This window comes from Magnolia sinica, chromosome 10 (assembly GCF_029962835.1).
Source record: "Magnolia sinica isolate HGM2019 chromosome 10, MsV1, whole genome shotgun sequence".
Taxonomy (NCBI): Eukaryota; Viridiplantae; Streptophyta; class Magnoliopsida; order Magnoliales; family Magnoliaceae; genus Magnolia; species Magnolia sinica.
Genome location: NC_080582.1, coordinates 85835627 through 85907715, shown reverse-complemented (window position 1 = coordinate 85907715; position 72089 = coordinate 85835627). Strand labels below are relative to the sequence as shown.

The following is a 72089-nucleotide window of genomic DNA, read 5'->3' as shown; positions in this document are numbered from 1 at the left end:
CTACGTTCATTCCGAAGAAACGTCGCGCGTTGCGAATATCAAAGGAATCTCTATTATGTGTCACATCAATCAATGTTAAGTACAAGCCATACCTCAAGTACAACAACCCATCCCTACCTTTTCAAAAGTCCACTCTCTCTCTCCCCTCACCATCCCTCTTTTACCCCATTTTCAACTAAGGCCATACCTTCCATCACTCTTCTTACAAAATTTCAAACAACACCTTACTTCCTCATTCCTTTTTCCTTACACCCACCACTCCATCCATCCCTCTTATTATTCTTTTTCTTTCATTTTCTCAAACACTCTCCCAAGCAATAAATTCCATACGTCCAAGCTCTTCTCCAAAGCCAAGTGTGGCCCACTTTTCCTACCATCTCATCTCTCATCCCTACCATCAAAACCCCATCAACCTCCATCAAAGTTGAAGGCAAGGAGCATAGAAGGCTAAGGGAGCAAGGAGGAGGCCTAGAGGTGGGTGATCTTTGAGTTCTTACCGTTGATTTCATGATTTGAGGGCTCACTTGTTGGTGGGACCCATTTCGATGTATGTGATGTATCAATGGAGGGCCCATAGTAGCGGGGTCCCTCCTCTCTCTCTCTCTCTCTCTCTCCCTAGAATGAAGTGGGCCCCACCAAATCATGTTAAATCCACTCCATTCATCAATGGTGTGACCCACCACATTTTAGGCAAAATCCACCGTCCGGTGGGAAGTCCCACCTGCATATATATATATATTATATTTATATTAGAATATACATATATATATATAGTTGGTGGGCCACGTCCATGTGGGACCCACCACAATGCATGTGTTTATCCATGCCGTCCAGCGTCCCTGGACGCTGGACGGGCGTGGCTTCATGGAGTGCGTGTACTGGCAGGGTGTGTACTTACAAGCTAACAAAGAAAAAAAGAAGGGAAAAAGGTGCTTTTGGGGTGGGCCACTCATGTAGGCCCCACCTTGATGTATGTATATAATCCAAGCCGTCCATTCCGTTCCCCAGCTCATTTTAGGCGTTGAGCCGAAAAATGAAGCTGATCCCATTTTCTGGCGGGCTATACCATAGGAAATAGTAGTGTCTACCGTTGAAAACCACCTGGATCCTTTTACTTGCCAAAAACAGGCCGTATATTGGACTCTTTTGGTTGGTCTTGAGTCGTATGATCCAATGGTTGGAGCAGATTCGTTTGATGCAGGCCCCACCTATGAAAAACCACAGGAAAATAAAAAAAAACAAGGTGCTGCTGCTGTCAAAACGCCCGCAGGAGCTGCCTGCGCACTGTCGGACGGACGGGCTGGACCCATGGTCCAGCCTTGGGCCACCATGATGTGTGTTTTCTACATCCACGTCGTCCATTTGTTGGCCCCCCTCCCTAACTATGGGCCACCCAAAAATAAGCCATATCCAATGCTCAGGTGGCCCACAACAGAGAAAACAGTGGGATTGAATGTATACCATTGAGACCCTTTTTGGGGTCAGAAGTTTTGGATTAATATGAAGTTTGTTTTTCCTCTTCAATCTAGGTCCACGTGACCTTATGAACCGTTTAGATGGCAGATAAATATCACGGTGGGCCCCCTGTATGAGTGACATTATCAATAGTTTGAATGGCAACAAACATCACCGTGGGCACTGGTCCAGGTGACCCTATCAACAGGTTGGATGCAAATAAATATTACAGTGGGCCCCCAGGTCCACGTGACCTTATAAACAGGTTGAATGACAAGTAAATATTACGGCCCCCCGTGTGACCTTGTAAACAGTTTGGGTGGCAAATGAACATTCCAGTGGGCCCCAGTTTCCCCTGGTCCCGTAACCTTAAGAATAGATTGGATGATAAATAAATATTACAGTGGGCCCTACCCTGGTCCACGTGACCTTATGAACAGTTGGATTGCAAATAAACATTATGTTGGGCCCTAGGTTGGGTGGAAAATAAACATTATGGTGGGTCCTACTTAGAACCCACTTATGTATGTATTGTGTCCACACCTTTCATCAGTGTGGACACCACCATGGAGTATGTGATTTATCTATGCCTTCCATCCCTATGGGACCTACCATGATGCATGAGTTTCATCCCAACTGTCTAACCATTTTGGAGATTATTTTAAGGCCATTGTTGAGGCCCATCTTAATGTGTTTGTGGCCCACCCACTAAGGCCCACTTTGATATATATGAGACCATGGTTTGAGGCCCATTTGACGTATTGGAGGCCCATAGGTCGAGGCCCAATGGGATATACATAAGACCCATTATAATGTGTTTCCACCGTAGTTCTTGTGATGATCTCGATGGCGGGCCGTGCCTTGGAAGCAATGTTGGTTTGACGTCCACATTGTAGGATGATGTTGGTTAAATGTCCGCATTATCACTCACCCCAAGGCCCATTGATAGGCCCATACTTGTAGTGAGTAGGCCGTCTAGGCCCATATCCGTTATGCACAAGTTCATCACCCTATGACATGTTTAGTATAGTTTTATGATTCATGATCATACGCATCATATGTATGTCTGATATGACGAGTGACCGATTATAGCATATGCCTTCGGGCGAATTGTTTATGGGCTCCCTGGTAGGCGGAGTTGCCTTACATAAGCGCGCGGTGCGCGCAAGATTGTTGCATGTTTGGTAGGGTGATTCAACATTTGTGTTATCATGATTATTGTATGCCCTAGCGACATCAGGGCTAAAGCCTCCACAGACACATCGTGGGTGGCTGGATCGGATACCGAAAATGTTTGGTTCTAGCGTATGGGAGTCATAGATGTCCCAGGGTAAAAATTTCTAAACCCGATGGTAATAGAGGATGACTCCAACGTCGAGACCGAATGGATATATGAGCGCACAAGGGCCGAATACAAGGAGGTCGCGTCTCCCACTATGTCGTGGTCGGTTGAAAATGGGTGTGGCCTTACTCGTCCGAGGGTAGGGGACAATACTAGGCTGAGTTTGACCAGCTCGCGAATGGATCCGCTATCGATATGTCGGATAGGTATTGACAGACTATTGGCCAGGCGGATAGTGAGGTTTCTTACGTTCACTTGGACTGTGCGGCTAGGAGAGCGGCAGTGCCACTTGGAGTGTACTAAACCCCAGTGATTATCCAGAATGAGAACTGTACTAATATATGATGAGGATTGGCATGCTTGAGTTGCATCTCGCATCGCATGGCCGTATTATGGTCGATAGCATTCATATCTTGCACCGCATAGCCTTGGTACGGCTAATTACATTCATGTACTCATCACCATGATTCCACATTACTCTGACCTTGCATTCTGAGGACGCTTATATTGCGCACACACTTACACCACCCTCTAAGCTTTCTACAAGCTTATGCATGATCGATGCGTGCAGGTAACGCTAAGATGCAGTCGCAGTCATAGCCTTGTAGCAGTTGGAGCGTGCAGTCGAGCTTTTGAGTTTCTGTTATTATCATCATCTTGTATTTCCTTTCAGACGCATTGTACTTAAAAGTTTTTTATCATAGTAGATTTTGTGATGGTGTTCTTATGGTTATTGTTCGTGAGTTATGCTTAATTATGTTTATGCTCATTATGAATTAAATTGATATTAGAAATCCTCCTTGTAGGATCTCAGGATTGGAACCTGGTAAATGGGTGTCGGGAGCCGAGAATAGGGTTCTACGGAGGCTGTCGGTGCCGGATTCAGCGATCGGGAATTTTGTGAGCCCGGTTTCCGAGTTCGGGGCGTGACAAGGTGTTTGGCTCAAAAGCATGATAAATCAGTTGGGACTTCAGCAGGAGGCCGTGCTGGTTAACTGTGATAACGAGAGCGCTATCAATTTGGTTAAATATTATGTTTATCACTCACATACTAAACACATTGATGTTCGCCATCACTTTATCTAACAGGTGCTTGAGGAAGGAGGCGTCACATTAGAAAAGATTCACACCAGAGTGAATCCAGTAAACATGCTCACCAAGGTCGTTCCTACAAAGAAGTTCAAGTTCTGTGCAACTTCTCTGGGCTTGGCGATGGCGTAAAAGAAGGACAGAGTATGCACGAGAAGCGTTGATTGAAGCTATGATGCAATGCAGAAATAAGAGAAAAGGTCAAAAAGGTACACAGTTGAAGATTGAAGACATTGTGGAGATTGTTGTCAGATGTCTTAAATCTGACATTTTTTGATATGCTCGACCGGTCGTGGGACTGGCACGACCGATCGAGGGAGCTGCACGACCGGTCGTGGCCCGCTCGACTCAAAGTCCAGCAAGCTCAGTTTTTTGGTGTCTGGGATGCTCGACCGGTCGAGGGGATTGCACGACCGGTCGAGCGGGTTGCTCGACCAGTCGTGGCCATCCTTCGACCAGTCAAGGTTACATAGATTCGAGTCAAAATCTTATGCGGACTGCGGAAATCTGATGCGGTTTTGCAAGGGTGCGAAAGAAAAGTTTCCTAAAATTATAAATAGGGGTATCTAGGGTTATTCTAAGATATTCTAAAGTTTTCTAAAGGGGTTTTAGGATTATTAAAGGGTGTAGCAAGGGTGAGATTCAAGGTTGTTCAAATCGGGTAAGTCCTCTCTCTTGTAATTTCTATTTCATAGTAGATTTCTGTCGCTTTGTGCCGGGGTTTTTTCCCGTAAGGGTTTTCCACGTTAAAACTTTGTGTTCTTCTGTGATTGTTTGTTACTATTGAATTGTTATCCTATATCTAGATCGGTGTAATTCTGCAACACAAATCCCCAGCACTAACAAGCTAACCAAAAAAAAAAAAAACTTTATGGGATCCACTAATATACTTGATCACATTATCCAAATCTTAAGGAGATCCGGACTATTGATCAATAAGGCCTACCTTATAGAATTTTTACATTCTAATAATGTGGTCCCATTGAAGAGCTAATTTACTAATAGTCATTGTAATTTAATTTTTTTAGAGAAATTTATCAAAAAGAGAAAAAAAGAGGTCCTGATTTTAACTCTGCCGTGTGTGTCGTATGGTGTGTTGAGAAATCTGGAACATGAATGCTAGTTAAATAGTGCTGAAATTTTGGCAGAATGTGCTAGCACTATTTATTGTAATTTTTAATTTTCTTAATTTTCTTGTGTTATACTCTTGTTTTTGTTTAGTTGGAATGTTGGATATGGTGATTGATGTCAGGATCTTTAACAGGCTGAGCTCGAGAATTTTGATTTATATTTGGAAATGGCACATCAGTGGCAACATGTCAATGAAAATGCGAGTGTTAGAGTGGTGAGCGTGTTAAGGTACAAGGTGAAGAGGAGATGTAGATTTTTTTTCAAAGAAAATTCGCTACCTAAGTTCAGGAAGTTAATGCAGATAGAAGGCCTTGGGCGGAGGCAAGACTGATTTCTTCTTCTTCTTCTTCTCTCTCCCCTCTTCATGGTTTTAAGACTCGGATGAGTCCTATGCAACTCATCTAAGTCAACTCAGACTCAGTCAGACCCGATCCAATTCGACACCATGAGTTACCTAGGCCATTCATGCCCAACTTGGACAAGTTGGGCCAATTCAATCCTGACAAGGGCCAGTCACGACTTGAATTGAGACTAAACGAATCCGTCTGAGTCACTGAGTCTTTTGGCATTTATGTGGAATATAGAAGGGACTAAATGATTTTTTTCCGCTCACCTTAGATTAGAAGAAGGAAAGATTGACTTAAGCCATGTCGTCCACATGGTCATATGGTTTCAAAACTCAGTGACCCAACTAGAAACTTGGCCGAGTCAACTCAATCAATGAAATTTCAAGCCAAGTCACTAAGAAACTCGGTGGCTATTATCACAGCTTCTAAAGCGACAAGACTTGACTTAAGCCATGTCGTCCACATGGTCTCTTTTTTTATTTCTAAAGTTGAAATAAGTACTGAACTTGTTTAGCTAAGAAAGAAAATTGTTATAACCAACAAATGCGGGCCACACATTTGTTTATCCCAAACTTTTATATATTTTAACATGATAATTTTAAATATTTAGTACTATCCTAAATATTTTAATCTAGGGTGTGTTTGGTTGCACCCAATATCATGAAATGTCATGATATTTTGCCCCAAATTAGACTAATTAATCATGATATATATATATGGTGCAAACCAAATACACTCTAATTATTAAATGTCCATATCAGGCTAGACATGCAGCTCATTTTCACCACACTATTTTGCATCTCAGATGCATCGAACGCATGATAATTCATGTGGGCCACTTCAGTTATTCTAAAAAAAAATGCTTTTTTTTTTTCACTTAATATGACTCCTAGGAACTTTTTTTTTTTTTTTTTTCATTTTTACTTCCATAACTATAAAATATTTATTATTATTATTATTATTATTATTATTATTATTATTATTTTACTTTTTTCGCAGGGCCGATTTGTGAGAAGGCCATAGCTTCTGCAATTGAGTGATGAAGGATGAAAATGTGGGTGCGATACCAGCAATTTATTTTTCACTTCACTGTCCATTTTGTATTTTGGTTATAGGTAAGTTTTAAAAATTCTATCCTATTTTTGTTCTATAAAATTATTTAAGCATTACAATATAAGAGAAGCAAGAAAAAGAACCAAGAAATCCAATGGGAAGAAAAATTCTACCATGAATTTACTAATTTATATTAATGGCAATGAGCAATGTTCCAGTGCTCTCGGGACACTATAAGTTACAATGCTGCTAGTTGCATCGATTCATGATGTAGAGTGGGTCGCGGACATTTCATTGCCAAGATGGTTCAAAAAAGGCCCGATTGACGACAAAAGTGATCTGGACAGTCAAACCTTAAATCAGGCGTATCCCGTAATCCAAAATGAGTTATCAAGTGTAAAATATATGATTTCAGGGTAGAACAAGCTACTTTAGCCACCCAACCCTGCTACGCTGGGTTGCACAAGCTGGATTAGCGAAATACCGCCAGATCGACGGTCATTTCCCTATTTTAATTCTGTTTTTACTATAAATAGTAAGTTTTAGTTTGATTATAACTCTTCATCTGTTGGGCTTTAGGAGTTGCGCCCAACACGAGAAGTGCTTAGAATAATTAGGAGAACGGCTTGGTGGAGCCAAATAGGACACTCACTACCGTCTATAAATAGTAAGTTTACTATTTATAGTAAGTTGCAAATTCTAGGAGTTTTAATTATAGTTTGCTTCTGATTTCTCTCCCATTGCTTGGTATCCCTAATTAAAGGGTTGTGAACTCATTTATTTCAATCATCAATCAATTTCGAATTTTATAGAATTTATTTTCTATTTTGTTTGCTTTCTTTCTCGTGGATTCGAGAAGTCTTTGTGAGGAGTCCAGAGAAGTTTTGTGGATTCGGAACAGTTATCACCCAGAGGAAGACGATGCTCGACCTCAGGTCCTCCCTTGCGTCAATTTGGTGTCAAAGCGAGACTTTCCTCAGATCCATGGCTTCTAACGACAGGTCAGGTAACAATCCTATAGATGGTCCTCCATGAGGTCATCTTTTAGCAGCTTTCAAAGCAGCACAATGAGAGAATCAGCAAGCCATGCAAGGACTGCAGGCTTCTATCACTCTCATGACGGAGTCCATAGGGCAACTTTATTGTCCTAGTGGTAATCCTCCACCACCAATTATTGAAACTCGTAATCGCCCTAATCATAAGATAGTGCCAATAGCGCATCAAATGATCATTTTTGAAGAAGGGGGATCCAGCAAGGAAGAGATCGACAACATAACCCTCTAATATCCCAGACAAATCGGTGATTGAGTAAATCGAACATATCAGGAGTTCAAGATGAGGGTCGACATTCTTGGCTTTAATGGCCAACTGCACATTGAGGATTTCCTCGATTGGCTTTCTAAAGTTAAGCGATTCTTCGACTATATAGACATCCCTAAAGAAAAAAAGGTCAAACTTATGGCCTACAGTTGAACGGCGGAGCTTCAGCTTAGTGGGAACAACTACAACTTACACAGACCAGACAGACGAAAGCATCAATCCACACATGGTAACGGATGAAGCAACTACTACGCACCCGATTCCTCCCTAGTGACTACAATCAGGTATTATTCCAACAATACCATAATTGTCAACGGTGTAGTTGGCCAGTGAGAGAATATACAGAAGAATTCTACCGCCTGGCGGCACATGACGATTTGTTTGAGACTGAATCGCAGCAAGTCGTCTGGTTCAACGGTGGATTACGTATAACGATCCAGGATCGGATCCAGATGCAATCCATTGGGATGATGAATGATGCAATCAAATTGGCTACCCGGGCGGAAGCACAACTTGAACATTCTAACACACAGATCTATTCTACCGTAAGGGTCGTCACGATAGGTCCGCCCCAGGGAGCCCCACAGCCCAAGGAGAAGGAGTTTGTATGAGCACGCACCTAACCTCCTATATCCATGAACTAGGATCAAGGAAGCAGACAAACTAGGCCCTAAAGGAGCGTATCGACTGCTGCTGGCCAAGAAGAATTCCGAACCCCTATGCTCGGCCAAGGCTAGACCATTGCTTTCGTTATGGCTAGTCGGGTCACCTATCAAATACTTGTCCCCAATGACAAGTGACGAATTTGGCCATCAATGATGGTACTGCTGAAAATGCCGACAAACATCCAGGTATTAAGGAACCAGAGCACGCTATAGAAGATGAAACAGGAGTCAGGTTGGGTTCAGCAGGATCGTGGCAAATCGCTCGTTATGAGGTGACTATTGTATGCATCAAGGAAAGAAGTACACCCACAACGACATAACATCTTCCGAACTAGGTGTACCGTGAATCGAAAAGTCTGTGATGTGACCATCGACAGTGAAAGCAGAGAGAACATCATCTCCAGGATAATGGTAAAAAAACTTACAATTGAAAACGGAGCATCATCCCTCCCCATATACGATCGGTTGGATCAAGATGGTCAGCAAAACAAAGGTAACTGAATAGCGCATCATATCCTTTTCCATTAGTAAACATTATAAGGAAGAAGTAATATGCGATATGGTTGACATGGAAGCATGTCACATACTACTCGGTCAACCCTGGCAATCCGACCGTGACGCCACTCATAAAGGGCGAGATAATGTGTATATTTTAGTCAAGGATGAGCAGAAAACCATATTGGCTCATATAGATCCAGAGGGACCACCTGAAACTTCTAAAGTGGAGAGTCATTTCCTTTAACCAAACGGGACTTCGTGGAGGAATCCAAAGAAACAGAATAGGTCTATGCACTAATTGTAAAAGGGAAAGAACTCGATCCCACCAACATCCCTGCTGAACTAAAACCCTTACTGCATGAGTTTAAAGAAATCTAGCCTAATGACCTTCCCAATGGATTACCTCCCATGCGAGATATCCAACATCATATCGATCTTATCCCTAGATTCAGCTTACCCAATCGTCCTCACTATCAGATGAATCCAAAGGAGTGCGAAATTCTGCAAGAACAAGTGGAGGAATTGATCCGTAAGGGTCTCATCAGAGAAAGCATGAGCTCATGCGTCGTACCGGCTCTATTAACTCCTAAGAAAGATGGGAGTTGGCGCATATGTGTCGACAGTCGAACCATAAACAAGATCACTATAAAGTACAGGTTTCTCATATTACGTCTGGACGATATGTTGGACATGCTTGAGGGCGCGAAATTATTTTCTAAATTGTATATAAGCAGCGGCTACCATTAGATTTGCATACGGTCAGGTGATGAGTAGAAAATGGCCTTTAAGTTCAAGGAAGGGTTGTACGAATGGATGGTCATGCCCTTCGGTCTTTTGGACATGCCTAGCACATTCATGAGGTTGAGGAACCAAGTTCTGAAACCTTTCATTAGGCGGTTCGTTGTAGTTTATTTCGATGATACTTTGATATACAATCAAGACGAAACCACCCATATGGAACACTTCAAGAAGGTCCTTCAAGTGCTCACTGGAAATAAACTGTATCTCAATTTTAAAAAGTGAAGCTTCATGACCAATAGTCTGTTGTTTTTAGACTTTGTCGTGACATCCATGGGCATTCGGATGGATGAAGAAAAGGTGAAGGAAATCAAGGAATGATCGATTCCTACAAATATTCACAAAGTACGAAGTTTTCATAGACTGGTAACATTCTATTGTCAATTTGTGAAGAATTTTGGTACCATTACATTACCAATCACGGATTGCATGAAGAAGGGACAATTTCAGTGGACTAATGAAGCCGACAGGAGCTTTGCTGAAATCAAACATAGGTTATCCACAACCCCGATTCTTGTACTTCCCAACTTCAACAAACTGTTTGAAGTCGAATGTGAGGCCTCATATGTCAGAATTATGGGAGTTTTGTCTCAAGAAGGTAGGCCGGTAGCCTTCCACAGTGAGAAACTTAGTGATGCACGCAAGAAGTGGTCTACACATGAGATCGAATTGTACGCAGTGGTCCGGGCACTGCGACACTGGCAACATTATTTAATTTAAAGGGAATTCATACTTTATACATACCATCAAGCTCTCAAATTCATTAATAACTAAGCTAACATTAACTATGTGTATGCTAGGTGGATTTCATTTTTGCAGGAATTCACGTTCATACTAAAACACAAGTCTGGATAACAGAATAAAGTAGCCAATGTACTGAGTCGTCGTGCAACTTTGTTGGTCACCATGAGCAATAAGGTCGTCGGGTACGAGCGCCTCAAGGGCATATATGTCGACGATGACGATTTTAAGGACGCATGGGTTAGATGACAAGAAGGTCACTCCGGTGACCTACATATGAAAGATGGGTTCCCGTTCAAGGGGAATCGACTGTGCATCCCCAAAACGTTAAGGGAACAGATCATCCAAGAGCTACATAAAGGTGGCCTTAATTGACACCTTAGGCAAGACAAGATACGATCTCTTGTGGAGGAGTTATATTACTAGCCGCAATTGGTACATGATGTGGGAAAAACAGTTCAGCGTTATTATGTTTGTCAGACTTTTAAGGGGCAAACTTAGAATACGAGCCTCTACACCCTGTTGCCTATACCTGACAGCCCTTATGAGGATTTATCTATGAACTTCGTGCTTGGTCTCTCACAAATACAGCGTGGCATGGATTCAGTGTTCGTGGTGGTATATTGTTTCTCCACGATGATGCACTTTATCCCATGTAAGAATACTCTTGATGTAACACACGTGACGAATCTATTTTTCAGAGAGGTTGTGCAGCTACACGAGGTTTCCAATACTATTACTTCTGACCGAGACACAAAGTTCATTAGCCACTTTTGGCAAACTTTGCGGACTCGATTCGATACACAACTTCAATTCAACAACGCCTACCACCCACAGACTAATGGGTAGACCGAGGTCATGAATCGCACGTTGGGAAACCTCCTTCAACGTATTTCAGGAGAAAAATCGAAACAGTGGAATTTGACCTTGTCTCAAGCGGAGTTTGCATTCAAAAACATGGTGAACTGCTCGACGGAAAAATCTTCGTTCTAGATTATTTACAGACGAGTGCCTCACCACATACTTAACTTGGTCCCTCTGCCTAAGCTCCTAAGCATGAGCATTGCAGCAGAATATATGACAGACAAAATCATGGGCATTCATGTGGAGGTGCAGACCAAGCTACAAGCCTCGAACGAGAAGTAAAGGAGCAAGCGGACAAGCATCGGCAACAAAAAGTGTTCGACGTGGGGGACCATGTCATGGTCCATCTGTGCAAAGAAAGATTTCTGACCGAGATGTACAACTAGTTGAAGAATAAGAAGATTGGACCAATACCAATCATCCGTTCTTTTGAAGTGGAGGGGACTGATGTAGAGTGGGTCACGGATAATTTCATGGCCAAGATGAATCAGAAAAGGCCCGATTGACAACAAAAGTGATCCAGATCGTCAGACCTTAAATCAAGCGTATCTCGCAATTCGGAATGAGTTATCAAGCGTAAAATATATGATTTCGGGTGAGAACGAGCTACTTTAGCCACCAAACACCTCTACGCCAGGTTATGCAAGTCGAATTTGTGAAATACCACAAAATCGACGGTCATTTCCCTATTTTAATTCCGTTTTTACTATAAATAGTAAGTTTTAGTTTGATTATAACTCTTCATCCATTGGGCTTTAGGAGTTGTGCCCAACGCGAGAAGTGCTTAGAATAATTAGGAGAACAACTTGGTGAAGCCAAATAGGACACTATTTTTAGCCGAAAACCTTGCACACTAGTAGACATCACGACCGTCTATAAATAGTAGTAAGTTGCGAATTCTAGGAGTTTTAGTTATAGTTTGCTTCTGATTTCTCTTTCATTGCTTGGTATCCCTATTTAAAGGGTTGTGAACTCATTTATTTCAATCATCAATCAATTTTGAATTTTATAGAATTTATTTTCTATTTAGTTGTTATCTTTCTCGTGGATTCGAAAAGTATCTGTGAGGTGTCTAGAGAAGTTTCGTGGATTCGGAACAGTTACCCCCCTTAGGAAGATGGTGCTCAACCTCACGTCCTCCCCTACGTCAATTCACTTGGAAAGTCCGATCAATCGATTTGAACTATCCATTGAGTGCATAATACATTTTAATGGACTACAAATGCAAGAATCTTACAGATTGGATAAGAATTTGGATCATCTTCTTGCCACAAGCAGAAAAATCTGATTTGTTGCAATCTAATTGGGCCACATCATCACACACTGCATTTAATGCGGAAGTACTGACAACATCAGTGATGACGTGAACTAATCATAGTGTAGGAAAACATTATTTTTTTGCCTATGGCAAGCAGATGATTTGGATAATATTATCTATCCTTGAATTCACCATATTTTCTATTGTTAATCCTTTTTTCCAAAGTCATGAATGGAATAGTTATGATGGCCTAAAAAAGCAATTCTTTAGACTCATAAGCCAGCCATGATGGTTTCTAATGAATCGATGATGGACCAACTTGTTGGGATGGTTACAATAGCCTAAAAAAACAATTCTTTAGAATCATAAGCAATCCATGATGGTTTCTAATAAATCGATGATGGACTAACTTGTTGATTGAACCCAATTTTTGTGTAAATGGTCTTGACCGTCCATCCATCTAATAGGCTGTTAATCAAATGGCTCATATTTTTTTGGGATCAATGTGTTGTTTGCATGGTAGCTCGTGAAATGAGTGCATTCGGATTCATGGATTAGGCTGCCTAAGTGTTGAAATGCAACTTGAAGCACTATAACTTAATAATGCTTGAGAGCATTGGAGCATTTGTGGGTTGGAAGATGGTAGTTATACAGGTAAATGCTTGATTTTATTTTAATTGAAAAAAACAAAAAAGCTTTCTAGAAGTTTTATGTGATGGATTAGGCTGCCTAAGTATTAAAATGCAACTTGAAGCACTATATCTTATAATGCTAGAGAGCATTGGAGCATGTGGCTTGGAAGATGGTAGCTATACAGGCAACTGCTTGATTGTATTTTATTTTATTTTAATTTTTTTATAATAAAAAAAAACAAAAAAACAAAAAAACAAAAAAAAAAAAAAAACCAAAAACAAAAAGCTTTCTAGAAGCTTTATGTGATGGGTGGGTGGTCAGCCTAACCGTTTCATCCATAACTTAAATGTCCATCAGTGGCTGACTTCCAACCTTTGGTGGGCAGGCGACATCCAACCCTTCCAATAGGTTAACCACCATGAATGTGCAAAAATCAACTCATTAGGTGGGCCACACCATATAAACAATGGTTAGCTGTTGATAAATAACAAAATACAAGCGTGGTCCACCTGATTAGTGGATGTCGTGGATTTCTACACAAGGTAATCTTTGTGGTGGGGCTAACCTAATGAATGGCTTACATGCCGTATGGACAGTAATTTATGATCTAACCAGATGAACTAGGGACCTCTAAAAAAGAATAAGCTAAAATGATGTGCTTAGGTAACATGATGACCAGATGAGTCTTTTTGTAGCCCAAGCATGTGCCGATGACCTAGACCTAGCAACAGCTTAATTGGAAATGACCCATGTATAGAGGCGGCAATGGACTGACTTAGGGCTTAGGGTTTAGGGTTACAAATTCCTATAGCTGTCAATGGATATTATATTCATGACTACACCTATGTTAGGCCTGAAATAGATATCTCTACTCACAATTATTAGGGTTTCTACACTCATAGGGATATTGAGTATTTATTTATGATTTGATTTGATTTTTTTTTTATTTTTAAAGAAAGATTCATTTGAGTAGGGGATTTTGCATAATTGAGATTTAAGTCTGATCCTAAGTTTGGATACCCCGTGCAATCTAAACATTAGATCACACTAATTTAGTGTAGAATCCTACATAGAGTGCATGGCTAAAATTAGGACTTAAATTTCAATGAAGTGAGAATCCCTACCCAAATGGATCATAACCAACCAACTCAAAATGTTAGATTTATAATAGAAACTAATATATATATATATATATATATATATATGTGTGTGTGTGTGTGTGTGTGTGTGTGTGTGTGTGGCCCACACAAGTCACGGATTGACTTGATTTTTGAGACCTAGGCCACGATGGAATAGTGCATCTGACTGATGGGGTAGATTTTCGAAACGCATCACGGAGGGGCCCACACAGCTCGACCTCATGGGACAGACTCGTGAGGTAGAGCGCATAGTACCTTTTCCCGTGTATATATATATATATATATATATATATATATATATATATATATATGTGTGTGTGTGTGTGTGTGTGTGTGTGTGTGTGTGTGTGTGAGACTTCCCAATTCCCATGAGGTCGAGTTGTGTGGGCCCCACCGTGATGTGTGTCAAAAATCAACACCGTGAATTTGATGGGTCCCCTTAAGGTTACGGGATATCCCAAAAATCAGCCGTACCCGGAACTCAGGTGGGCCATAGCATCTAAAACCATGCGAAGACGTGCCTAAAACACACAAAGCACTTGGTGGGGCCCACTTCAAGTACTGGATGAGGGTGAAACTTGGTCTGACACCTTATCCAAGTAGGACACACACATTGGATGGACTGTACTTGTGAACCACATCTCGGTGGGCGTAATAAATGAATGTTTTAATGGGAGGGTAACCCTCTCAACCGTTGAATGTGGCGTGGCCCACCCAAGTTATGGATTGACTTGATTTTCAAGTCCGTGGCCACCATGGAATGGTGCATCAGACAGATGGGGTAGATTTTCGACACACATCGCAGTGGGGCCCACACAACTCGGCCTTGTGGAAAGTTGCATGAGGTCGACCTCATAGTACTCTGTGTGTGTGACACCATAAGATCTACCTCATGGGAAGTGTTGTGGGCCCCAGTGTGATGTGTGTCGAACATCAACACCGTGCATTTTATGGGTCCCCTTTAGTTTATAAGATATCCCAAGAAATCGCTGTATACATAACTCAGGTGGGTCATACCATCTAAAACCTTGTAAAGACATGCCTAAAACATATAAAAGCACTTGGTGGTGCCCACTTGACTTTTGGATGCCGTTGAAACTTGGTCTTACCGCTCATCCCAGTGGGACACACACACACACAATGGATGGGCTGAATTTGTGAAACACATCTCAGTAGGCCCAAAAAATTATTATGAATGTTTTAATGGGAGGATAACCCCCCTCAACGGTTGTGGTGTGACCCACCCAAGTCATGGATTGACTTGATTTTTAAGCCCATGGCCCATCATGGAATGGTGCATGTGACTGATGGGGTAGGTGTTCAACATACATCAAGGTGGAGCCCACGGCTCGACCTCATGGAAAGTTCCCATGAGGTACCACTCTCTCTCTCTCTCTCTCTCTCTCTCTCTCTCTCTCTCTCTATATATATATATATATATATATATATAGCTGAATGCTCAGTTGCGCACCAGTTTGCATGGAACTCGTGCGAACTTTTTTGAGAACTCATCATACGTGATATGATTCAAAAATCTGAACGGTCCTTGTGAAGCAGCACCTCATTAAACCCCGGGGCCCAAATTTTACTTTGATCTAAAACTTTGGTGAGCCATGAAAAACGAAAATAGTTTTCTTCCTTGATTTACATTTCTCTTTGCTATGGCCTACTAAAATTTTAGATCGATTACGAAATTTGTTATATATATATATATATATATATATATATATATATATATATATATATATATATATATATATATATATATATATATATGCACAATCCTCCTTATCCCTATCTGGCCACTAATTAATGCCCAAACCTATTTAGCTACACTCATCCTTAGCCCATGCCACGTTGGGCTCGAGTGCCCATTTAGGCTTACTTGGCCATTGCCAGCCTCACCAGTCCATGCCCAAAATTAAAACTTTTGGGCCCAAAAGACATTGTACGAACACTTGGTCTGCATCTTTGATCAACGTACATACCACTTGGCTTTTATAAAGTGGAGCCATGGTTGATAAACTGAAAGTGGATTGCCTCCAACCCTACTTATGAGAAGTTCATGTGGTGGAAAGTTAGGTAAGGCCCACCATGATGTTTGTGAGAAATCTACTATGTTCATCCTTTTTTCAGCTTATGCTGGGGGCATGAGCCCAAAAATAAGGCAGAGGAAAAGGCGGGAAGGAAAATGCCTACCATGACAAGCTTCACAGGGATGACCACCATGTTTATATGCCATCCAAAAAGTTCAAAAGGTCAATCCCACGGGGTCCCATGAATATTTCAACGGTGGAGCATTTAATCTTTATTGATTTCTATCACGTGGCCCACTTGAGTTATGGATCTTCCTCATTTTTGTGCTCATGAGACAGAAGCAGGTAATTTGGATTTGGGTTCTAGTCCTTGCCTAAGTGGTAGACTCCAAGGAGTTTCAACACGAGGTCTTCGGTTCAAAATCCATAGGTGATGAAATCCTACTATGGCGTGTGTGGGTGTGTAGCGGGCGCGTAAGTAATTCGGATTTGATAAACCAAACTTCTACTCTAGTGGGTCCCACTATACTTTTAGAAAATAAGAAGTTTTTAGATGCACACCTCCTTATTGTGATACTCAGGCAGGCATTTGATAATTAGGCACTGCAAAATTGTACATGTGACATATATTAACTTAAATTAATTAGTTAAATTTGTGGAAGTCCCAAAATCAGATTATTCTAATGATCCTAGCCTCCCAAATCATAGAAGCTTCTTTATTGAAATAGGATCCTTGGATAATTTTCATTTTTTACTGTCCAATAAGTGTCTACCAATGTCCAATATTACATGAAAACGGGCACGCATAACTTGTATAATTAAATTTGACTTAATTATATACCACATATGCAATTGCCTGCATATCATCCATCACCCCTGCCAGAGTATCAAAGTTTTTCTTTGTGAAAGTTGGAAGCAGAATTTCCAGCGCAAGGAAACACCATCTATTAGAACGGTCTGTTTGAGCAATTGACCATTTCACCATAATCTCATGCACAATAATGCTTAGTGCATGTATGTCACCCAACCATTTATGAAAATGGGATATCCCAAAAAAATATCTGATTTGATCATTATTAGGTGGTCCACTGAGTTATTTTGGAGACTTTTGAGTGGTTATCTGTTGTTTTCTATTGTGTGGCCCACCTGACAAGTAGAATAGCCTGATTTTGGGGTAGCTGCAATTTTTTTTTTTTGAAGCCTTTTATGGTGGATGGACCCTGATGGACGGTTTAGGTGCCATTAGGGTGTTTTTGTCATTTGATACAGATTCCCCTATCCTCTCTATCCGAGGAGAGGCTCCCGCACTTATTGAAAAAAGAGGGGCGTGAGCATATGAATGTCATATAACTGGAGGTGGGCATCAGTTGAGTAGGACCGAGTTGGGGCTGATCCGACTGGATCTGGTTTTGAAATAGGCCTGACCTGAACTTGACTCGACTTGACTCGGTAGTGAGTCCAGTATGCCTGACCCGATCCGAGTCCGGGTTTGGCCTGGATTAATCCGAACCAAATCCGACCCGGTCAGAAGCACTGAGTCAGGTCGAGTAGGCACCAAGTCGGGTCGGGTGCAACAGGTATCTGCAGGATGAAATCACAACTCAAAACCTAGGTGCACTTGTGACTGGATCTGAAACTTAAAATTTAAGTGTGTATACACACACATAGAGGTGTACACGAGTCGAACCGAGTCGAGCTTGGCACAGCTTGACTCAGCTCGGCCACTTGCTAACTCCAGCTCGAACTCGGCTCGGCTCAGTCCTCAAGCCTGATTGGCTAGCTCAGCTCGGTTTGGTCAACAACTCGGGCCTGTTCAAGCCGAGTTCGTCTGTGCGGCATTTTCACAAACACATGGTCTGCACCTTCAAAATCTCACTGTATATAAAACAACAACAAAGTTTTACAGGTATTTTATCAAACACTTTATAGGCAACATAAAAAATCAAGAAAAAAATGGTATTTGTTTAATATACGTACCTTCCTTGCCACCAGCCACACTTCATTGAGTCATTTCATCAAACACTTGGTGAGCAACAGCAATATCAAAGTAATCGAGTCACCGATCTAAATCGATCCGAGTTCAATTTAAGTTGGGTTTAATCCGAGTTGAGTCGAGCTTGGGCAAGCTCGAACTTGGTTCGAAATTTTTTCAAGCTCGAAAAATCAACTCGACTTGGCTCGAACTCAATTTGAACCGAGTTGAATCAAGCTTTTTTGAATCGAGTCGAGCAAGCTACCGAGCTAACTCTGCTTGTATACAGCCCTACACACGCATACACACACAAGTCGAGTTTCGGATCGAGTCGAGTCAATACTGAGTTAGATTTCGAGTCGAGTTGAGTTACTAGGTGACTTGAACTCAACTCGGTTTGAGTTCGGATTGGACAAAGGCAACTCGATTCCGATCGACTCACCTACTTAGTTCAAATCGAGTTGGATCTAAACGAGTTAGACGAGTCGAGTTTGCCAAGTCGAGTCGTCCCATGCCCAGCTCTACGTGGAACCAATGGGAGGTTGTTGCAATTAACCCAAAGATAATGAAACAGCGGTCCTGATTCAATTTCCCTAGAATGGTTAACAGAGTCTTCAAGTATGGGAGATTTGGGGCCATGGCCCATCTACCATGGGACCCAAGAGATTGCCGGTCTGGATCACCTATTCATAGCCCTAGTAACCTACACATTCTTTGAAAAGCACACGTTTCACGCATCGTAGAAGGGTTCCTCAATCAATTGTAGGCAAGTCCAGCGGATCCAGTTTTTAGCAAAAGACGAACACCTATGATACTCTGCCTAAGTGTGATGGTTGATACGCCGGTAGTGTAAAATTGTACACGTTTCACACAAGTAAATCTTACACGTGTCATACAAGTAATTCAACCCCAAATGTCATTGTCAATGTATTATGTTGGCATAATTCAATCAAACACTGGGTCATACATGCGAGAGAGGGCCTATGTTCAGTTGATGTGTGTGATTAGGAAAGTGTGGGCTTGTTAGAGTCGTGTTCAACTCAATGTTTGATCGGGTGACCCCACATTGAGATAGACAGGTTAAGACAGAGTTCAAGGATTCAACTGCCCTTAAATATTTAGAATCTTTATAATTGCTATGAAAGCTCCCAACGTATCTAGAAAAATCTCTCATTTTAAAAAGATTGTGAAAAACGGTCTTCTCGATTATAAGTAGATATGTGATAAAAGCATTGCCTCCATGTATCTTTTATAAATGTGATGGTATGCTTCCTTGGTCTCATAACACACAAATTAGGGCCACGTGTTGTTGAATGTTTCATTTTTCAAGGAAAATGGCATCATAAGGTCGACCTCATGGGAACTTAACTACGAGGTGGAGCTGTGTGAGCCCACCGTGATGTGTGTTGAACATCTACTCCATCAGTCAGATACACCACTCCATGGTGGGCCACAAGCTTAAAAATTAGGTCAAATCCATGACTTAGGTGGCCAAACCACATACAACAATTGAGAGGAGTTGCCCACCCATTAAAACCTCCATGATCATTTATTGGGCCCACCTCATAGTTCGAGCCCATCCATTGTGTTTATCCCACTTGGATGAGGAGCCATACCAAGTTTCAGCCGCATCCAAAACTTAGGTGGGCCCCACCAAATGCTTTTTTATGTTTTAGGCATGTCTTCACATGATTTTATATGGTTTGGCCCACCTGAGTTTTATATACGGCTGAATTTTGGGATATCCCATAACCTAAAGGGGATCCATCATGTCCGACACACATCACTATGGGGTCCACACAGCTTGAACTCATGGTAAGTTTCCATGAGAGCAACCTTATAATACCATTTCCAAAAGGCATGCGTATAGTTTTGTGCCATCGCATTGCATGCACGTCGGAAGAAGTATTGTCAAAAAATATATTAAAAAAAAAAAAAGAAAAGAGAAAGGAAAAGACATCCTCATATGCAAGTGGGATTATGTCATTATCAAGCAAATAGTACCGACACGCCACGGCATCTCATTGGAACACAAGGATATCTTTAAAAAATGAATGTAAATATATCATGTCCATATTTGGCCCATTAGTGGATACTTTATGGACGGTTGAAATGAAAAATAGTCCATTGTCTGAATTCAGGAACAAATGTAGTAATCAGTAGTTAGGATTATTCAGTTCAGTGTGAATTCTAGATTATTAACCATCGATGGTGGGTCCAACAATTTGGACGGTTTGAGCTAATCCACACAACATGTACAGTTTTGAGTGTTGGAGTATAACCCTCGAGAGTATTAAATAACTCCCTTCAGCCAAATCAAAGCAATCATCCACTCAATCCTGTTTGTTTAAGCGGCTAGGCCTGGGTTCAATCTGCAAGCCTGCAGGTACTAACAAATAGGCTAGAAAGACCCGCAGCGGTTGGGTTTGACCTTATAGAAAAAGGATTGATGATTCGGTTGTGACTTGACTGAGTTGACTCAGACATGGACGAGTCCTGTCCTCTTTGGAACTGTGAGTTGGGATTGAGAATAGATGGTGACTTGTGGGAGTGTACATCGAGTCCAACCGAGTCGAGCTGGCCTCAGCTCGACTCAGCTCAGCCACTGGCTGACCTCAGGTCGAACTCGGCTTGGCTCAGTCCTTGAGCCTGACTGGCCAGCTCGGCTCAGTTCGATCAGCAGCTCGGGCCGAGTTCGAGCCAAGATCAAGCCGAGTTCACCATTGAGGGATTTCCACAAACACCTGGACCGCACCTTCAAAATACCTCTGTATGTAAAACAAAAGCAATGGTTTTACAGGTATTTTATCAAACACCTTCTAAACAACATAAAAACCAAGAAAACCCAAGAAAAAAAGGGTATTTGTTGTTGAGGATTTGTGTTACGAAATCACAAAGATCTAGATCTAAGATAGCAATCTAATAACGTCAAGCAATCACAAGAGAACACAAAGATTTAACGTGGAAAATCCTTGCGGAAAAAAACCACGACATAATGCGATAGAAATCCACTATGAAATAGAAATTACAAGAGAAAGGACTTACCCGATTCGAATAACCTCAAATCTCACCCTTGCTACACCCTTTGATAATCGTAAAACCCTCTTAGGAACACTTGAAAAACTTTTAGAAAGTCTTAGAATATTTTAAAATAGCCCTAGGGACCCCTATTTATAGTTTATGAAACTCCACTTACGCACCTCCTTTGAAAAAAGTCCGGAAACTGCCTCAAATTTACGTAGTCTGTGCAAGATCTGCGTAACCTCGACTAGTCAAAAGAGGGCCTTGACTGGTCGAGCAACCTGCTCGACCGGTCGAACCATCCCCTCGACTGGTCGAGCATACTGGACACCCAAAACATGTGCTCGCTGGACTTTGAGTCGAGTGGACCTTTGACTGGTCGAGCAGCTCGCTCGACCGATTGAGCGTCCCAAAAGATGGAAGACATCTTATGACAACAATCTCCACCATCTCTTCAATCTTCAACTGTGTAGCTTCTTAACCTCTTCTCTTATCTCTACATCGTATCATAACTTCAATCAACGCTTCTCGTGCACACTCCGTCCTTTTTTTTACGTCATCGCTAAGTCCAGAGAAGTTGCACAAAACTTGAACTTCTCTATAGGAATGACCTTGGTGAACATGTCTGCTGGCTAGATTCACGCTGGTATGAATCTTCTTCAGTGTTAAGCATTCTTCCTCAAGCACATGTCGGATAAAGTGGTGACGAATATCAATGTGTTTAGTACGTGAGTAACAAACAGAATTTTTAGCCAAATTGATATCGCTCTTACTATCACAGTTAATTGGCATGACCTCCTGCTAAAGTCTCAACTGATTTATCATGCCCTTGAGCCAAACAACTTCTTTAAATGCTTCCGTCACTGTCATATATTCTGCTTCGGTCATAGAAAGAGCCACCACAGACTGAAGCTTCGACATCCAACTGATTGCTCCACCTGATAATACAAACGAGTATCCTGAAGTAGACTTCCTAGAATGTATACTGCCTACGTAATCGGAATTCACATACTCTACCAACTTTGTCCCTGTTTTCTCAAAAGTTAAGACGTATTCTTTCGTACCTCGAATATATCGAAGTAGCCATTTCATCGCTTCCCAATGTTATTTGTCGAGGTTTGACATATATCTGCTTATAACACCGACTGCCTATGAAATATCTGGTCTTGTACAGACCATGATATACATTAAATTGTCAACCGCATTCGAATAAGGCATACTGATTTAGAACATTGTTTTGAGGAAAGCTTAAAATGAGCCACGTGGGGAACGCTCACCGACTTTGCTTGGTCCATCCCATACTTGATCAACACATTTTCAAGGTATCCTGTCTATGATAGCCAAAGCCTGCTCTTCTTCCTGTTTCTATGAATATCTATGCCGAGAACCCTCTCTGCAGCCCCCAGATCTTTCATCTCGATTATCCTTGATAACTAAATCTTCAGTATATTGATTTCAGACATATCGTGACAGACAATTAGCATATCATCAACATACAGTACTAGGATGATGAATTTTTCATCACTCAATGTTTTGTAATAGACACAGTGATCGTATTCACTCTGAGTAAATTTCTAACTCATCATGAAAGAGTCAAATTTCTTATACCACAGCCTAGGCGACTGTTTCAGGCCGTACAACGACCTTATTAACCTGCAAATATTTTTCTCTGCCCCTGTAACTTCGTAGCCCTCTAGTTGCTTCATGTAGATCTGCTCTTCCAACGCTCCGTGCAGGAATGCAGTCTTAACATCTATCTGTTCCAGCTCAAGATCGTATTAGGCAACCAACGCCAACACGAACTTGATAAACACATGCTTAACTACCGGCGCGAATATCTCTGTGAAGTCGATTCTTTCTCTTTGAGTATAACCCTTCGCTACCAACCTTGTTTTGTATCTATCATTTTTCTTTTTGAATAACTACTTGGATCCGATCGCTTTTCGGCTCACTAGAAGCTCCACTAGCTCCCATGTGTGATTTTTGTGCAACAAGTTCATCTTATCATTCATAGCCGCCTTCCACTTTTCTGTATCAGGCTCATCAAGAGCCTCTTAAATAGTAAACGGGTCTCCCCTCATCTGTAACGAGGGCATATGCAATATTAGAGTCGTCCATGTATCTTGCCAGTAACCTGCGATCACGCGGTGGATTTCTTTTCACAGGTGGCTGCTCCACCTGATCATGTACCTCTGTCTTCGCATCTGTCTCTGCTTGAGTATTATCTATGTCAATCCAGATATTTACGATCACCCTTTCTGGTTCTTCTTGCTCATTTTGGTCATTCTTGCGAAAATGGAGAGTTTTTATCGAATCTGACATCACGACTACTGATGACCTTGCATGTGACCTTGTTAAATAACCTATAATCTTTCACACCAATATCATAACCAACAAAGATATACTTTTTGGCTCTATGGTCTAGTTTATCTCTCTTAACTGACGGTACATGAGAGTAAGCCTCACAACCAAATATGCGTAGATTTGAGTAGTCGATTTTCTGACCAATCCATACTTCCTCTGAAATTTTGCATTCAATTGCCGTTGAAGGAGACCGGTTCACCAAATAACAAACCGTGTTAACGGCCTCAATCCATAGGTCCTTGCCCAATGCAGCATTACTTAACATGCATCTGGCCCTCTCCAAAAGAGTCTGATTCATTAGCTTAGCCACACCGTTTTGCTCTGGCGTGTGGCGCACTGTGTTGTGTTTGATGATCCCTTCATCCTTGCAATACTCATTAAACTCAGTGGAAGTAAATTCTCCACCATTGTCAGTCCTTAAAACTTTTATTTTTTGCCCCGACTGTTGTTCCATCACTGCCTTCTATTGTTTGAATATGGTGAAAACTTTGGATTTACGTTTCATGAAGTAAACTCAAACTTTCTTAAAGTAGTCGTCAATGCATGAAACAAACCATGATGATCCCCCAATGGAAACTTCTAGCGGTGGCCCCCATACGTCAGAGTGCACATAATCAAACACTCTCTTATAAACATGTTTTCCATATTTAAAAGGCAATCTAGATTGTTTACCATATATACAATGCTCGTGTATATCTAAATTAAAATTTTTAAAAGCTGGAATCAAATATCAATAAGAAAGTACATTCATACCCCGCTCGCTCATGTGGCCCAAACGAGCATGTCACATACATAGAGACGTAGAATTTACAATAGATGCAGCCGCTCCACCTACTGAAGTGCTCCTAATCAACCTATAAAGGTTTTCATACTTTTGCGCTCTCATAACCACGATGCCCCTTTTGAAACTTTAAGGACACCATCAATACTGATGAACTTGCACCCTATAGCCTCAAGTGCACCAAGAGAAATCAGACTTTCTTCATATCAGGAACGTGTTTAACGTCATTCAAGGTACGCTCCATCCCATCAAACATCTTGATGCTTGCCGTACCAATAATCACAACATTACAGGCATTGTCATTGCCCATAAAAACCTGTTCACCATCGCATTCTCTGTAACTGGCGAACCAACTCCGATGAGGAGTCATGTGATATGATACTCCTATGTCTAGGATCCACTCATCTGCATGATTGTTGTGAACATGTCCGATCATGGACACAGACAGAACATCACCACCACTTGTTTCTTCATCAGATGTGACAACATTGACCTCATTGGAAGAAGCCGCTGAATTTTCTTTTTTCGCTTTAAGATTCCTACAATCCTTCTTCATGTGTCCAGACAACCCACAATTCTAACACTTTAATTTTCATTTGCCCTTGCCCTTAGATTTAGATCTAGGTCTTAAAGATCATGTACCTCGCTCAGAATCTCTGCCCCTCGTAATCAGTGCATCGGAAGATGCCCCCATGTCGCTGTTTAGCTTTCTCATAGCCTTCCCTTCAAGGGCTGAGATAACGGTGTTAACATTTAGAGTTTTATTTGCGGTGCACATCGTGTCCCTGAAAGACTCATATGATGCAGGAAGAGAATTTAACAATATACATGTCTGTTCCTCATCTTTGACCAATTCTTCCATATTCAGCAATTTGCACATTAATTTATTAAAGTTACTGATATGGGCTTCTAAATCTCTACCATTTGCCATCTTGAAAATATAACACTGTAGCTTCAAGTGTAGGCGATTTTCAGAGGACTTGTTTGCATAGATGTTCTCTAACTTCGCCCACAAACTAGCCACAGTTTTCTCCCACAAAACATTATAGAGAACCTCATCCGTGAGACAAAAACTGATAAAGGCTAAAGCATTGCTATCAAGGTTTTCCCATTCATCATCTTTCATGGTAGATTTTCGCTCCTCAAGAGCCTTAATCTCACCTTGCTTGGTTAACAGACTAATCATCTTAACCTTTCATAACTCAAAATTATTTTTGCCTGAGTACTTTTCAATATCAAACTTGTCGTTTCCCATTATTACTAATCCTGCAGATTCAAATCTGTGCCCCAATGATTACTTTGATACCACTTGTTGGGGATTTGTGCTGCGGAATCACATAGATCTAGATCTAAGATAACAATCTAATAACGTCAAGCAATCACAAGAGAACACAAAGATTTAACATGGAAAACCCTTGCAGGAAAAAACCACAGCATAAAGCAATAGAAATCCATTATGAAATAGAAATTACAAGAGAGAGGACTTACCCAATTCGAATAACCTCGAATCTCACCCTTACTACACCCTTTGATAACCTTAAAATCCTCTTAGGAACCCTTGGAAAACTTTTAGAAAGCCTTAGAATACTTTAGAATAGCCCTAGGGACCCCTATTTATAGTTTAAGAAACTCCACTTACGTACTTCCTTTGAAAAAGTCTGGAAACTGCCTCAAATTTACGCAATCCGCGTAGGATCTGCGTAACCTCGACTAGTTGAAGGAGGGCCTCGACTGGTCGAGTCATCCCCTCGACTAGTCAAGCATACCGGACACCCAAAACATGTATTTGCTGGACTTTGAGTCGAGCGGCCCACTCGACCGGTCAAGCGTCCCAGAAGATAGAAGATATCTTCTGACAACATTTGTTTCATTTACATACCTTCCTTGCCACCGGCCACACTTCATTGAGTCATTTTATCAAACACTTGGTGAGCAACATCAATGGCAAAGTAATTGAGTCACCAAACTAGTTCGATCCGAGTTCGATTCAAGCTAGATTCAATCTAAGTTGAGTCAAGCTAGGGCCTGCTCGAACTCATTTTTGAGCTCAAAAAATCAGCTCGATTCGACTCAAATTCAACTTTGACCCGAGTTTAATCAAGTTTTTTTGAGTCAAGTCCAGCGAGCTAACCGAGCTAGCTCGGTTCGTGTACACCCCTAGTGACTTGGGCCTGACTCGGTGACTCATTAGAGTCTTGGCTCGACTGAGCCTTGCAAAAATGAACCACGGTGGAGACACAGGTTGCTAATTAATGCTATTAGTTTTAATGCTATTAGTTTTAATGCATTTGATTAGTGATGAATGAAAACATTTAGAAATGGTCATGATTTAGGCGTTTCAAAGTTGTTGTTGCATAAGCACGTTTTGTTTGAAAACAAACATCTAACTCCAGCTTGTTTCTTTTTGCATGATTTTTTATGTTAGAAATGTACATTTTATATTTCAAATGGTCAATCAAAAAAAGAAGCTATGCCTTATGTAGATGGTGTCATGACTGTTAGATTTTGGAGAGGTGATGAACAGATAAGCTACGTTTGTGTAAGGATTATGTGACAGTGACACGTTGGAGGAAACTAATTATAATATTATTTAAAATACTTCGATGCAATATCATAGAAAGTGTTCAGGTAATTCAATTAAAAATATATTGAAAAGTAATATTATCAGTTTGGTACATGATAAAAAAGAAAAAGAGTTTATCTTATTTTATATTTTAGTTAATTATAATTATGTATTGAATATCATGATCATTGATCATTAAGATTGTTTTTAATCTTTACCGAAAGAAATATAATCTAATAATAATTAACAAAAAAAAAAGAGATGATTTTTTTATATATATCAAACATACTGTAAACATGTATCAACAACAATCCAAACATCACAACTAATGAAAAATTAAACTATAACACTGACTTAATATTTAATTAACAACTAAATAAATTTATTTATTTTTGTTGAGTACATTAACAATTAAGAGAAACGCTCCAGTGTTCTCACTGAGCATTATAAATTGTAGTGCACCAAAATTCATCCATTTAATTGAATTGTCAACTAACAAATATTTCAAGTTGATCTCCGGCACAAATTGACATGATAAGATCTATCCATGCTTTCACCTTTCTTTCTATCCATACTTTCTCCAAGCTACATATAGCATGGCTATGATTGACTAACAAAAGTGATTATTTAGAATCATAAGCAATCCATGATGGTCCTAAAAAATGGATGGATTAAAGTGTTGATTAGACATACTTTATCTAAACGATCTTGACCATCCATTTTAAAGGCCATTGATCAAATGGTAAAATTTGTAAAATCAATAATTTGTTTGCTGCTAATCCTGCAAATGTTTGTTTTACCTAATGAAAAATATATGAATGGATAGTTACAATGCAAATAGAAGCAACGTAAATCGTGTTATATGTGTTTTTAGAGCACTAAAGCATTTCTCAAACATGAATATTAATAGCCAAATATAGGTTTATTTGTACCATTTCATTTTGATTTTCTTTTGTAACTATAAATAAAATTAACACATATCATAGTTATGTAAATGTGCATGAATCTCCTATCTATACATTGGTACCACCTATGCTGTAATATTCCTAAAATATCCATAATTTTATATATGATGTCTTCTCACTCACTTGAATTAAAAAACGGATGGTTACATAAATAATGCAGGTATATCCACTTCTATACTATAAAAATTATTATTTTAGTAATTTAAACTTTGACCAGAGATGCAAGTTTCAATTGGTGAAGAAAGAATATAATAAGCATAAGAAGTGTAAGGAGAAAAAGTGTACATTGTTGCTAATAAAACTCATGCACATGAATTTATGTAATAAAACATAGGAAAGATAAACCATTAATTTTCAAAAGGATAAAGTGAGTATGTGGCACTTTAAACATGTCACCCAAATCTAAATTTGAAGAATGAAATGTATTTTATAATAAAAATGTAATAAGTAATTTAAAATGCAACTTTATTTCTATTTTTATTTCTTATAAGAAAGAGTCAAATGAAAAAATTATTTATTTATTTTTTATTCTTAATATTTAACAAATTTACATGAACCCAACTGAACCAATTACGTTCCGGTCCTGTTATCTCGGTTCTGGTTATGGTTGATAATATATAGGAATCTGGATTGGGTCTGGTTGGACACTTCAATTTGGAACCGTCTGATTTGCAACCATAATCAAATCAGTCGAGCTAAGCCGTACAACTTGTCAGGCCTGTAATCATATGAAAAGCCCAATTAGTTATTGGGCCTGCAGCCAGCCCAACCTGGCCCAAGTTGGGCTGGTCTCGGACCAAGGTGGGCCAGCCTAATTCAGCTGCCACCTCGGTTTTGGTCCATGTCTGGCCTCAAGATAGTTGAGCAGTGTGGGAATTTAGTAGGGGTGTACACGAACCGAGCTAGCTCGGTTAGCTGGCTCAACTCGACTCAAAAAAGCTCGATTCGACTTGGTTTGAAGCTGAGTTCGAGCCGAGTTGAGCTGACTTTTTGAGCTCGAAAATGAGTTTGAGTCAAGTTCGAGCTGCCCCAACTCAACTCGACTTGGATTGAACCCAGCTTGAATCGAACTTATATTTAACCAGTTCAATGACTTAGTTACTTTGATATTGATGTTACTCAACAAGTATTTGATAAAATGACTTAAAAAAGTATGGCCGGTGGCAAGGCAATTATGTATATGAAACCGAGACCTTTTTTTTCTTGGTTTTTATGTTGCTTAGAAGGTTTTTTGTAAAATACCTATATAACCATTGCTGCTATCTCAAATTCAATGAGATTTGAAGGTGGTGAAAATGCCTCAACAGGGAACCCGGCTTGATCCCATACTGAGCCGAGCTGGCCTGTCAAGCTCAAGGATTGAGCTGAGCCAAGTTCGAGCTGAGGTCAGCTAGTGGCCGAGCTGAGATGAGATAAGGCCAGCTCGACCCGGTTTGACTCGATGTACACCCCTAGAATTTAGTAGGCGGGTGCCACCTGATGAGTTGCTTGGATGTCCCGCACATGTGCCAAGGTGGCTCGTGTGGGATGCATGTGGAGCTGGGCATCAAATACATGATTATGTGCATGCATCTGAATAATTGCCTGGGCTACAATGCTAATAATTGCATTTGGACACGTGAAAGGATCCAATGCAGCTAGTTGGACTGCTTACAATGCAACTGTTTGCATTTGAACTTATGGACAGCCCATCATCATCGATCTAGTTATTCATTTGGTCCAGCCACTCTTCTTTCGCCCAGCCTGCAAAAATCATACCAGTCGGTTGTTCCTAGCCGTCCAAATGCTGGCCTTTCATTTGTTTCCACTGGGCATTGTCCGAGAACCATCAGATCTAAATGATTCTTGGGAACAAATAAAATCCAAGGAGGACGCTACAAATGGACGGTTCAGATTGATGATTTCCCTTTCTGCAGGCTACTGATTGAATGGCTAGGATTATCCTGTGGGTCGCATTTGTCAAACTCGATGATTGGACTGTCCACGTTTCCAAATGCAAGTAGTCGCATCATAACTCCAATGCAATTAGTTGTAATCGATCTTTAATCACACACCGTTGATTATCTATTACATCATTGACACGCGATTTGCTGGCCCACAGCTACTTCGCATGCAACTCTTCACAGCTCACACGAGCCTTGCTTGTGAAAGATCTGAGCAGTGTATTAGGTGGACCTTCCTCTCGATGATCTGTTCAAAATTCAAAACGTTCCACTGTCAGATAGGCTCGACACGTACTAAAACAGCGGCCAGCTTCTGACAAGCTCTTTTATACCGTTACAATATGAGCAGAAATGGTAAAGCAGATTCAGTGGATCTGTGACCACGGGCCCACCGTGGTGTATGCTAGAAATAGTAAACCAGATTCGGTGGATCTGTGACCATGGGCCCACTGTGATGTATGTGCTTTACATCGAAGCCGTCCACTCGTTTTTCCAGCTCATTTTAGGCAATGAATCACAACACATGAAAAGATGGTGATTGGACGCTCACCATTAAAAATTTCCTAGGGCCCACGTTAATGTTAATGTTTATTTGATTCTTAATAAGGTCATCCAGACCTGTATCAGAAGAAGTTTTCAACGGTGGGCATTCAATCTCCACTGCTTTTTATAGTGTAGTCTTTCAACGGTGGGCATTCAATCTCTGCCGCCTTTTATAGCGAGGTCTTTCAACAGTAGGCATTCAATCTCCACTGTTTTTTATAGTGTGGTCTTTCAACGCTGTATTTTATAGTTAGGTCTTTCAATGGTGGGCATTTTATCTCCACTGTTTTTTATAGTGTGGTCTTTCAGCAGTCGGCATTCGATCTCCACTATTTTTTATAACATGGTCTTTCAATGGTGGGCATTTAATCTTCGCTGTTTTTTATAGTGTGGTCTTTCAATGGCATTCAATCTCCACTGTTTTTTATATCGTGGTCTTTTAACAGTAGGCATCAATCTCTGCTATTTTTTATAGTGTGGTCTTTCAACGGTGGGCATTCAATCTCTGTCGTTTTTTATAGTGTGGTCTTTCAACAGTCGGCATTCAATCTCCACTGCTTTTATAGTGTGGTCTTTCAATGGCGGGCATTCAATCTACACTATTTTTTATAATGTGGTCTTTCAACAGCGGGCATTCAATCTACACTATTTTTTATAATGTGGTCTTTCAACAGCGGGCATTCAATCTCCACTGTTTTTTATAGTGTGGTCTTTTAATGGTGGGCATTCAATCTCCGCAGCTTTTTATAGTGAGGTCTTTCAACGGTGGGCATTCAATCTCCACTGTTTTTTATAGTGTGGTCTTTCGGTGCTGTTTTTTATAGTGAGGTCTTTCAATGGTGGGCATCCAATCTCCACTGTTTTTTATAGCATGGTCTTTCAACGGTGGGCATTCAATCTCCGCTGTTTTTTATAGTGTAGTCTTTCAACGGCATTCAATCTCCACTGTTTTTTATAGTGCGGTCTTTCAACGGTGGGCATTCAATCTCCACTGTTTTTTATAGTGCGGTCTTTCAACAGTGGGCATTCAATCTCTGCCATTTTTTATAGTGTGGTCTTTCAACGAGGGGGAGCATTCAATCTCTGCCTTTTTTATAGTGTGGTCTTTCAACGGTGGGCATGCAATCTCCACTACTTCTATAGTGTGGTCTTTCAATGGCGGGCATTCAATCTCCACTATTTTTTATAGTGTGGTCTTTCAACGGCGGGCATTCAATCTCCACTGTTTTTTATAGTGTGGTGCAGCTAAGATTTGAATCAAGGCTAATGAGTTAAGATTAGCTGGAAAACGGAAGGAGAGCTGTATATAAAACAAATACATCACTGTGGGCCCCACAGCCACAAATACACTGACGTCATGGTTTCTCGGTATCCACGGAATCCGCTCCCTAGTAATGGCCAATGGGATTAGGATTGGGTAGTGACGCCAAAGGTACGAAGGTCGGTGCTCTGTGGCCCTATCATGATACGTGTGTTATATCCACACCGTCCATTCATTTTTTCAACTTATTTAAGGCATTAGATAAAAAAATGAGCCAGATACAAATCTTATGCATACCACACCACAGGAAATAGTGGTGATTGAACGCACACTACTTAAAAGCTTATTCGGGGCCATAGAAGTTTTGGATAAGCTGATATTTGCGTTTTTAAGCGTCTGTGTGACCTAACAAATAAATAATATAGTAGGTCTATGAAGTTTTTAATGATGGGCGTTTAACCACCACTATTTCTTTCTTGTGGTGTGGTCCACCTGAGACTTGAATCTGACTCAATTTTTTATGCATGTCCCTAAAATGAGCTGTAGAAATGGATGGACGTCTAAGATAAAACGCACGCATCATGGTGGGCCCCACAGAACACCAACCAGTACTGAGGGGGTCACTACCGAATCGAGTCCAAGTGAAACGGATGGGTTGTAGGAGATCAGATACCGGATTTGATGGACAGAAAATCAATGGGCGCAGCTGGAACACAGAGTAATGTGGTTAGAGGGACGCCAGAAGCCAATTACCTGAAACTCTGTTGTCTAAAACTGTGGGTACCCACTGAGAAGCCTGTGGCAAATCCACTCCGTCCATCAGTTTTGCAGGACCACCATAGTACATGAGTTTAAAAATAGGATCCAAAGCTCATGTGGGCCATACCATACAAAACAGTGGTGTGATTGACCATTAAAAACTTCAGATATATATATATATATATATTTCATCCCGATTTGTGTGATCTTATGAACAGGTTGGATGGAAAAGAAGTATTACCAGAACATTTCTGTGGGCCTTAGTAAGTTTTTAATGGCGCCACTTTCAACAACTACTGTTTCCTATATTAAGGTTCACCTGAGATTTGGATCTGGTTCATTTTTTATCTCATGTGCTGCAATTTTAGGCTCATGCCCATGTAGAATACATACATCAAGGTGGGCCCCACGGTAAGTGCGACGTTGGTTACACCTAATCCACTCCCGTGATGCGGTTGGAGGGCTCCCACAGCACTGGGAATCCAGTCAGTGGACCACTACGATTACATTAAAAATAATAATAATAATAATAATTCCACATTCAGAAAGATTATCCTAATATAGTCTAAAATTTTCATGGAAGGTTACAACACTTAAATTTATGGCATTAAATAGATGATTTATATGATCACACCACTTTAATCAGTGGCATGAAAATAGATAATTTACATAAAATTGAATTACTGAGAAATAGAGAAAATACTTTCATTGGCATCAATGATGTTGTTGTAATCCATAAATTGCTATTGTATTTCATTCTATTAAAAGAAGTATTGACCACATAGGTCTATTAGCTCTTATTTTCTTATTATGTTTTATTTATATTAATTAGGATATATTTGGTATTTTTACTTTTTTACTGAAGGGATATAATTATCATATTAGATTTATTTTATGATAAAAAGAGAAAGAATAGGAAGTCCAACTCAATTAGAGTTTTTCTTCTCTTCTTCCACATGCATAGTATTGTGCTATAATAACAAGTAAATTGTTTTACATGGTATCAAAGTAGTGATCATTATCTCTCGTTAATTGTGTGAATGCTTGGATTGACTGCCTTCATCGATTACGGTGTTCACGATCATCAATTATTGTAATTGGTTGTTATCTTAAGTGTGGTGTGTATACCATGTAAAGTATATGGGCAGAGAGTGTTCGTTGGTCACAAAGGTTAGCACATGTTCGTATAAACTTGCGCCATATTAGTCTCTCGTCGCAGATGAAAGTGAGAAATAATTTGAAAACTAGATTCATAAAGCCCAAATAGCTTCTATTGAATTAAATGGATCAAAGTATCTCAAATGGTCTAAATCTATTCAAGTATTTTTTATGGTGAAAGCAAAATTTGAAATACATGACGAGAGAAATCCGATGAGAATTCTAGTACATATGAACAATGAATTTAGGAGAATGCATAAATTATGATATGGTTGTGGAATAGCATGGAATCATCTATCTTATGTGATGTTTTTTATATTGCAAATGAAGCGTGAAATGCATTATGAGAGATGTATTCATTCCATAAAAATTATATCTCGTACGGATTAATTATATGAAGAAATATTTAAGCTCCAACAACATGGAAATATGCTAGATGGGCCTAGGTCAGGCCATATCCATTTCCATTAACACATCCAATTACAACTTGAAATTAGCATAACTGCAACTTGGAGCCCAAATCCTCAATACAAATGCTAAGGTGATAAAAACTTGGTTATATCCACTTTGTTAGACTAATAGATGTGCAATTCAATTTAATTGCATTTTCTATAAAAGAGACTCCAACTTGGTTATGTCCACTCTATTTGACTAATACACTTGTGGGCAGAAGTCCAAGTTATGCTTCGCAGCTTAGATGTATCGTAGGTTGGAATTGTTAAATCAATCTGATTTTGGAGCTGTGATTAGTTACGTGGGTTCCGCAATTTAGGCATTTTGATTTGAGTTGATCGGTGTTGCATGTATGATTTTTGAGTGCCTGCAAATGTTATGCGCTGTCTGAATATCATATGACTTCCTGCATAACGAATTTTCAATTTTAACTAAAGAATGCTTTATCTTGATTTACTCATGTAAACTTTACTCACAAATGGGCTGGATGGATCTGTCTCAAATGTCTTTGCAATCTTATGTGGCTATTTGTGATTGTTTAGTATGGCACATGAACTGAAAAATCGGAACTGAGTCCAATAAAAAAAAAAAAACGTGAGAGCTGCATTCCTTGAAAATTGAAATTGATGTACTCTCCCAATTGTCTAGACAATCCCTCTATAAGTGTGGCTTGCTTAAGATTATGATGTGTATAGAAGATTAGATTCATGTGTTGCATCTTTCAAAGTCACGACGGGGCTTGGATTGCTGAATTTGAACTTACGGAACTTCTTTATGTGAAAAAGTATATTCAATGAAAGACCATTTATTACTCATATAATTGCAGAATGTCAATGAATTAGATAAATAGATTGCAAAATATGATTTAGTTGTTTTTATTAATTTGCATTGTACTGTTATTCCCTGTTTGGGATTTCGTAATGGTAATGAAGGAATGCGAATAAGCATTGAGAATTGCGACATTGTAGCCCGTAGATCCAATGTTGTTTGAGCAATTTTGGTCAGCAAGCTCCATTCCAAACATGAACGCCATCAGTCGGGGTACATGTGTATGATAAGGAGTAGACAACTAAGATAATTAGACCAGCACTATACTTTTAATGTGCACGTGGCCCACCTCATTAGTAAACTTGCCCAGTTTTGGGCCATGGCAACTTCTCCATGGTGGACATTCTTGATGAATGGCCTCAACCTTGCACATGTGTGCCATACTGCCATGAAGAAAACATTTGCTTGCTTTCATGTTTGTCTTGTGCTTAGAACTGATTTCTGGTATAACGTCACAAGTAGCAATGAAAGGGTTTGATCAAAAGTCCAGCACAGATCCATGACTTGTGTTAAGCCATGTGCAATATTTTTCTTTGCCTTCAGGTCTGTGAAGAAATGAAAGTTATCCTACTTGGTGCTTGTGGTGCGCAAGCGAGCCTTTTTTAATTTGCAATTTGAGCCTTGTTGAGGCTACTCCCAAGTGTAGGAGAATTCTATCCACTTCATGTGTGCGCGAGTACAGGCCATTCATCATGTGGGCCCCACTGTGTATGTGCTATGGTCTAAAATAGATGGTCTAGCTATTGGGTTATGCACATGGTGCACCAATTTTGGATGGTTATCCATTTTTCTCACACACATATGTGGCAAACCTGATGACTAGACCAATCTTGAATTTCAGCAACAACACTTACATTGAAGGACCCACCTGATGAACTGCCTAGATCATTCCTGGAGAGTAGGATTTTGGATCCAACTTGTGTGAGAGGCCTTCCCAATTCTCTTCCAATTTCCCTTTATGTTCCATCAGTCAGAGGAAAGGATGACCCTCTCAGTGCTTGTGAACAAATAAAGCTGTGTACTGAAATGACCAAAACTTTCCTGTCAGTTACCAAAATCCCTCCCATGGATCTCTTGGATGCCTTTAGGGGGTTGGGAGGCACTGTTTTGAATTCCTTAAGGGTGTGTTTGGTTACACCAAATATCATGATTAATCAGTCTAATTTGGTGCAACAATAATAAAATATCATGATATTTGGTGCAACCAAACACACCTTAAACAAAAATAAATCACATTTTATAGGAAGCAATACAGACTCCAATCTTCACTTTTCTGCTTGTATGAGGCAGGCTAAGATTGAAACAAAAGGGTGCTACATGACTCAATCCAAATCTGACATTGTTTCATTTTCCACATCGATGGTGCCCTAAAAATATACAGGCAGTTCACCAACATTTACTTATCTCAGACTCTCAGAGATGATCACACATTACATATCCTTCAAATGATCTTCCTTTGCTAGATCACTTTCAATTGCTAGCTGGATACAATAGTTTTCTCTTAACATTCATCATCTATAGAAAAAAAAAAGTGCCCAAACTCATCAAAGAATAATCAATTCTCAACCATATCTGCGTTTAAGAGGCGGGACTTCATTTGATTCACCCAACCATCCTCTAAGTAGTACATTTGAAAAAGTAGTTACTAAGCTAAATTGTCCACCCTTTCACAAATTAACTTTTCTCTTCTTTCTGATCCTACCCATATCAAAGAAATGTTTATTTCCATCCACATCTCATTGTATCAACTACATCGAACCCATTTGAAGTATTGCCATTAGCAGATTCAATCAAGATCTGTTTATCCGAAGTGCCGAATGCGAGCATGAATAGTTGTGGACATATTGTCCAAATGTATGGTATGACAGTGAAACATGGTTCAGTTTCCTTCAGAGGGAAGATATTTTCATTGCAAGAACTGTAAGTTCCAATACATGGATTTCATCCACTACCCCAAATATCCATTTGTTGGGTATTGTAGAATCCCAGTGAAAGTGAATTAAAAGGTAGCACACACATTGGTAACAGGCAAAACAACCATGCTCAAGGGCAATGTTCACATACCAACTTCTAAGTATGTATTGGCTCACCGGTATATATCACCTGATGTGCGCTACATATCAGCTATATCAATGTGAAATTTGACTGAATTTGTGCCAGGTCTTTGATATACCTAGAAAACGAATTGGCGCCGTTTTCTTGAAATACTGATGTGTGGGCCAATATCATGAACCTTTAACAAGAGTCTTAAAGAAAGCTCATGGGTGAAGATGGAGATACTTTTGAGTAAGCATATGATACAATGAAGTAGAAAACCAAGGGTGGGGATTACAAGTATACTTGATAGAGTGACTCATCACACTCAGTGGAAATCAAAAGAAACATTGCAACTATACTTAGATTATGAAACAGTAAACTCCCAAGAAGACCCAATGAAAATCTTCTTTAAACTCTATATTAATCAAAACACACAATGATAGAAGAAACCCAAGTAGAAATAGTTGAAATTTAGATACCTTGGTAGAAGCAGATTTGAAGACTGAATTAGTGCAACCACCTAAGGCCCTTCATGGAGGGCAGATTTGTAAAATTCCACCTCAGGAGGAACACACACCGCATGCTCTGCTAAACTGTGCTGGATCATACTCATGCACACATCCATCGAACGCATGGTCCGGACTCGTTAGTCGATCCGGACTGTCCAAATTGCAGGCCCACAAATTGTGCATTATCAGCAATCAAATGGATGGTAGGTAAAAAAAAAGAAAAAAAAGAAGGAAAAAGACCAACAATTCAAATTCAACAGCGGAAATCCGACAGTGAGGGTGGTCCGATCTTTGCGATTTTTTTCATGCACAGATCATATACAATGGGGCCTGCGGATGGAACGTATGGATCGAGAAAAATGTACGCCAAGGGTACGGTGGATACTCGCATGAACGAGGTCCAATATAGCCCGCCAGATCATTGTACATATACTTAAAAATAAAAATAAAAATCCACACTCACATACACACAAAATCTTGTCTTCAAGCGTGGGAAAGGTGTCAAGCGTTTGAGGGTCTCTTTAAATTTTTATTTCCCAGTTTAAATAGATATATTCAAAAGAGCTTTTTGCATAGTTCATGTAACCTCTCAGGGCCTCTTTTATTGTTCCTCTCCAAAGGAACTCCCCCCTTTAGGGTTCCCTCTAAGAATCCAAAAGGGTCTCGATACTCTTTCTGCAGAATTCTGGTAAACCCAGCACGTCTTTTTTTTAATTATTTTATTTTATTTTTTATCCCCTTCCTTTTAGATCTGCAAGTTTCTTGATCTGGGTTTTCTTTTATCTGATGATATTTGTAGTTCTGTTTGATTTGCATGTCGTTTTGATACTTGCTATCAGGCGTTTGTTGTTGGATTCGGATGTAGCTTGTTTGGGTTATTGATGCTCTGTTTCTTGAGTTATCTCTTTCCCCCTTTTGTTATGGAATGCGTGAAGCATGGAATATGGTTGTCGTTTGATTGATTTTTTTTTTTTTTTGGTTGGGGTTTTGGCTTTCATATCATGTTGTGATTTAGGATCTTTATTTATTATTATTATTTTTTTTGTAGCAAGGATTAAAATCGGAATTATGTAAATATAACGATGTAGGGGATTTTCAGACATGCAATGGCAATTGGGTTGTAATAGATGATTGGAAAACAATAAAATAGGGAATAAAATAAAATAAAATGCTCGAAATGGCAATATGTCGGTTGTTATAATGCCTAAAGAATATATAACGTTTCAGGATTTTCACAGAAAAAGAAAAAGAAAAATAGCTCTTCAAAAATAAATAAATAAATAAATAAATGAAAAACCCTAATAAATAAATAATTATTAAAAAAAACATCTCTAAAATATCACGATAGCTATTCCGCACTAATCATGGTTGAAAAATCAGATATGATTTGGGATCTTTAATTTTTGTGTAGTTAGGTTGAAGATTGGAGTTATGTAAATATGACTACAAAGGGGCTTTTTGGTTATGCAATGGCAATTGGGATATAGTGGATGATTAGAAAATAACAAAATAAGTAATAAAATGAAAAAAAAGAAGCTCAAAATGCTGATATATTGTTTGTTATAATGTCTAAACCCTATATTTTGGGATTTTTTAAAAGGAAAAAAAAAAGGAAAAAATGGAAAACCCTAAGAAAGAGATAAATATTTGTGTGGGATTCGATCAATTGAGACAAATGGACCATTTTTGGCAAAAAGTTGAGAAGAGGTAAACTATTACTTTCTTTTAATCCCTTTCATCTTCTTTTTGTTGTATTTAAATTTAGTGGGTCATAATCTATCAAATTGTGCTTGATTTATGTTTGTTTACGGCCTACTTGGTTGACTTTAAGCAGGTTAGGCCGACAAACAACGTTCATATCAAAGAATAGTCTAATACGCAATTGAATACAAGGTCTGCATCGATGCTTCATGTGGTGTTTGTTGTTTGATTAATTTTTTTTTTATTGTGTTTTTGGCCTTCACATCGTGCTTGTGATTTGGGATTTTTGATATTTTGTAGTTAGGTTTAAATCTAGAGTTATCTAAATATAATGAAATAGGGGCTTTTCGGTTATGCAATGGCAATTGTTGTTATAATGGACTAGGGGAAGTGGCAAGTGCAACGCATGCGGAGAGAGGAATAGAGAGAAAAATCTGCAAGATTTTCAGAGGCGAGAGAGAGAAAAATGGAGGGAAAGGATGCTGGACTTGGGATTGTGCTATTCATGCTACTCGTGCACAAAAAGGAGCGGGGAGAAGCAGTTAAATCCAAGCTGTTTGTTTATGTGGATAAATCCACACAGTCAGTTTATAAGCACGTGGATTTTCAAAATTCCATAAATACCCTTATCAATCTTGAAAATCTCATTAATTGTCTCATAAAAATCTCAAAGGCTACAACTCTATTAAAACTAATTGGATGGGCAAAAATGTCCATTTGCTCCTCATGTTATATATGGTAGAGATGATTAGAAAAGAATAAATTAGGGAATAAAATGGAAAAAAAGAAAGCTTGAAGTGCTTGTTCTAACTTCTAAAGCATGTATTGAGCATGTGATTTTGGATTTTTAGTTTTTGTGTAGTAAGGTTTAAATTGGAGTTATGTAAATATAACAAATTAGGGGCTTTTTGGTTATGCAATGGCAACTGCTGTTATAATGGATGATTAGAAAACAATAAAATAGGGAATAAAATGAAAAAAAAAATAAAAATGCTCAAAATGCCACTATATTGGTTGTTATAACCTCTGGAGCCTATATGATTTTTTGGGATTTTTCAAAAAAAAAAAAAGAAACCCTAAGAAACAAATGAATATTAAGAAAACATCTGAAGAGTATCATGATATTGAGAAAGATATTGCCTATAGAATTCAAGCTAGGTAGAAGAAATGGAGATGTCTGGAGTTTTTATGTGATCATCGTGTACCACTCAAACTGAAAGGGAAATTTTACAAGACCAACCATGCTTTATGGGATAGTATGTTTGGGCACTTAATGAACAACATGTTCATAGGATAAGTGTAGCTGAAATGAGGATGTTGAGATGGATGAGTGGCAAGATGAGGAAGGATGGAATTAGAAATGAATGCATTCGAGGGAATTTAGAAATAATACTAATAGGTAATAATATGAGGGAAAGTAGGCTTGGATGGTCTTATCATGTGCAATGGAGACCAAGAATTGTGCCAGTTAGGAATGAGTTAGTACAAGTTGAAGGCTCTAAAAGGGCAAGAGGAAGGCCTGAAAGGACATGGGTGGAGGTAGTAAGAAAAAACCTGATGACTTGTGGTCTTTGACAAAGTGGAATGGTAGAACATGATTCATGTCGCCTACCTCAATTAGTTGTCTTAGATGATGTTGATGATAATATGAAGAATATGATGGTAGCTATTCTCTACTAATAATGGTTTTAAATTTTGGATATGATGCACCCCAGCCAATATGGGACATGGGGGTGAATCTGCCAACCGAAAAAATGGGCCGCACTGGCCAATATGTGCAGATGTTGGCCATTATAGGTCTAACATGGGCTGATACAGGCCGATATGGCTATAAAGGCCCTTTTTTTTATAAATTTCCCCTTTTTGTTTTCTCTCTCTCTTTTTTTCTCCATATTTGTATTCATTTGAATTTTCAACCCTAAAGGGGGAGCTTAGGAACTCATTTTTTACTAGATCTAGGCTGATTTTGATGATCAAAAAACAATATTGGAGTGGGATCCGATGAATTGAAATGTAATGGATTTGAGGAGCAGATAGATTAGGTGTGTTCTCAGTCAAGTCCATCAATAGAGAAGGGAGTTGTCTGAAGTGGATACATGGGTTTGGAGAGCAAACAGATCAGGCATGTTATCAGTCAAGGCCTTTTATTTGGAGATGGCTAGGTAGTCTATTCCCCTCAAGACTGACCCCATCAACCTCAGTTGGAAATATAAAGCTCCTCCACGGTCATGGCGTTTCTCTTGTCGGTGTGGAAAATCAAGGTGCTCTCGATTGACTATCTTAGAAAGAGGAGGCTCTGCATAACGAATGTTTGCTACATGTGTATTACTTAGATGGGATCAGTGAACCACTTATTCATTCATTGTCCCTTTGTGCAATATATTTGGTGGAAATTCCTTCCAATCTTTGGTGGGCAATGGGTGATGTTGGTTGACATTATGTCCATCCTTAGGGCTTGTTATGGATTCGGGAAGGTCTGCAAGAGGAAAGCTATTTGGTTTCTTATGTGCAGTGCTCTGATGGTTTGGCTTGAACAGAACAATTTTGCTTTTTGTGATAATTTTTGTAACCCTGAGGTGGTGTTCCTTAGAGCTAAGTGTCTTGTGTTTGTATGGGCCTGTTCGGCCAATATTTCTGTGGACGTTTAAGGGGCTGGTGTTGTTTTCTCTTGTTCCTGGATGATGTGTTATCATCCTTTTTTGTTCAATAATTTGATGGTATCCTTAAAAAATCAAAACTGAATGGACCATTTTGGGAAAGATCGAGAAGGGGTAAACAATCATTTTTATTTTTATTTTTGGTTTTTCATCTTCTTTTTGTTGCAGTATTTCAATGTAATCGGCCATAATCTCTCAAATCATGCTTGATTTATGTTCTGTTATGGCCTATTTGGTTGACTTTAAGTAGGTTAGGCTGACTGACAACATTATTATCAAAGAATAGCCTGATACATCATGTGGTGATGGAAAGTGTTGGATGTGGGCAGCTAATGGTCAATTCCCTCTCGGATATGCTTTCTCCAAGTTGTGCTTCCCTCAATCGTTGTTACCCTTGTGCTAAAATTTGGAGAGTGCCCATTCCTCCCACGGTTCAAGATTTGTGTTGACCTCTATTGCCATAAAGTCCTTACTGTGATAATCTTAAGAAGAGAAACATGGTGATGGTTAATATGTGCGTTATGTGTAGGAATGATGAGGACGAGTGGACCACATCTTCTTGCATTGTCAGTCTGTTAGAGCTGGTTGGAACCCTTTTTTGAGCTTTTCAAAATCAGATGAGCTGCAGAGAGATTTATCTTTGACGTTTTTGCAGGGTGGACAGTTGGTCCTTTCTTGGAGCGTGGAAGGCAGATTTGTTTGATGTTCCCATATGCAAGCCTGTGGGGTATTTGGAAGGAGAGAAATGATAGGATATTTGACGACAAGTTTTCATGTCCTGATTTGCTTAATGTTTCTATTGTTATCTTTGGTCCTAGGGTGAGCTCTTTCACTCCTTGTGTTCATGCGGACCTCTTTTGACTCCTTGAGAAGGGATTGGAAGCAATTGTATTTGTGTAGTTTTGGCCCAGAGAGGGTCTGGACTCTAGATTTTTTTTTTTCCCTTCTTGTTCTTTTGTTTTTTGTGTATTTTGTGTGTTGAGGACAAGTTTTCATCTCCTGTTTCTCTTAATGTTTCTATCGTATCTTCGGTCTTGGGGTGGGCTCTTGCACTCCTTGAGTTCACTTGGACCTCATTTGACTCCTTGAGAAGGGCTTGGGAAGCAATTATGTTTGGGAACTTTGGCCCAGAGGGGGTTTGGATTTTTTTTTTAAATTTTTTTGGTGTGTGTGTGTGTCTTGTGTGTGTTGTGGAATGATGATAGGGCACCCTCCACTGTTCCCCATTTGCTTTTGTTTCTTTCAGTGTAAATGTTCATCTTAAAAAAAAAAAAAACACAAAAAAGGATAAATATTGTTGTTTTAACTTTTTCCTATTTTTCTGTTATCTTTCATAATTTGTTAGGACAAAAGAAAATATGTCAATACAGACCCATATCATCTCCTATGGATTTAAAACACCCTGTATCTTTTTTGGGCCTGGCCAATACACTCCCCGATACCAATATTTAAAACCTTGCTACTAATCTTGTCACTTTTGTCAGTTGATTTGAGACGGTCTTGCCCTTTTTCCCTTTTAAATTTGCGTGATGCATTGGTACTGATATGTGCAAACTGAAATAATCATTTTTTGTTACCGATATGCGATATGTAAATTCTACAATCATCCTCTATTGGTTCTGATATTTGCTACTAGTTAAAAATTTGTCCTATCGTCCCCCTCTTTTGATATGGTGAAGGTTTACCCCTAATCTAAATCCCAACCTCGTTGCCTTTGGAAACCTCCTTTGGCTATTTTCCTCCCGACAACAATCGCTAGAAATAAACTCCCACTCTCTCTAATGCCTTCATCTTTCCATATGGAGAAGGTTTGCCCCAACTTCCACGCCAAACCTTGCCCTCATTTTTTGTGGGAGCCCTCTGCTTCTTTCTTTTATTTTCCTGAGGCATTTGGAAAATGTTGGTTGAAGAGGGGTCCAGTTGTGATGGTGACCAAAGATGCAAAGTGGAGGTTGAGTTCTGTTATGTAGGAAAAGAACAACTGATAGGAAAAAAAGGGGCATCCCGTAGGAGAGGTGTTGGTAGAGTCCATATCATCCCTTCTATGTGCATGGAATGGGATCATTCTTTGTTAGTGATGCAGGACAATTAACCACTTGCTCTAAAAGCTCGAACTAATAGACCTCACTCGAGCCCGGTGTGAAAATGGCAAAATGCCCCTGCATTAATCACCCCCGGTGAGGAGTTTCGAACACGAGACCTCCCGCTCTGATACCACTTTGATGCAGGACAATTAACCACTTGGTCTAAAAGCTCGAACTGATAGAGAGCGGCAAATCAATTCCTTTATCTCATAGCCCAGGCCCCACATCGCATGGGTTAAGACCTAGGCCGAACCTCCTCGTGGGCCCCATTTCACATGGGTTCCGCCTCATAAGGACCACCCACCCCGAGTGTGTCCCCACATCCCACAGGTTACCTCACTCAAGCCCAATGTGAAAATGCCCCTACATTAGTTAGCTATCCTTTGGGCAATTTTGGAAGTAAGGAATGGTTGTTCCTTCTCTAATTGCTCAAAGCTAAATCGAGTGGTGGTAGATTACGCCAAATTTCTTGTTGCTTTTTGTACAAGGTTTATCAAGGAATTTGTGGGGTATTCTAATATTGACGTACATAGCATATTGGAAAACCTCTTTGTAAAAGGGCTTTTGCCCGGGTCTGTCTTTTCTCCCTTGTTGGGTTTAATGCCAAGTGTTTTAAATAGTGAATAGCATGTAGTGTAGTGTTTGCCCCTTTGAAGCGTGAGGCATAAGCTACATAGCATGTAGCCAATTTACACACTACTTTTAGATTTTTAATCAAGGTTGCGCTTGGTTGCACCGATTTCATGATATTCTATACCAAATTAGACTGATTAATAATGCTCTTTCTCTAATTGCTCAAAGCCAAATCAAGTGATGGTAGATTACGCCAAATTTCTTGTTGCTTTTTGTACAAGGTCTATCAAGGAATTTGTGGGCCATTCTATTGTTGACATACAAAGCATATTGTACAACCTCTTTGTAAAAGGGCTTTTGCCCGGGCCAGTGTTTTAAATAGAGGTAGCGTGATGCGTAGCGCTCAACCTTTTATAGCGTGTAGCGTAAATACGTAGTGTGTAGCAATGTTGTCAAATCGTATATGCGATTGCATGCGTTCAACATATGTTGTTCGCATAATCGCATATGCTATCACACAGTCGCATATGCCATGGCATATATATATATATATTTATTATTTTTTTTTAAAATAATAAAAATTTGAAAAAAAAAAAGAAAAGAAAATTCTAAAAATTCTTAGAAAAAAAAAGAGGAAAAAGTTGTCTAATTAGTACACATGATTGGGTTGGGTTATTGTACTTATTTAATTACAGTTTGAGTGTTTCGTTAAGTGATATATTTAATTACTTATATTATATTATATAAATTTTAACAAAACAATCAACAAGCTACATTAAAAGAAAACTAATTATTATAAACTTCGAACAAAGAAATTTTACTGATAAATGGATAACTTGAAACAACTTACAAGGTATAACTTACAACTTAATTTACAAAAAGTAAGCACAACTTATAAAATACAAAAAAAAACATAATTGAAATAAGTGTAGAGAGATTAGAGTAAGAGATTTAGAGCTTTGGAGTAAAGAATAGTGAAAATGGAGGGGATATGAGTGCCTATTTGTAGGCAAAAGTTCTCCAAATTGGAAAAAAAAAATAAAATAATAAATTCTTCCGCTCTTGGCTATTGGAAAATATGCGATCGCATACTCGCATATGCAATCGCATATTGGTCACATATAAAAGTATGCCATAGCATACTTGCCAGGATCGCATATGCCATGATGGCATATGCGATTTGATCAACAGTATGCGCGTATCCGATCGCATTTGACAACAATGGAGTGTAGCATAAGCTACACGATACTTCTATTTTTTAATTTAAAAATAGGACAAATATAATAAATAGTAGAAAAATGGAAAAAAAATATAAAAATGCCTAAAAGATGATTCATTTTATCAATTATAAGCATCTTCAAACAAGTTATTATTTATCATTTATGAAAAACCAATCCACATATATAAACCAAATCAAATAATTATCACATCAACAACTTTCTAAGCAAACCACTTTAATTAATAATGTTTAATTGAAACCACAAGTCATAATTATGAAAAGAAATAAAAATCCCATAGGTTAAAAGTATCAAGTACAATACAAGTGTCACATTCCTCAACATTAGATACAAAAAAAAAACATGAAAAAAAAAATAAAAAAAATACATTGTAGCGTATGCTATCTATGCTACGCGCTACGTAGTTGTAGCGCACGCTATGACCCCTGTAGCGTATGCTATAGGGGATTTACACTATTTAGGACACTACGTAGCGCTACAGCCACGCTACGCTACGTAGCGTACGCTACCACTACGCTATGGGCGCTATTTGAAACACTGGCCCGGGCCTATCTTTTCTCCCTTGTTGGGTTTGATGCCAAGTGTTTTAAATAGTGAATAGCATTTGTTCACCCCTCTGAAGCGTGTGGCATAAGCTACATAGCATATATTGCAAGCTACACACTACTTTTAGATTTTTAATCAAGTTTGCCCTTGGTTGCACCGATTTCATGATATTCTATACCAAATTAGACTGATTAATAATGAAATTTAACAAAATTTCATGATATTTGGTGCAACCAAATGCAACCTAAAGTAATAAGAAAGGGCAATGATTAAGTATAAAGGCAAAGAAAGAGCAAAGAAACTGATTTAATATTGTTACTTATATTATTTTACTAAAAGCATTAAAAGATTAACTAATTTTTATTGAAAATAGAAAAATGCAACAAATCATTGAAAACATTAATTGATTTTAATATTGTAATGAAAAATAACTTGTAATTTGAGCTACGTAGTGTGTAGCGTATATGTAGTGCGTGATGTATGCAAATTATCATGTAGCGTAGTCTGCATGCGACTTATGCTATTTTCATGAGCTATGTAGCGTTAGTGCTAAGTTACGCTACATAGCGTAGCTATTGAAACATCGATGCTAAATAAATTATTTTTTCCAATTAATACATACAACACATATATTCTTGTCCATACTAATATCACCCATAAATTTTGTTATGAGGGCAAGACTGTCGAAAATCAACTGACAGAAGTGCATGGTTTGATGCATCTTGTCCATACATCAAGCATCTCTATGCTAAAGGGGCTGAAGGGTGGACCCGACATGACAACCGGCAATAGGATGTGGACCGGGTATATCTGAATGGTCTGAATTCGCCAAATTACTGGCCGATTGGATTGTCGTGTCCCCAGATCCAATTGGATGCTATTTCCTGGTGTCTATATTCTATTTCCAACTACCGGATGCTATTTCTTTTTTTTTTTTAAAGAAAGGTAACCAGATGCTATTTCCAGCTTGACATTTTCTATATTCAGCATCTATGGTCCATACTCCATACCCTGAAACAGTATCCAGTTTCCAACAATATTATCTTTGTTGAATACTATTTTCAGCGTCATATAAAACCAGTTGCAGCCATAAAATCTCCTATTATGCTATTGTTAGTAGTTTACACAGCCAGTGGAAGCCATAAATCTCCTATTCAATTGGTAGGATACAATTTTGGAAAGTGGATATGCAGTTTCAAGCAATTTTTTAGTCTCTAGTATTCAATTTTAATTTATGAGGTTTCTGTATGGCGGTAGAAGGGAGTTGTCATTGTTTTAAATAGAAAGGCAATCTGGAGAAGAGTCTGGAAGGGATTTATGAAAGACGGTGCATGGGTTATAAATACAACAGATACCATTTGAATCAACCATGGATTTTTAGCATGTTTTGCTATTGTTTCTAAGCGTGTTTTGCTTGAATTACTGCTAGTATTAGTTGCTAGGCTGCTTGGTGCACTTCAACGTGATGTAGAAGGCCCCTTCCACGTGGCACAAAGGGAAATATCAGATTGCTTTCTAATATTAGCATTTATATTCATGCAAGAATCCATACGAATGCGTCTAACTGGGACACACGCATCCGTTCATAAGTCTGCAATTGTATACAACTGGATTCATGAATACACAGCCATACAGTTTCGTAAGCATTTGTTTCAAAAAAGAAAAGAAAAAAAAAGCAGTTGTGTAAGCATCTCGGATCCCTATGCTTGTGCTAATTTTAGAAGTGTTATGGTAGTAAGAGTCTTTTCACTTTATTGTCTCGCTTATATTTAGAATTCAGATTGTATTTAAATTAGGAAAGTTAGGGGTGATTTGACACCTCTGAAAATCCAAGATTTTAGGGCAGCTGGGAATTGAAATCCAGGATTTACAAACAGGGCCATTTTTGTCACCCCTGAAAATCTTGGATTTCAATTCCAACCAGAGTGAAATCTAAGAAAAGGCCATTTTTGAAACATGGAAAAAAGCTAATTGCAAAATCCAAGATTTTCAATCCTCTTCAATTGTCATAACTACCCGCTTCTCCTCCCTTTAAAGTATTCACAATCATTCATACCATTCGATATTTTTCACTTGCGTGCGCACCATGATGATGGGACTGCAAAAAATCAAGCCTATGCAATCATTATGTGGATCACACCCAGTGTTCCACGTTTCGGTGAATTTTTTCGAATTTGGCCGAGATTATTTTGAATTTTTTTTTTTTTCCGGATCTAGGTTTGAGGGGGAATTTTGGCACCTCATCTCCATAACATGTGGATCGAATATCCAATTTTAAGTGAGAAAACACGGACTGAAATCTTGGTGGGCCAAAATTGAAAAAATAAAAAATAGAAAATTCAATTTTTTAGGAATTTTTGTGAGGATCTAGTTGGAGAGTGGAAAATTGAGGTGGAAAACGAGTGTAAATATTGTGAAGATCATAAAATAATAAAAATAGGAAATTTTTTTTAAGGACTTTTTTTTTTTTGGGGGGGGGGGGGAGATTTGGAGTGGGTTTTGACTAATCTTCCATTTTTGAAAATTTTAATTATTTTAATTTTTTGAGAGGCAATTATTTAAAATTTTGAAAATGCAAAAAAAAAAAAAAAAAAAAATATTTTATTTTAAAAAAGATCCCATTTCATTAAAAAATATTAACTTTTTCTATTTATGAATGAATGTTGATGATGAGTGATGTGTTACAATATTTAATAAAAAATTATTTTTTGAAGTTCTAAAAATTATGAAAAGATAAAAAACTTCCATCTACTCTTAAAAAACAATTATTTTATTTCATAATTACGTATGCATGTATGGGTGGATATATGATATATGTATGTGTTCATTGATGGATGGATGGATGGATGATGTGTTGTTCATGTATCGATGGATCACTGATGCATGTTTGTATGTATGGATGGATAGACACGTGTGGATGTATCTATGCATGTATGCTTGGATGGATGGATGGATGGATGGATCATGTATGTGTATATGTATGTATGCTTGGAAGGATGGATGGATCATGTGTGTGTACCAATGTTTTAAATAGCGTATAGCGTGGTGTTTGACCCTCTATAGCATGTAGTGTAAGCTACACAATCTTTAACATTTTTAATTAAAATAATAGAAAATATGATAAAATTTACAAAATGCATAATTTCTATGAGTTCTTGACTATGAATTTGGATCATCAACCACTTATTTCCATGCAAAATCTCTCTCTCTCTCTCTCTCTCTCTCTCTCTCTCTCTCTCTCCCCTTGCGTTTAGACATCTCTAAGTATGACTTTTTTTTTTCTTTTCTTTTTTAAAAAATAAAAAATAAAAAAATTGAAACACCACAAATTCATGATATAGACCACAATTTGGATGGTCCGGATTGATCTAAGTGCTCTATCTACGATATGAACCACAATTTGGACGGTTCGGATTAGTTTAATGTAGTGTCTTGTGTCATAGGTATAAGTCATCACCATTTTAAAATAGGTGTTAAACTAAAATATAAAAAACACTTTAAAAAAATGAGATTTTAAGTAGCTTATGCTATCCACGCTACACACGCTACATGTAGCGTATGCTACATGCACTGTAGCTTACGCTACAAGTAGCTTATGCTACTTGTGTATGCTACGTAGCGTTTTCGCTACGCTACAGTGCTTCTGAAAACATTGGTGTGTACACACACATATATATGGATGTTGGATGTTTGATGTATGTATGGATGGATGCATTAACATATGTACGTACGTTCATAGGTGGTGATGGATAGACATGTATGGATGTATGTATGCATGCAATGTATGCATTGATGGATGGATGTATGACTTTTTCTTTGATTTAGAAACAACTTTAAGTGATGATTGCATTTCTTATGATATAATTGGTATGAAATGATTGCATTGATTTTTTTTTACGAAAACACATGCTTTAGGTCTCCTATGATTTATTTTATATGATTCTATTTTGCAAATTTTTATTACTAAATATGCAAATATGTTTATTTTATGATCTCCTAAAGTTTCATTAAAAAATCCTATAGTTTTTCTCATATTTCCCCAATGTTTCCCCCAGTTAACGATACATTTTCGGACCAGTGATAATATCAACAATATCAATACGTATTTCCATATCCCCAACTAGCGATACTTGTAACAATACTGATACTACGAACATTGATTACACCATAAATAAAAAATCGACAACCACCCCAAAAAAAAAAGGGATTTTGTTTCGTTTATTAAAAAAGTTGGCCCTCTTTTGTTAAAATTGCCTTTTTTTTTTTTTTAACCAAGGCTATCTTTTTTAACCACACATACATCATGTTAAAATATGTGAGACAAAATTTACCTCTTAACATTTATTATCTTATGAATATACACAAAATACTTCCAGGAATCCCTAAAGTTAAATCTAAGCTACCATACATAATTTCTCAATTCTAAATTTTTGATAATTGAGGCTTCCAAACACAGAAAATCTAGGATTTGAAATTCATGTTCCCAAATGGCCGTTTAGTATAGTTAGAAAAGGACATTGTGTGAAAAGTCTATAAAGAAGCTACTAACTGTAAATAATGTTTGGACAACACAAAATTGGTAAAAAAATGTCCAAACATTGCCTTCCTACTTACCTTTCCAAGATCGCATGATTTGCACAAGATTTAAAGCAAGGTACAACCATTTTACCAGTAGGCTACAGGGATTTGATGGGATTTGGGCCTTAGTGTCATTGTGTGAGGTCTACTAAAATCTCCATTGGGCTAATATGAGTGGCCATGAGGTCTTTAAGATATTCGTCATCTAGAAGCTTCCAACTTCTGAACATTTCTTAGAGTTTTTAAAATACTTTTCAGAATATCTAGGTCTCCTAATTTGGGGTTAACTTTTTTGATTGAGGAGTCTTATTTAGTCAAAGTTGGTTAGAAAAACCGGAACTAGTTTTGAAAAGGTTTGAATTAGGGTTGCAACTTGGGTTTGGGTCAAGCTGGACCGGATTGACCCAACCTGAGTTCAGGTCAGGTTGTCAGGGTCCTAGGGTCGCGTTAGGTTGGAAAACTTCGACCTGGTTTGAAATTGGGTTGGGTTCTGGTTGAGCAATTTTCGGGTTAGGTTAGGTTGGGAATAATCACACATGTATTTGGTCTAGGTTAGATTCGGCTGGCTCGGTTTGAGTATGTAGAAAATAGAAATTCAGGTTGGGTTTGTGTTGGTCACCTTGGATGAAAATTCGTGTTGGGTCAGGTTGCAAGTTGGGTCCTCTAGAGGTTGGGTCAGGCTCGGTTTGACCCTCAAACGAAGCCAACCTGCCTGAGTTGCACCCCTGATCTGAAGAGATCTTCTAGAATCCTAATATGTTAGTCAAATAGGGGAACTATCATTGTCTGTTTTGTTTAGCGAATTAGAGATTAACACCCAGCATTTAGTTAATGGTTTTGTTTTGTTTCTAGGCAATTAAATATTGTAGGAGAGACTTTCTATGGACTGCCATTGATTATATTCTTTCTGAAAATTTTTAGAGAAGATTGTTTCCTTCTCGTGGGTTTGATTTATCAGTTCTTAGCATGTCCCCGAATATTCATATCGTGAGGTGTAGCCGAAGAAGAATACCAAAGGAAAGGAAAAATGAGATATTCAAGAATCTACCATTTTCTTTTGTATTTTGGACATGTATAGAATGATGCATTAGACCATTCGTTGATAAGAATGTTGTTTGTCAGCTTGACCTATTGAAATTCAACCAAATGGACCCTAATTAACCACAAATCAAGCATGATTTGGTGAATTAGGGCCCATTGCATTGAAATACAACAAAATGAAGATAAAACAAGGAAACAAGTGATGGTTTGCCCTTTTCTCTAATTTTCCCATAATGGTCCATTTCACTTTGATTTTCCAAATTCAACTCAAATATATTGTTTTCATCACCAAAACACGCCTAAATCTAGTTTAAAATAACTTTATGAGCTTACTTCATGATTAAAATGAAAAAAAAAAAAAAAGAGAGGAGAAAAATGGGAGAAATTTTGAAAAAATAAAAAATAAAATCATTTGTCTTATCTAGCTGATATGGATATGATGCGGCTGTATTGGCTGATGGGATATTCATATTCAAATCCATGGTTCTTCGAGGTAAAGATCTTCCTCTTGCAATAGCAGGTATCTCTCCATTGTTCTCTTCAGTGAATTTGGCATGTTTCACTGAGTTTAAGCCATTTTTTTTTGAAGGATGACTCAAATTCTATTATAAAAGAATAGAAAAGGCTACATAGTAAATCACATTAAAGGAATGTCCTTTGTAGCCTTTTGACAACTCTGATCTTCACCAAACAATGGGGCGTTCAGCAACAAAGTTAGAATTTTTAAAAGGAACCATCCACTTCAAAAGAAATTGACAACTATGGTCTTCACCAAACAATTGCATCTATAGTTGATAAGATCTATTTCTCCATAATATCTCATGGCTCTGTTGTATTAATAATTGAGTTTCTTGACAAGGTTCATCTTAGGATAGAATTATCTTTTCCCTTAAAATTTGGATGTGCATGAGGACTGCAATAATTAGAATTTATTTCTTCTTTTAATGCTTGGCCTAAGCATCCTTAGGGCTGTCAATGGGCCAGGCCCCAACTGAGAAAAGTCAAATATTTTAAGAACATCGGCTTGAAGAGTTCAAAATCCATGCCCAAGTAAAGCAGGATGGGGGAAAAAAAGAAGCAAAGCAGGTCGAAGCCATTGACAGCCCTAAGCATCCTTGTGCACATGCATCACTAATGTTGTAACCATGTGGATGTATAGGCCTACTTAGCTTTCCTTTTACTTATTTACTTTCACTGCCTCTCTTGTTCTGACCTTGTTCAGATGGTCCAGGTGCATGCAATCCATAGTCTTGAAGAAGCTCCCAGCATGGTTCTTTTGTTACCCATGAAAGCTTTTATGTTGAAATATATATGCGGAACTTATCAGAGGCTCTAATCTCAGAATGACGCGGACTACATTCTCTAAATATTATCACAGGTGAAATGTTGATCCAGAGCTCTCTTCCTAGTTCTATCCAATCACCTCTATCTTTTGTATCTGACCACGGGAAACAACAAAACTCGGGCCCACCTTCTGATTGGACACATTGTGATGAAACTTGGCATGGGTCTTCAGAAAATGACAAGTGTCCTTGGGATGGCTGCAGAAAATCCATCTTGACTAGGGATGTAAAGGACGATGCGGCTATTACTTGCTCCATAGATCATTCACGGACTCATTCCAATTCATCGGCTATCGAGGACATGAGTGCTAGCTCACCTAAAAGGAATGACTACGTGTACAAGCGACGGAGGAAGACTGAGAACAGCTTTGCTCCTTTGTCTTCGGAGGCAGCAACAGACAATATGAAGGGAGAGATCCAAGAGGTCAGAGCTGATGTTCCGCCTGTAGAATTATGCAAAGGAGATCTTCTTGAAAATGGAAACACACCCTCTTGTCAAAATCACCACCCGAGCACACGAATTGATAATTTTGGGAGCGTGGAGATCATTTCGAAATCAGATTCTATAGATGATAGTTGCTGCTCATCAAAATCTAATGTGGAACATGGTTTGGCTTTCGTGAAGATTGAAGAGGATGAAGCTGCAGAGTGCTCGTCTTCTGATATTGTGGTGACGGAGTTATTGAGGAAAAACCCTTTGGAGAAGGACCTGTCCATTTCCGCTGACGCTTGTGCTTTTGTAGACATCCTTGGTATTGATGCAAGTTGTTCTCAACCTTGCAAAATATGTGGTATTTTAGACAAACCATTGAAGATGCTAATCTGTGACCTTTGTGAAGAAGCATTTCATTTATCATGCTGCAATCCGAGGGTGAAAAAGATTCCAGTTGACGAGTGGTATTGTCAGTCTTGTATAAGAAAGAGGCCGAAACCTTTGTTCGAGACTACCACTGGCGGTATATCTTCAAATATCATGGGTGAAATGTCGGAGTATAGAAAGAAATTCTTGCGAAGCGGAGGTGGCATAATATCATTCATGTTGAAAGATACAGAGCCATATACGACTGGAGTACGGATTGGAAAAGCTTTTCAAGCAGATGTTCCCGACTGGTCTGGGCGAATCTCTGAGTATGTTCTCTCACTGTTAATGGTACTCAAGTTCATTTTGACGATTCTGAGTAATTTTTCTTGTGATTGACATGCAAACTACCTGGTTATGGTCTTAAAGCGAATCATGAGGCTATGGATTGTAAATCATCTTCATGGTTGTCTTGAATAGGGTGCAACTTCAGTTCAGTTCAACCTGAACCCGATTGACCCATCCCGAGTTCGGTTCGGTTAGTTATGGTCCTTGGGTGGGTCTCAAGTTGGAACGCCAAACCAATTTGTAATCGGGTTAGGTTCGGCTTTAGCAATTTTAATTGAGTTAGGTCAAGTTGGGAATAATCACATGTATTTGGGTCAGGTCGGGCCAGGTTGCGTGAGTCGGGTTGGTTTGAGTATAGAGGAGTTTGGGTTGGGTTGGGCTTGTGTTAACCATCAACCTGACCCAACCCCACCCAAGTTGCACCCCTAGCATGATATTAAAAAATGGTTATGTAAAGGCCATTATGTAAACAGTAATGGTGGGACCTGTTTTGCAATATGGCATTGTAATGCCCGTTCTAAAGAAGAGGCCTGTAATGGGCCTGCTATGGTCATTACAGGTCTGTGACAAACCTATATGGGGCTGTAACAGTCCAATATGAGGCTGATACATTTTCTTCCTTTAAAAAAATTTGACTGTTACAGGGCCATAACAGCTGTTATGGTCCACATCTTATTGGCCATAGTGCCCAGGCTGTTATGATCACTGTTAACGTTATTAAATATGTTGAGCCCTAGTCTTGCATAGCTCCTGGGCGAGATAGATTTCCAGGAAACACTGCACAAAATTGACTGCTACGTGTTTCGACTCCTAGATGAAACAAATAACCCATTCAATGCAGAATTTGTATTGCAAAATTTTCCATACATTGTACCTTTTCAATTGTAGCTATCCATAATATATTTCTGCCAAGAATGTGCTTTGGAGGCAGTTCAGAATTCAGTCTTGCATTCCAATAGTCAATTTTCTTAGCCTCACGTAAAGCTCATTGTATATCATGTAGGGTTTTTTGGTACCCTTGGAGATTCTATATAGACTCTCCAAATGGTTTGGATCATCTTTCGTTGCTTTTGTTCTCTGTGGAATTTAGAACCCCAAGGTGGCCACACCATTTTTTCGTCAGGCTTCCTTATGATTACTTGGTTGTTAGACTGGACGCTTCAAAATACTAACAAAGTTTGAAGATTGAGGCCTCCTACCATTTTGCATTACTCCTGAATGGATTTAAAGGAACTATGATACTTCGAGAGGAGTCCGTGGAGAAGGTCAAACTATGAAAGAATGTTTTGCAGAAGTAACCTGCATCTTTCTTACAGCCATTCGATTGGAGCATATTGAAATTCTGTCCTTCACTTACAAAGCGTTGATGTCATATACAAAGAATATCAATGGGACTCTGTCCCTCCTCGCCTTTCCATGACTGGATCCTTTTACAACCTTCCATTCTTCTTCCACATTTTTTTTGAGGAATCCTTATGATGCTTGGTTTGTTAGATGGACATTTCCAGATAAATACTAACTTCAAAGATTGTGGTCTTCTGCCATTTTGCACCAGTCAATGAATTTAAAGAAAACTATAATACTTTTGAGAGGGATTTTAATCCCTCCTCACACACACACAGCGAGAAAAGAGAAAAAAAGAAAGAAAGAAAAAATCTTGGCTTATATCTGAAGTTCAAATCAGTGAAGTAGGTCAAACTACGAAAGAATGTTTTGCAAGAGTGACCGCTATCCTTTTTACAGTCAATGTTCATTGGATTGGAACATATTGAAATTCTCATGTGCAAAGCATATCAATACGACTGGTTCCTATCCTCATGCTGGATAATGTCTGCTTTCTTCAATAAATTCTTTCTTGACACTAGTGATTTTGACCTTGTGATGTTTCATTTGAATTATTTACTAAAATTTACATTCCATCGTTAAATTACAAAGGAGTGATGAAAAAAAATGCAAATGGGAATATCAACGGTACTAGGTCCTCGTGCCAAATATTGCTTGTTTTCTTCATTCATGGCTTCCCTTTTCTATCATTTGGCAATTGATTTTTATTGTTGTAGGGACCCCTATATATTTGATGAACCCTTGGAGGTGGATCCTACAGAGTCTCTTAATTTGAATGTAAGGCTTCTTACCTTCTTACAACCTTTCATAGTTGTTTTGCCTTTATGGTGTAGGCATTTCATGTATTGGAGAAGTGATTGATGTTGTTATTGGATTAATAGGTGTGGAATGCACACCAGTCTTCTTCACACAGCTCGATAGGTAATTGGCTTCAGTGTCGAGAAGTCATAGATGAAGATGACAATGGGGAGGAAGTTGTTTGTGGGAAGTGGCGCAGGTAAAACTATTTGCAAAATCATGTTAAAAATGGAGGTAGTATACAGTGCTTGGGCCAAACATTGTATAAATACCATTTGGGTTTTCAGTTGGTACAAGCAGTGGCAGGTGGAGCCTATTGCCATGGACCAAATAGTTGATATTGTGGCCCCACTTTGGATGGACCATCTACCAAAAAACCTTCATTAGGTGTTCAACAAATAATGGGTACGAGAGAAAATACAGCAATGGCTCACATTCAACCAAGACCACCAAAAATTATACAGCTACTATCTTCTAATCTTCGGGACTTTTGGTGTATGGACCATCCATGGTGTGGTTCATTATATCAACTGTTTGGATCACTGAACCATGGGTGCACTTGTATAAATTGAAAATTGAAAGCATGCACCATATAATACCTCTTTTTTTCTTTTTTTTTTCAAGATTGCAAATTTATTGAAACCCAAAAGGCAACAAAAAACAAAAAAGCAACAAAAAGAAAACAAAAGACAAAGGAACAGAAAGCAGAAAAAAGAAAAGAAAAGGACATAAAATCTATACAACTCGAAACTGGAGCATTGCCCCAAAAAAGAAACCATTAGGGAGCAGAGACCGCCTGATCAGAGGGCAGGAGGCAAGATAATCAATCCCCTTGACCTTTTTTACCCACTCACTCCAAACCAGCACAATTCTTGGTCTCCATTGAACGTGACCAAACCATTTAAAGTCTACTTTTACTCCTGATATTACCTATTGGTATTTGGTGCTACTTCTAACTTCCCTCAAATGCATTCATTTCTATTTTTATCCTTCCTTATCTTAACACTTATCCATCTCAACATCCTCAATCAACTACAGTCATCCTATGAACACAACAACACTCGTTCCTTAACTGCCCAACATTTTATACCATAAAGCATGGCTAGTTTTATAGCTATCTTATAAAATAAACCCTTTCGTTTGAGTGGTACACGATGATCACATAAAACTCCAAAGACATCTCCATTTCTTCCACCGCACTTGAATTCTATGCGCAACATCTTCTTAATCTCTGCACTCATGATTTTCTTTTTCCTGGAAAGGTAATGAAAATTTTATCAAAATGCCTCAGAAAAAACTAGGGAGAAAAGAACAGCTACAACTCGAAAGAAAACAACAAGAAACTACTGCCGAAACACATGAGACAGAAAACAATTATCCAGAGCCTTTAAACAAGAGGCCCATCCCACTACATCTAGCTTAGCCCTTGTGAATGCCTCTAAAACTGACCCACACTTATTCCTAAAGCATTAACTATTCCTTTCCCCTTAAAGGGCCCATAAAATTGCCAGCAAAACGAGACGCCACACCACCCTTCTTTCCTGGCTTTGCCTCCATGCCAAGCTAATAAAAGCTCCTCTATTGAGCCCAACATGACCCATGACAGTTCGAGCACATCCGTCTCAAGTTGGAACGCCAAACCAATTTGTAATGGGGTTAGGTTCGGCTTTAGCAATTTTAATTGAGTTAGGTCAAGTTGGGAATAATCACATGTATTTGGGTCAGGTCGGGCCAGGTTGCGTGAGTCGGGTTGGTTTGAGTATAGAGGAGTTTGGGTTGGGTTGGGCTTGTGTTAACCATCAACCTGACCCAACCCCACCCAAGTTGCACCCCTAGCATGATATTAAAAAATGGTTATGTAAAGGCCATTATGTAAACAGTAATGGTGGGACCTGTTTTGCAATATGGCATTGTAATGCCCGTTCTAAAGAAGAGGCCTGTAATGGGCCTGCTATGGTCATTACAGGTCTGTGACAAACCTATATGGGGCTGTAACAGTCCAATATGAGGCTGATACATTTTCTTCCTTTAAAAAAATTTGACTGTTACAGGGCCATAACAGCTGTTATGGTCCACATCTTATTGGCCATAGTGCCCAGGCTGTTATGATCACTGTTAACGTTATTAAATATGTTGAGCCCTAGTCTTGCATAGCTCCTGGGCGAGATAGATTTCCAGGAAACACTGCACAAAATTGACTGCTACGTGTTTCGACTCCTAGATGAAACAAATAACCCATTCAATGCAGAATTTGTATTGCAAAATTTTCCATACATTGTACCTTTTCAATTGTAGCTATCCATAATATATTTCTGCCAAGAATGTGCTTTGGAGGCAGTTCAGAATTCAGTCTTGCATTCCAGTAGTCAATTTTCTTAGCCTCACGTAAAGCTCATTGTATATCATGTAGGGTTTTTTGGTACCCTTGGAGATTCTATATAGACTCTCCAAATGGTTTGGATCATCTTTCGTTGCTTTTGTTCTCTGTGGAATTTAGAACCCCAAGGTGGCCACACCATTTTTTCGTCAGGCTTCCTTATGATTACTTGGTTGTTAGACTGGACGCTTCAAAATACTAACAAAGTTTGAAGATTGAGGCCTCCTACCATTTTGCATTACTCCTGAATGGATTTAAAGGAACTATGATACTTCGAGAGGAGTCCGTGGAGAAGGTCAAACTATGAAAGAATGTTTTGCAGAAGTAACCTGCATCTTTCTTACAGCCATTCGATTGGAGCATATTGAAATTCTGTCCTTCACTTACAAAGCGTTGATGTCATATACAAAGAATATCAATGGGACTCTGTCCCTCCTCGCCTTTCCATGACTGGATCCTTTTACAACCTTCCATTCTTCTTCCACATTTTTTTTGAGGAATCCTTATGATGCTTGGTTTGTTAGATGGACATTTCCAGATAAATACTAACTTCAAAGATTGTGGTCTTCTGCCATTTTGCACCAGTCAATGAATTTAAAGAAAACTATAATACTTTTGAGAGGGATTTTAATCCCTCCTCACACACACACAGCGAGAAAAGAGAAAAAAAGAAAGAAAGAAAAAATCTTGGCTTATATCTGAAGTTCAAATCAGTGAAGTAGGTCAAACTACGAAAGAATGTTTTGCAAGAGTGACCGCTATCCTTTTTACAGTCAATGTTCATTGGATTGGAACATATTGAAATTCTCATGTGCAAAGCATATCAATACGACTGGTTCCTATCCTCATGCTGGATAATGTCTGCTTTCTTCAATAAATTCTTTCTTGACACTAGTGATTTTGACCTTGTGATGTTTCATTTGAATTATTTACTAAAATTTACATTCCATCGTTAAATTACAAAGGAGTGATGAAAAAAAATGCAAATGGGAATATCAACGGTACTAGGTCCTCGTGCCAAATATTGCTTGTTTTCTTCATTCATGGCTTTCCTTTTCTATCATTTGGCAATTGATTTTTATTGTTGTAGGGACCCCTATATATTTGATGAACCCTTGGAGGTGGATCCTACAGAGTCTCTTAATTTGAATGTAAGGCTTCTTACCTTCTTACAACCTTTCATAGTTGTTTTGCCTTTATGGTGTAGGCATTTCATGTATTGGAGAAGTGATTGATGTTGTTATTGGATTAATAGGTGTGGAATGCACACCAGTCTTCTTCACACAGCTCGATAGGTAATTGGCTTCAGTGTCGAGAAGTCATAGATGAAGATGACAATGGGGAGGAAGTTGTTTGTGGGAAGTGGCGCAGGTAAAACTATTTGCAAAATCATGTTAAAAATGGAGGTAGTATACAGTGCTTGGGCCAAACATTGTATAAATACCATTTGGGTTTTCAGTTGGTACAAGCAGTGGCAGGTGGAGCCTATTGCCATGGACCAAATAGTTGATATTGTGGCCCCACTTTGGATGAGACAGAAAACAATTATCCAGAGCCTTTAAACAAGAGGCCCATCCCACTACATCTAGCTTAGCCCTTGTGAATGCCTCTAAAACTGACCCACACTTATTCCTAAAGCATTAACTATTCCTTTCCCCTTAAAGGGCCCATAAAATTGCCAGCAAAACGAGACGCCACACCACCCTTCTTTCCTGGCTTTGCCTCCATGCCAAGCTAATAAAAGCTCCTCTATTGAGCCCAACATGACCCATGACAGTTCGAGCACATCCAAGAACCTCACCCACACCGATCGAGCAAAAAGACAATGCATGAAAATATGTCACTGACTCCACATCATTCAAGCACATAACGCAAACATTCGGTAACACCACTGCCCTTCTTTGGAGATTGTCTATGGTAAGTACCATGTTCCTACTTCCTCCCCACTAGGCATGCAAAAGCTGCAACCATGGGATGGGCTCCGTAGGACGAGACATGAGCATTGTAGCTTATCCTTTCATCGACTTGGGATTCTTGAAGCAACTTGAAGAAAGATTGGACAATAAATTAGCAAGACCTGTCCATATTCCAAATCATCTTATCCCTCTTAGCCATAGAGGGGCACTTAAAGTGCGCAAGCAGCCTAATGACATCGTTTGCTTCCTCCAAAAAGTTTCTTACCTAGGAGTCCAAACCACTACACCTTTTGTGATGGAGAAGCACCTAGCAACAGGAATGTTCTTGCTCGGAGATAACCGCATTAGCCTCGGAAACATAGACTGGAGCTATCTTGCATTGAACCAAGCATCCTCCCAAAAACAAATCCTCCGACCATCTCCAAGAGAGAAATAATCTGAGGTATTCCATAACGGTAACGGTGGCCATAGTGGTCACCACTGTTATCATTGCGATGTGGGGCTGTTATCTCCCCCCCCCCCCCTTTTCTAAAGGAAACCTATTTTGGCCTTATTACGGGGCCATTATGGTCCATTTTTTTCTCCAGCCATTTCTCCCCATGATGTGTAACGGCCATTATGTCATTACGTAACCATTTTTTAATACCTTGAACCAACCTCATCCTTGAAAATTGCCTCCAATCTAGCAACCGCCTTCCATATGCTTGAAGCCCTATATAAAGACAAGCTCTTTACCTATCATCCCTCTTCTTGAACCCCATAGTTACTAGCAATAACTTGTCTCCGCAAGCTTCCTTCCTTCGAACCAAACCTCCACAACCACTTACCTAAAAGGGAAAGATTCATTGTTTCCAAATTTCCTTATTCCAGTGCGCCCTTCTTCGTACGGTTTGCAAGCCTATACCATCTCAACAAATGGAATTTATGAACTTCAATGGTACCTTGCACATGAAATTCTGTCTCAACCTCTCCATTCTTACCAGAACAAATTTTGGGTGGTGAAAGAGGGACATGAGATAAAGCAGCAAAATTAACATGACCGCTTTAATCAGTGTAAGTCTGCCACTTAAAAAAAAAAAATCAGTACAAGTCTGCCACCCCAACAAGAGATACCAACTCATCCATCTCGATAGCTTCCTTTCTACTCTTTTGATCACCTTGTCCCAAAGATGCTTTGCTGGTTTATTGATCCACAAGGGCGGTCCTAGTTACAACGGGGGGAAGGAACTCTAACCACAACCAAAAGCCTCTGCTAAATTTGCCACCTCATTCCTATCCATGTGAATCCCCAAAATCTCACTCATGCAAATATTAACCATCAAGCTCGAAGCCACTTCGAAACACCTTGCTATTTTCCTTAGGTTGTCCAACAAATTGTAGGTGAGAAATCCGTACCCATGCTTCCTCCTCCCTAAACCTGCAAACAAGACCAACAGATTGACCTCGGTCTAGCATCTTACTAAGTGCTTCTGTGATCACCGCGAATAGAAAGGAGAGAGTGGATCACCCTGACGAAAGCCTATCAATGCTTTAAAGAAGCCTTTGGGGGACCCAGTGTTTCCATTGTCGACGAAAAATCGATAATATCGCCGATATTATCGGTGTCGCTGGTCCAGCGACACCGAAACACCAAAAATTCGTTTCTCTTCCTAATGTCGACGAAATATCGGCGATATTTTCGATTTTATTGGGAAAAAAATAATTATCAGCGACAACTCTCCCTATTATTTAAAAAAAAAAAAAACAGATATAGAAAAACAAATCTCTTACCATTTTTTTCTCAAAATCTACTCGCCGGAGTGGCTTTCGGATGGATTTGGTGGGCCAATCACGGTTGATAGCGCCGGATTTTCAGAGAGAAGAAATTTCTTCTTTTTTTTTTTCTCTGAAAAGAATAGGTTTGGAAGAAACCCAATTTCGGCGAGGTTGGAGGGGATTTGGGTGGGGATTTGAAAAGGAGAGAAATTTGGGGAAAGATATTCGGAATTTTTTTTTTAGGCGGAAAAAACGATGGAGGGCTTTCGTGGAAGATGAGAAGAAAGGGGTGTGGATTAGCTACTGACTGGTTGAGTAGCGAGACTAGCTACTGAAGTGACGTCACCAAGTTCCGTGGGCCCCGTCATGATGTATGTTTTGTATCCACGCCTTCCATCCATTTGGAGAGATCATTTTAGGGCAATATCCAAAGAATGAGTTAAATCCAAAGATCCATTGGGCCCCAGCACAGAAAACTGTGGGAACAGTGACGTCCACCATTAAAAACTTCTAAAGGCCAAAAAAGGTTTAGATCAAGCTGATATTTATGTTTTCCCTTATTTCAGGTATTTTTTAACTTTTGAACGGGTTGGATTTCAAATAAACATTATGGTGGGCCGTAGGATAGTTTCAACGGTGGGAATCACTCTCCCCACTGCTTTCTGTGGTGGGGTCCGTTACAGATTTTTATCTCCCTCATTCCTTGGCTCATGCCCTAAAATGATATCTCAAAATGGATGGACGGTGTGGATACAACACATACATCATAGTGGGGCCCACATAACTTGCTGACGTCACTTCAGTAGCCAACTCGGACTGCCGCGTGGGTACGTGTCATGCGACGACCAGCGCTGGAGCTCCTCGAGCTCCGAGTTGTACGAACGGTTCAAAGGTTATCAAAGTTAATGGGCCCCAAAATGATGTATTTATTACATCCATACCGTTCATTCATTTTTCAAAATCATTTTAGACCATGAATCAAAAAATAAATCATAGCCAAATCTCAAATGAACCACACCAGATATAGCAGTGGGTAATGATTTTCACCGTTAAAACATTTGTAGGGCCACCATAAAGTTTATTTTCAAATCAATCTTTTCATAAGGTCAAAAGTACCTAGAATAAGAGGAAAAACACATAATATTGATCCAAAACTTATGTGACCCCAAAAAAGGTTTCAATGGTATACGTTCAATCCCCCATTGCTTTTTGCAGTGTGGTCCACTTGATCTTTATATCTATCTTATTTTTCAGCTCAAGCCTTAATACGAGCTCATAAAATGAATGGATGGTTTGGATATAACACATACCTCATGATGGGACCCACAAAACTTGCTAACATCAATACACCCAGATGCTTGGTACACCAGCCAAGACGAAAGCTCCCTTCAGTGCAATTACGGGGCTTTACAAACAGTGGTGTGTCTCTCACGGCAGGGCCCACATTGATGTATTTATTTTTTTATACACGCCGTCCATAGGTTTTTTCAGATTATTATAAGACACTAGCCCAAAAAAAGAAGCAGATCGATATCTAAGCTAGGCCATATTTTAAGAAAGAGTGGTGGTTGAACCTCCACCATTAAAAACTTCTTTGAGCCTACATTAATGTTTTTATGTTTTTGTAATGTTTATTTGTCATCCAACCCTTTGGTAAGGTCTCGTAAACCTTTATATAAAAAAGAACAAATATTAGGTTGGTCCAAAACTTCTGTAATCCATGAGAAGGTTTTAATGGTCTATCACCACTGTTTCTTATGTAAAGGTCGTCCACCAAAGATTTGAATATGCTCTGTGGGGCCATCATAATGATAAATATTTTATCAATGTCGTCCATTTATTTTGATAGATAATTTTAAGGCATGAGTCCAAAATGAGACAGATTTGCATCTCAGGTGGACCACACTAAGGGAAACAGTGGTGATTAAATGCCCACCATTAAAAACAGTGGTATGGCCCACCACCAGATTTTTGGATCTGGCCAACTTTTAGAACATTATCTTATTGTGGCCTTTCAAAACAGATGGTAGGAGTGGATTTGTGACGTACATCTATATCATGCAAAAAACCACACTGATTGGATAATCCAATCCATCCTTGATTTGGCATCTTTGAGTTCATTCACTTTTACATGTCTTAATTACTGTATGTCAACTTCATTAGTAATATATAAACTCATTTTAGTTGTTATTAAAGTGATTTTTTATGGCATTGCATGCTTTTTTTGTCCCATTAAATGAAAACTTATTATGTAATGTATTTTTTTTTGCAATTTTTTTATTCCTGAATATGTAAATATGTGTATTCATTATGTCCTAAAGTTTCACTGAAAAATTCCATCATTTTCTCCATGTTTCCCCATTTTTTCTTACATTTCCGGTTATCGGCGATATTATCGGCGATAACGATATTATATCTTTATCTCTGGCCAGCGAAACTTGTAGCGATACCGACAACTCGAACACTGGGGGGACCCATTGACCAACATTGAAGACTTAGCCGACCTTGTACATCCTCAAACTTATTTTCTCTATTTCTGCCCAGAGCCTAATCACCCTAACATCTTGTCAAGAAAGTTCCGGTCAATTTGCTCATAAGCTTTCTTCATATTCAACTTGCAAACGATGCCCTTTTACCATCCCTGTGTCTTGAATCGATACACTCGTGAGTTGTGAGAGCATTGTCCAGAATCTGTCTACCCGCCACAAACGCACACTGAGCCTTTGAAGTAAGCTCATAAGAATCACCAAAAACATGGAAGCAAGAATTTTGGCTAAAATCTTATATGGGCCCCTATAAGACTAATTGGCTTAAACTCTTTCAAGCTTTCCGTGCCTTTGATCTTCAGAATAATGGCTATAAATGAGGCTCCTAGGTCTGTCAACAACCAGCTTCTTTCAAAAAAATTATATACAAAATTCAGTAAGTCACCCTTCACCACTTCCCAAAATACCTAGAAGAAAGCCAATGGTTAGTCATCAGTACCCAAAGCCTTATCCCTGCTCAAGGGCTCCACTGCTGATTTGATTTTTTTTCTCAAAAAATGGCTTTTGCACAAGATTTGGCATCCAATTCCGAAATTTGATTTAAGGTAAATTATCTAACCATGGCTTCTTCCACCCTTTGCCCATTAACAAATTCTTGTAATAACGAATGACAACTTCACAGGCTTGAGCCTTATCATCTAGACTTCTTCCATCCACCAACACACTATGAATCCTATTAGTCCTTGCCTGGGCATTGGCAATGCTATGAAAAATATTTGTATTCTCGTTGCCTTCTTTTAGCCATGTGATTCGAGATCGCTACCTCCATGAAATTTCCTCTTCCTTGAGATAGTTTTGAGTACTCAGTAGAAAGGTTGATCCTCATAGCATTCTCTTCCTCCATCCACTCTCATGAATTATCGACCCAAGATATCGAAAGTGGTTATTTTGGGAAACTTCTTGGTCAACAATCTTAATTAATTCCCCATTTCCAGTCATATTGTTACTAAAACTGCACTCCATGTACTCTTATGTTAGTCTGACCAATTCTAAATCCTTTAGATTCTAAAGCACCCCTAAATCTAGCTTTATGTTTATGCCTCCCCTCATCTTGTCAATCAAAACTATGTCATCCACAAACAACATACACCATGGGGTCTCTTCTGAAAATGCCTCGTTAACTTGTGTCCATGACCAACGTAAAAAAGTACTGGCTTAATGACCCTTGGTGCAAATCTACAGTAATAGGAACTCACATGTCTCTCATGCATATCCTTTATTGGCCAATTTTGACCAGCGCATACATCTGGGCCCTGAAGTTGCTTGTAACTCCTGCAGGTTGTCTAATAGGGTAGCATGTCATAGGCACAGTGAGTTTGGCATACTTGCAATTAACGGTTTAGTGCCATTTCTGGCATTTTCCTTTTAGAAGATTGTGAAACTATCCATTTGCATCTGAAAGGTTTTCACCATATATATATATATAGATTAGAAGTGAGATCTGTTCATGGACAATGGTTATTATCCCATGGAAGTCATGGGTTTATGACAGTGGCCCTTGATTCTTGAAACTCTCTTCTACATCAGCTTCAACACAATTTTATGTTCTTGGATGACAATACTCTTATTTATTTATTTATTATTTATTTATTATTTATTTTTTATTGAGATGTAACACTTCCAGGGTTTGAACCCTAGATCACTCACACACACTACACTGTCTTCACCAGCTCATCTAACGAGTGGGAGATGACAGTACTTGTTTCTCTTGGCATAAATGCTTGGAATGTTATGATAATACTTTTGCATGCCATTAAAAAAAAGAGAGTTTTTTACCAATTGATTCATCCTATATTGTTCGTGTTTGTTTCAAGAAACTATGGGTGATTCTATTTTCCAATTTATGTTTGAGTAATGTGACATTACATAAATTTTTTTTCCACAGGGCACCTCTTTTTGAAGTTCAAACTGATGATTGGGATTGCTCTTGTGCTGTTCTTTGGGACCCAATCCATTCCGATTGTGCCGTGCCTCAGGTGAAATGTCTACTTGTTTGATGCAGTAATTTAGTTTTGGATGTTGCTGGTTATATTGAGTTCATTCCACTCAATTAACAACCAGAGAGGTTCCTTTGGGTTGTGCTTGGATGCACAAGTAAATTGAATTGCAAAAATTCAATTTAATTGCTGGGAAACGACAAAATTAATGTCTTTCCTAGCATTCGTAATGAGGAAAAGTAACCCTTTAAATATCTGTTACATGTCTTTCAAGTTCAACTTGAAAGTAACATAATTACAATTTGGAGTCTGGACCACTCAACATGAATGCTGAGAAAGGAAACTACAATTTAGACTGTTTCCACTTTGGTAGGCTAAAGGGAGCATTTGGTTGTATTTCACTCATGAAATTTCATGATATGTTGTGCCAAATTTGAACAGTAATCATGCAATATCATAATACTTGGTGCAACCAAACACAGTAAATAATTGCCATTCAATTTGATAATGCATCCAAAATGCAGCTTGTGGAATAGAGATTCATTTTCAAGATGCTTGATTGAAGGAAATCTGTCAAGGTGAAACGGATCATGGATGTATTTTCTACAACATTACTGATTTAGATTTCAAAATACATGCACAAACATGCCTAAATCTTAACATTCCTTATCAAAATTCCATCAATTTGCAGCACTCTTTCTATTTAGTATTGAACTATATAGAGCATTAAGAACAGGGTATTCCATAACGGTAATGGTGGCCGTAATGGCCCCTATAACGGCTGTTATGGTCTCTCTCTCTCTCTCTCTCTCTCTCTCTCTCTCTCTAATTGAAAAAAAATCCAAAAAACCTGTATTTGCCCCATAACGGACCGTTACAGGGGCCTTTACGGGGGGTGTAATGGGCTGGTACGAGGGTTGTGATGGCCATTATGGGTCATTTTTAAACATGTAACGGTTGCCACTGTTAACTTTACGTAACGGCCTTTACAGCCCCATAATGGCCGTTATAGCACACCAATTTAAGAACTTCTAGACATTGGAGGAAAAAAAGTATAAAGAGGTTTGCAGGGAGGCTTGTGAGAGCTTCTTGGAGACAAGTCCGCTATTTTATAGCATGTCGACTGACCTGTTGCACACTTTTAGGCAATAAGGATTTTCTATCTAGTGGTCCATCACATAGGAGGCAATAGATAAAAAGGAAAATTTTCAAACTTTGTTACATTAGTGGTCAGATGATGGATGTCGAAAAGAAGTTTTGGGCAAAATGGGGGGAATTGGTCACATTAGTGGCCAGACGTGTACATTGCCCAAGCAAAACCAACCAGAGTACCAAGTAGACCAAAATAATATGTTTGTTGGAAGTGGAAACCTGCTTAGATTAACATATAATGGATAAAAGACGGTAACTTAGTAATCACAATCAATCACTAATTCTTAGGCGTGTTTGGATGCACGAACGAATTGAATCGTGATCATTCAGTTTTAGTCAAAGAATGGTATGGAATAATGATGTTTCCTAGTATTCATAATGAGGAAGTAGCCCCCATTATGTAGTTATGTTTCTTTCAATTTAAACTTGAAACTAAAGTAACTGCAAATTGGAGCGATCCCTCAATATGAATGCTAAAGAAACCACAATTTGGTTATTTCCACTTTATTAAACTTATAATTGGATCCTTTCCAAAAAAAAGGGGGGCGGAATTCAATTCAATCCAAACACACCCTCATTGTTGGTTCTTCATGCCTCCCTCCCTCTGTGTGTGTGTGTGTGTGTGTGACCTCTCGACTTTCATTGTCTCTTTTACTATTTAACAATTCATTATTAATGTTTCTAACTTTCTATGTCAATTTTTGGTTATAGGAACTGGGAACAGAGGAAGTTCTAATGCACCTTAAATACATAGAAGTGGTATGTCTGCAACCTCTTTTGAAGCATTTCCCTCTCCACAAGGGCAGATGTATGTTGTTTATTGATTCTTTCTATTTCATTTAATTTAGCTCAAAGGGATTTCCACGCCGGAATGGATTTGCCCGGCCAGCTGGCGGTTGGACAGAACTGCCCACAAAAAAGGGCCAGAGCATCCGGTCCGGTTTTTAAAACATTGGTTTTGAGTAGTCAAATCAAATAGAATATTATTTTGGAGGCACAGAGTGGAAAAGCAGTAATCTGTCCATTCGGCTTCCATTTTTTGCACCACTCCAAATGTGAGTTCAAAACAAACTTGCACAATTTATTTATTTTTTATATCCAAAACTCATTTTGGGGTTCTCACCCCAGCATCATATTCATCCAAAAGTCAACTTGGAGTAACTTCCAAACACGATCTAAAAGATATCAGTATTTTGCAATCCTGTTCTTATATTATGTTAATGTGTGTAGCTGAGGCCTCGGTTGGCAGCTAAAGCACAGAAACAAACTCACATCAAAACCAATGGTTCCGAGTAGTGGAACAGAGAGTGTAACACCAAGGCTTGTTCGCGACCTCGAATGCATGTAAGTGTTCATATGTCTTGCCTCATCAATGTATAATGTATATCTGATCACTTTAATTAAAAGGAGTGTGCGTCGCTTGGTTTTTTTTTTTGTTTTTCTATCTAAACATCCACAAACTTATACCACCCAAATTGCCTTGTTTTTTTTTTTTGTTTTTTTATTTTTGGCTATTTTCAAGAATACAACAGTCGAGAACAGTGTATATCTTTTTGTATCATTGAGTGAGCAATCCGGGTCTTGAGTCTCCCAAACATGCTTATTTGATTTTTTCTTTTCTTTTCTTTTTTACTTTTATTCTTGTTAAACAATTCAGAAGGAACAAATGGGCATCTTTTTATTTTTGCTCCAAATTCCATGAGTTTGTGTAATGTTGACTCTGTTTGCAAGGAGGAATTATAGGATCCGTGATCTTAGGCTTTGCACAAATACTTGGGTTTTCAGTTCCGAAAAGTGCAGAACAGGTGTAGGAATCTTTGACCCTTGTTTCTGTACATCTCGTCGTGGATGGACCATGCCTTAAAACTCCCCAGATTGCAAGACCTTGCCCGGCAGCTGTGGACCCATTTTCATTCGAAACTGGACCGTTTTCTTAATGAGAAAAAAGTTCGATGCTCTGGCTGTGTGTGATGAATTATACATAGGCACTTAGAAATTGCATGTGGCATACAAATCAAATTAAACTGTCAAAATTATGCTTCCAGATTTATAGGTACCATGAACCAAAAATAATGCCCATTTGATTATTATCTGACTATCAGATTATTGGACATTTATTGGACAGTTAAAAATGAAAAATATCAATTGCTCCTGTTTCAACAAACAAGTGTCTGCTATTCAGAGATTGGGATTGTTCAAAAATCTGATTTTAGGACAGACTATGTGACAGTGGGTTCTTTGATTTAGTCAGTTTAATTTGAGTTTATGCATGTCAGGCATACAATATCTGAGTGCCTGTGTATAAAGTGTCATAAGCTGCCCGAGTATCACATAACTCCCTCATTTCTCTTCCGAATCAATCTAGTAGGAGGCCAAAAGCTGAAAGGTAGATTTTGGGTACATGGTCGATAACATGTTGGGGCCAAGCTTCCCTTGTTGCATTGGTTGAAGGCAAAGTTGGGGAAGTTTACAGTCAGATCTCTCTTTTCCATTCGGTTGGGGGCTCGGACATAGGTCCTAAAGCACATACATTTCACCTATGGTCCTATGGAGCCTCCTCTAAAGTGGCGGCATTTGCATGGCTCTCCGGTTGGAATAGGGTTTTGACAGGTATTGACCATCAACAACTTAAGAAAAGGGGGTCTAGTTATCATTAATGCTTGTCCTTTGTGTTGGCACAACGAGGAATCAGTGAATCACCTTTTCCTACATTCTTGTTTGCTTTGGAGATATGGAACAACTTCTTTGAACTCTTTGGGGTTCTTTGGGTCATGCCAAGTTCGATTGATGCTTTCTTTACACGGTGGCATGCAGGCAGCCCAGGCTCTTTTGGAATTGAGGTTTGGAAGATCTCTCTCCCTGCCTGTTTATGGGCGATTTGGTAGGAGTGGAATAATAGATGTTTTTGGGGTATATCAAGCTATCTAAGGGGAGTGTCTCTTCGAGCTAAATCACATGCGATAGAATGGGCAGCAGTTTCTACTAAGTTTGAGGATTCCAAGCTGTCGGGGTTGTAGCTTTTTGGGGTTTGCGCTGGCCTTAGCGCTGTTGGGTGTTTTTATTTTGCAGTCGTTTTCTTTCAGCTTTGCTTAATAAATTGTCGTCCTTCGAAAAAAAAACATGTTGGGGCTAACAGACCAATGGTATGGATCACCTAACAATGGACCCCACCTGTCAGAAATGCAAACCTTTAGCATGCCTTGGTTAATTGCTTATAATTCTTCAATACCAGAGAATCAACCTGCCCTTATCAGGAAAAGTGAAGTTCTTGGTAATATAGGCATGATATTTGAGTATATTTGAATATCATTTTGATTTGTACCGTGCCAATTAAAGGGCTCTGATCATTCAGATGTTGTTTTTGGTCTTTGGCCCACTCACCATTGGACCTACTAAATTAATGGTTCCGATATCATACAAAGCTTGCCTCATTTGTGGTAATGACATGGCGGCAAGTAAATGGTTGGAAATGAGCTTTTGAGTCATTTTGAGCCTGATATCTTGGGTCTAGAGTTCATGAGAGCTGAGAGATTGAGAAGGATGTTGCTTTAGAATTAGATCTGGGTGAATGAAGTGGAGATCCACCTTTGGAGTTTTATATGATTGCTGCATACAATCAAATTAAAGGGGAGATTTTATAAAACAACTATAAGATTAGTCATGGTTTATGGGAATGTTGGGCAATCAGGGAACATATTCTTAAGATGAGCGCAGCTGAAATGAAGATTGAGATGGTCGGGTGGCAAGACGAGGAAGGATAGATTTAACAATGAATGCATTTGTATAAAGTTTGGGAATAACACCAATTGGTGATAATACAAAGGAAGGTA

At 39.0% G+C, this 72089-nt stretch overlaps 1 protein-coding gene across 16 annotated transcripts; it reads left to right on the top strand.

Annotated features, from left to right (window-relative positions):
• The first annotated feature begins 38031 nt into the window (after nt 1–38031).
• Nucleotides 38032–71378, top strand: LOC131217276 (uncharacterized). Of its 16 annotated transcripts, none has more exons than XM_058212183.1 (8): nt 38033–38214; nt 42414–42450; nt 42540–42703; nt 53176–53322; nt 53492–54415; nt 67056–67146; nt 68971–69067; nt 69490–69685. In XM_058212183.1, the coding sequence occupies exons 4-8, from the start codon at nt 53288–53290 to the stop codon at nt 69510–69512; spliced, it is 1170 nt and encodes a 389-aa protein (XP_058068166.1). In that variant the 5' UTR covers nt 38033–38214; nt 42414–42450; nt 42540–42703; nt 53176–53287; the 3' UTR covers nt 69513–69685. The 16 variants fall into 16 exon arrangements, 13 of the variants coding, with proteins under 13 accessions (XP_058068164.1, XP_058068167.1, XP_058068166.1 ...); XM_058212182.1 differs by having other exon boundaries at nt 42414–42468; XM_058212181.1 differs by lacking the exon at nt 42414–42450 and having other exon boundaries at nt 38032–38214; nt 53167–53322.
• Nucleotides 71379–72089: the final 711 nt, after the last annotated feature.

Coding starts and splice junctions, on each gene's coding strand:
- LOC131217276 (XM_058212172.1), top strand. CDS start 53,328: ATGTTGATCCAGAGCTCTCTTCCTAGTTCTATCCAATCACCTCTATCT. Junction 54,416..67,055: donor TGGTCTGGGCGAATCTCTGA/GTATGTTCTCTC, acceptor TTTTTTCCACAG/GGCACCTCTTTTTGAAGTTC. Junction 69,068..69,489: donor CCCTCTCCACAAGGGCAGAT/GTATGTTGTTTA, acceptor TAATGTGTGTAG/CTGAGGCCTCGGTTGGCAGC.